Raw genomic sequence first — 59354 nt, forward strand, 5'->3', positions numbered from 1 at the left:
ATTGCAACTGATGTAATCGTCGCCAACAAAGTACTGAAACACATAGAAGGTGTGATCCTGCTGCCGGTCCATACACATATTGAGCCCGGAAGAAAATATACAAAAAAGGAACAAGAAGGAACAGTGGGCGGGCCACCTACACACAGCAGAAGTCTTGGCAGTCTGTCCCAATTTCCAAACGAACCCGTGATTCCACATAGAACCCCCCGGAGTGTAAGAACCCAACACAGCATTCTAGCTGTTTGCCGCAGTGACTGGAAGTAGACGTATTCCAATAACTGCGGTAAATGGCTTGTGGTTCGAATAGAGAACGAACTATTTGGCAGAGCTGTGATGGTGCAACTTCTTTATGCTTAAAAATCATGCAAAGAGGTTCCTTCTGCTTGTGGGCTTAATATCATTCGGCGCATGTGGCATCATTCGGCTCATAAATCGCATCATTCGGCATGCGAGTTTTAGTATGCCGTTGATAAGGTTATCGTGCCTATCGGAACCAATTGCACTGGTGCGTGACTCAGAAACACATCCACTGATTGGTTCTGGTGGACACGATTCGACGCAAGCCACGTTACCAACGTTACCAACGACCTGCTAAACCGCTCTGTTGTCTGCCAAACGTGGACGAATGACTAATCCTTGCCACAAATCTTGTAGTAGATCACCGCACCAATGCCTATCGAAAGTGCATCCTCCGCCAAGTAGACGGTCTTGGAGGGGTCGAAGTGTGTCCAAGGATCGGTAGGCCAGACATATCGTCTATTATCCTAAAGCACTTTAGCGCATGCAAGTGAAAGGCAATCTCATAATTCCAGAGATTCGGAAATGTCTTCACAGTACTCTTCACTATCCGCAGTACCCAACAAAACAAATGGACGCCCAGAGCTCGGTCACGGTTTCCGGGCTGGCATATTAGCAAAAGTCAAGGCGATCTGCGGTGATGGTGAAACCTCTTTGCCTGTGCGACTTGTCTAGATGTTCGACCTCTACTGACGCCTTTGAAGCCGTTGAAGAGCGTTTCAAGTTGCAGAGTTGATGAACTAGAGTCTGCTACTTCCATCAAACCCTCACATTTCAACGGCATCCAATGATTAGGAAGTGACTTTGTTGAGAGTTATTGAGCAGTGGGATCTAGGCTCAGCTTTCCCAGCTTAAGTCATATATCCCTCCATTATATTACACAGTAATAGTGTGTCGACCATTAGTCGAACCTCTGTCGCGGTGGCGTTTATGCCAATACTTGATCCTCATCTCGAAAAGTCGTCACAGTGTTCGCAAGGGATGGACCAATAGAATCTCCGAATCCTCGAATCCCAGTGCCCAAAACGGCGAATAGAGCATTTCGATCCACCAAGCACATTTATTTGTATATTTTTAAAGGTTGCGCCTCTGGTGTCCACAGAAAACCAAATAGATCTGTGTGGTGTGTGGTTGCATTGTTCTGGACTGAAGGAGTTCAGGAAGGAACTCTCCCATTACACGCTTAAAGGCAATATGGTTTCGGTTTTGATCGTTTGTTACTCTTATTGAAACAATGTATACTCGGAGTTTCTCCTGCAGTCGATGAACAACGTCATAGTTTACATTTACGAAGTAGATTCTAGAATCGTAGGCGTGGTGGAGTCGCAGAACCGTCTTTGGATTCGGATTGGTAAAATTGTGGATTCGTCCTACTTCTAGTCCTTACCTGTCGACGGCCACGTAACGCATGAGAAGTTCCCTTCTGCACACGCGTTGGCTATGTACCATTTAGAAACCAACTGTACAGCTTTCCTTTGTGAAACTACAGGAACACTCGACAATGGAACATTTCTTGTGTTCCCGAATATCGGCACTTGGCACTTTACTTACATGTGTTGATGTGGGTGTTGTTCGCGTTGACGAGGCTCTCGTTCTGCCTGGAGAAAGGCTTCGGCGATACGTAAGGCATTATTGATACCAACGACACTTGTTGAGCAAAGCGAGCTTTGAGTCGCTGATCCTGTAAAGTGGTAATGAAAGCCGTGAAAAGCAAGGAACGTGCAAGAGTCTTATTTTTGTATTCGCATAATGTTACGCCGGACCGCTGCATGCAAAGACATTGGCGTTTCGTCTTCAAAGTTTTACACGTTTTTTTAATGCCCGGTTACGTCTGTTGGAAATATTCGATGGGACTTCTCTCATCACTTGCGGACGGATCAACGAGACTCGAACCGTGACACTCTGTGCTCCCTAGAATCGCTACGAATTGTCCAATCGACAACTGGCGTGTTTCCAAAAATGAAGGAGGCACACGTGAAGGCATCTCTTCCGGCTAAAGGCCAAAAGTCCGTTGCACAAAGAGCCTCGAAGTCCCAGCAGATGCTTGCACAGACTGAGTAGCACACGAACGTCTGCAGTAGCAGATGAAGCAAGGAACTTTGACTGATAGTATTCATTAAAATGAAGTTATTCGCAGTGCGGTTCCAAACTCGAAAACCTCAGTCGTACTGACTCGTGTCAGATGTAGATGTTCAGCATTGCCCCGCTTTTAGTCTTTGTCATCTAACTCATCATGTAAATCTGTTATCCTGGATCATCTGATTGCTCATAATTGTAGATAGCTTTTAACTGCCGCACTCACTTGTTATCGTCATCCTCCCCTCTCTCTCTTATCCTCATCTCTCACACACTCACCATAGTTATGGCGCTCTTTTCCCTTTACCGCTTTCGTGCCACTACACCCATACTGTCTCTCTCTTTGACGTGCGCGGGTTGGGAACGCGCACCATTCAGTATCGCCGGCTAGCACCACTCCACCCGTTATGCGCCTTTAGACGCAGAACATACCGATCACTTGGTAAGACGATGGCAAAAAGTGAATGAACTGAAAAATTACTATTTGGCAATAGAAATCGATATCGATTAGCTGTAGTCCGTTCCATCAAATTAACGCATCAATGTAACTCATACCAAATTTTATTTTAACTCATAATTCACTTCCGGTCAAAAAAATCCTAATATCTGCATAAGAACGAATCCTGCACCAATGGCGGGAGAGTACAAATGTTGTGCTGCTGTACAACTGTTTATGCACGTTGGCCCCACACAGTTCCCATTGAATCCATTTCACGAGGCGCACTTAACCTTCAACATGGCAAACAAACAACAACAACAACTTTATTTTCGGCCTTGGAGAGTGGGGAGTTTCATCGCAACAGGCGAATCGTGAGCACTCTGCCCTCTTGACATGCGAAATATGCAACATGGCAAACAAATAGGAGCTACAGTAACACGTAAATATGAGCAGAGTGCCACTGATGCTTTTACATTCAATTACAGCTACGAGGGGTCCCCTGACAGACGAAGAACTAACTAAAATGGCCGAAACACGTCCTATCACAGTCCTCTTCATCGGTGATCGTAGCTACAGCACAATATCGAAGGAACAATTCATGATATATGCACAAAGCCAGCTTAATATGGTAAGTGTGAAATAGATGTACGTACTGTATATGGTGGGAATGTGTAGAGAGAAAGTATGTTTCTCACATTGTGGGAGAGGTTGTCTTCATGACAGAGCTTGCTGTGAAAGCTATAGAACTCTGTACTTGATTGAGTCCACTTCCTGGGGTTCACCGGACCCCAAACTCAACAAAATGAACTTGTCTCGAATTCATCAACTAGGATGCATTCTACTTGCTGAGTGATTGTCCAGCTTGTCCTACCGTTTCAGGAAAACAACTTGATTTGATCATGATGATGATGGTGATTACCCAGCCAAATACGCGCCCTCCACTATGCAAAAAAACACCAGAGTACCTAAAGTCAGGTGTAGCAGGGATGCGTCTGCTCTACCAGGGTGTTTAACGAAAGGACCTCGGCTGAATAATTCGTAAACAGGAGGTACCAAAGCGGACCTTTCTTTTTGGTTAAGACATCTGCCGTGAACTGAGTTGTGAGCGGCTCATTTGCATACTCTCACGAATAAAATACACATCCCATTTTTCAATTTTATTTCACACACCTACGGTATATCTGTTTTATGTATGGGGACCTTCAGCGAGAAACATTCGTAAAAAAAAAACTCGTCGACGCATAGGACTTTTTCGAGCAATTAATCGGTTTCGGTTTACATATTTCTTGCGCGGAGTAGTGCACCAATGTGCTCTTTCAATCAGCTATCCGGCTGTCTATGTCGTGTTCATCCGATTAGTACATAACACGGGGCGACGGAAGATTAGGAACAGCAGCAAGATACGCATTGCTATGCTTGGCATTGTATATGAACGTGACACGTTTGTTTTTTGTTTCTTTGAATATGTTTCGCTGAAGGTGCCGATACGGGAAACAGTTGTCTTGAATGCGTGCAAAGTAAACTTTAAAAATTAGGATGATTGACTACTTAGTGAGCGTGTCCATATGATCCGCTCACGACTCAGTTGATGACCCATGTCCCAAGCATGTTTACGAAAAAGAAATTTCTTCGATGGCCCCACCTCTTTACGAACTATCAAGCCTGGAGACCTTCGTGAAACAACCGGTATATGCCGCACTGCAAGAATGCCGTCTACTCTACACCCTTTCTCCTGTAGGACGATATATGTGCAACTGACTTCCCGCTGTCTTAATGACCGGCTTCCTGACCATAAACGAAGCGAGAAATGCAGAAACTCCGATGTCTACCTTCATCATCTAAGTTTCCGGTCATGTAGACTAACACGAGTACTGTTTGCCATGAGACCATCGACAAACAAACAAAAACTCTTGCATTTAATAAGTTCTTTGCTTCTGTATTTACGCGTGAGGACGCGTCTTCTGTGCCGTCTCTCCCTCCTCTTACTCATGAAATGATGCCACCCGTCGTGATTAATGCTGATGGAATAGTGAATATCATTGACAGATTAAAGCCCTCTGCCGCAGGTATTGACGACATTAACGCAAAAGTACTCAACAGCATTAAAAACCCCTGCAGTAGCTTCCTGTCCCTCATTTTCTCCCAATCATTACTAACTGAAGCCGTGCCCAGCGACTGCAAGGTAGGCAAGCTCGCCCCGATCTTTAAATCTGGCGAACGTAACCAGCTGACGAACTATCGTCCCATTCGCCTTACTAATGTCTGTTCAAAAATAATGAAACACGTCCTATTTTCAAACCTAATATCATTCTTGGAAACTAATAACCTTCTCTCACCATTCCAACACGGATTCCGCAAAAATTTCTCGTGTGAGACACAATTATCTAGCTTTTCTAATAATCTACTTTCCAACATGGATCATAACTGCCTAACTGACGCCATTTTTATAGACTTTTTCAAGGCCTTTGATCGTGTGCCTCATGAACGATTACTTTACACGTTAGCCCGCCTACGTATAAACCCGCCCGTCGTTGCTTGGATTCGCGATTTCCATGACAGACATGAATACACATCTGTCAATAATTGCTCTTCCCCTGGGTCACGCGTTATCTCAGGCGTCCCACGGAACTGTCTTGGGCCCACTCCTCTTTTTGATCTTCATTAACGATCTACCTGATGGTCTGTCTATTTGCCGACGACTGTGTCATTTACAGAAAAATATCTTAACTCCTCCGATCAATCACTGCTTCAGGACGACCTTCGCCGCGTTCAGAACTGGTGTTCCGGATGGCAAATGAAACTAAACAGCTCGAAGTGCAAGGTCGTTCATTTTACGAGAAAACGTTCCTAGCTTTGCTTATTACATTAACGACCTCCCCATTGAGTCCGTAACCTCCTTAACTTATCTTGGAATCACCTTCACCTCTGATATGTCCTGGAAGGAACACATAACCAAGCTCACCGCCAACGCTAACAGAACCCTCGGCGATCTCAGGCGCAATCTTAAACATGCTCCCATCACAGTAAAGAAAGTGGCTTACGAATCACTCATCCGCAGTAAGTTAGAATATGCCTCATCCATCTGGAACCCTCACCAAGACTATCTTTCGCGTGAGCTCGAGAGTGTTCAAAACCATGCCTGTCGCTTCATATGCTCTAATTATTCTCGTCATTCCAGCATAACAGAAATGAAATCTAGTCTTCAGTTATCTCTACTTAACATCCGTCGCAAGGTCGCACGTCTCACACTACTGCACAGAATTTACCATCACCTTCCATTCCTTAAGGACATCCTCATAACACCGCCTGACTACGTGTCATCTCGCATTGATCATCCATACAAAATAAGACGTCCTCAATGCAGAACATTAGCTTACTCTAACTCATTTCTGTCTCTCGCAATAAGCGAATGGAATGGTCTACCCGAATCACTATTAAACATATCAGGACAGTGCTTCATTTGGCTCACAGTTGTCATCATATCTCCTTTGCTAATGTGTTTTTACTACGATGTTCACTTTTGGATTCATATTTTTTTTGCATTAATGGCTTATTATGTACGGTGTACTTTTTGTGGCTCTCATTTATTTTGAATTATTATTTTTCTTTTTTCATGTAAATTCAGGTTTGCATCATGTTTGTAAATGTTCATATTTTGTCAATTTATCCACTCCCTTATGTAAAGCCCGCATGGGCATTTAAGGTGAAATAAATGAAATGAAATGAAAAAAAATTCCGCATAGCATTGGCGATTGTGTCGACGGCAGGTTGTGTCAGGCAGGTTGTGTCAGTCTCTCTGTGGTCCTCGCCCCGGGTGCTTCGCGACTTCGTTTGTCTTTTTATTCTGTCCTAATTGAATGTTCCGCAGATTTCCCTCTCTGCACTAGATTATTCTTTCTACTTCAACATTCGGGGAATAACTGTACCATAAGGGAAGCGAAAAACAAAACCGTAAAACAACCTTGTCTGGTGCGGAGTTTTCTTCCGTGTTTTGTTCATTTCTAACAGTTCAATGAATCACATATCGGCCGACATATTCTCTTCTGAAGAGCTGTCTATGCGACTTCCTCTCCCCGCTCCATATCTCTTGACCATTTTTGCAGACATATTTGCAGGGGTATGATTTCTGAGCCGATTGCGCATTTTTGCGCCCGGGCGATGTCCTCCCACATCCTGTTAAAAAAAGTCAAAATATTTAATTTCCTGCGCCGCTGTGCACCAATTATCCCCCCATATTGAACAGCAACAATACTAAAACAGAAGTGCGTGCTTGCACTTGCGATACCCTAGCTCACGCGTCCACCTAACAACAGTGGCTTTGTCGACTATCGAGTCAGTTCAAGCCATACTACGCTATTTATCTAATCCAATCCGAGTCCACATGGTTCCGGTTGTGCTTCTGGTGATACACGGTCTGCGGGCGCGCTCAAACACGTATTGCGGTACCTACATGGCTTTGGTATTGTCGAAAGTAACAGGTAACACAGCCCTGGAAGCTGATATTACAGTCGTACCCACTGGAGAGAGACTCCTTCATTAACACATGCCGTTGATCTTCACCCGCCATCCTCTCGGTTCTCTGAGAAATATTTCTACTTCTAACGAATCGTGTACGTAATACGTTTCTAACAAACGCTAGAGAGTCGTTGAGAACGCTGAAGGTCATACAACAATCCGGCTCACAGGTGCAGCGGCACAGTGAACTACGCAATGGCCAGACTGGGCCGACCGAACCCCAAGCGCATGCTCTCTTAATCTGTCATTCACCCACCTCGCAGCGGGCCAATATGGCATCATCCACACGACAGTTGTATCTAGTACACTACTACTGTTCTGCACTAAACAAAATCCCCTGCATGCTTCTTCCCGCAACACGGGCGTTAAAAACTCGACACCGTCTATGAAGCCTGCACCACTGACGCGTCCTGCTCCTGACTAATCTTCTTAGGTTTATGGGATAACGCATGCACTACGGTAACCCTACCATCTCCTCTCCCAGGCTCACGCTACGCTCTCCTCCCTTCCCTTAACAGATTGTAGTAACCTCTCGCTCACACAATTCAAAAATTCATGAGTGTCACCCGAACGAGACATGTCCTTCTGTCGAATAAAATAAAAAGGAATAAGGTGCAAAAAGTGCTGCAAAGTTTTACAGGACGGGCAGCAAGGAGTCACACAGAAACAAGCGCCAAGTGGTGTTTTCAGTGTTATTCTCTTCCGAAGCCAAAACAGATCCTATTAATTGCTTAGAACTCGACCAACCGTAAATTCGAGTGCCTGCTCGCCTGCGACACAAAACCAAGGGTGAGCTGTACATGTTTCTTTCGATTACGAAAAGAAAAAAGAAATACTCGAAGCGAGGAATTGATCGAAGTATTAGCTCTGGATCACTATGTCTATGTTTCTTGCAGTGCAACATAACCGCGCGTTGCTGTACTTTCCACGATAAATGCTCCATGTATCCTCAGTCATCCTTTTTGAAGCCAGAGAGTTGTACGTTGGAATACTCTTTATTTAAGAGAAATGTCTATCATGTCTCAGGATCGGCCGGAAAAAGCAAAACAGAACAAATGTGTTAGGGAGTCTGAGCATGTAAATTAAACGAAGTATCATTACTCGCCCCGCTATCCACCTATAGGGGCGGGCACAGGACGAATCTGAATTACTCTTCAAGAACAGTCCACGAGCGTTATCCCTAGGACGTTCTGGGGATACAGCTCGATACATGATGACACTGTGAGGACGTCATGAGGATCGTGCGTGTTCTCGGGCATAGCATCTGCTGTAGCAACCGGAAAATGGTGATTTAGGGCATCTGGGATAAACCACAGGATAAAAATGACCACTTACTTGGTTTCCCGGTTGAAGGTGAACAGTTGCCGTATTATGCAACCTTGAAATGCATTCATTGATTTATTAGTTGCCTAAGAACGACTACATGAATGACAATGGGATGAGGTGATTCGCCGCAACAAGTCTAAGAGCGATGACGGAATACATAGGGAAATGTTTAACCTTAGTAATTTAATAACAGTACAATATTAACAAGAGCAGGAACAAAGATTTACAGAGACCACATGAACAAAGAAATCAACGATGAAAGTTGAAACTCGCTGAAAAGGTTAGCCAGCTGTTCAGCTGGTGTTTCGAAGGCATCTATCCGGCTGTCACGCACCGCTATTTTTTTTTTTTTTTTGCCTGGTAACTGCGCCTCCATTGTACTGAATACGGGTAAATGTCGATCGTGTCGTACGATAGTTATGGATCATGAGAACGATTTCCTGCAGAGTACTTAGATTTCGCGTTAACCATTTCATGGCCTCTTTAATGCCAAACCCGCAGCGCGTTATCCTCTCTAGTAAGCTCCTACATTTGACCCATATTGGCAAAGCATTACACGCAATTTCAAGGTGTCCTCGCATTTTATTTGTTTTGTTTTGTTGAAGTTCAAGGATTGCCATCGCGTTAGTCCTGGGTGCCCCGTATTTTCCATATTATAGAAGTAGATGAGGTACACCTCAGTCACCGGGAAAAATCAGGTCAACTAGTAGAGAACAATTCAAAAATGATAACGGGCATTCCAAAACGTAATTAAAAGCTTTCTCGTGGTCAACACGCGAAAGTTCAAGCTTCAAAAGGAAGCTTCATTGCTGTTTTTCAGTTATGTGCTTTGCAGAAAGTCGCTGAGAGAGCCCACAGCTACCCATATTTGCAGCGGAAAATGTTGCAACGTTGCGAGATCTCTACTCACAAACTGAACACAGAGCCACCACTGTATATGTCCATGTCCGGTACTGCCATGTACAGCTTGAGACAATAGTTGACATGCACGGCACTGGCGCATGTCTTCATCGCAGAGGTCGTCTGCATTATACCAGGAAGAGGTCGAATATGAAACTTTTTTGTTGTTCCGTGTTAGCGCCGCGAAGCAACTGTGGCTATGAGCGGCGTACAGATGTGGACCGGTGAACAGGGAATAGCATAAAGAAGTTGGGGGCAGGGGAGTTACTATGCGTGCTGGGCCGACTTCAGGGGGAACTGGAAAGTCTCAGGAAAACCCCGGGAAAACCTCAGACAGAACAGTCGGCGGTAGGATTCGACCCCAACACCTCCCAGTCAAAAACGGGTGACTGACTATTCTATTCATGTATCAGTATGTGTGTCCGCCCTTGTTTCCTGTTTTGATGTCACTGCAATGTAGACATGCGGCACGGTGCTGTCCCGTGCACTCTTTTCCCCAAGCTGTACAACACTGCTTAAACCCCACCAAATGGTTGGAAAAATGATTTTCGCTCTGCGTGGAACTCGCCATTAGCCACACTATACGATGTTGTTGGAACTTATTCTTGGACGAAGGTAATTCTTTTCTGTAATTTTTACCGCTATGTAATCTACGAAGCTCGAATCTACGAATTTCGACGCGTATGACAAAATTCGACGGGTATGGCAAAAACACTGCATAATATACGAATTAACGGACACTGTCTATCTCTCTTCCTATGTTCCAGATCAATGCAGCCTTTGCAGAAAATAACATCAAGCTGAAGATGAAAGTATACGACACCTATGTGGTACGATTTTATACTCGGCTTCCAGACATGCATTAGCATTAGTGGGCCTATTCATACAGAGGGCAACCACTGAGCCAAGGTCCTGTCATGAAACCAGGTTGAGGGCAAGGCAATTTCATAGCAGCAACAAATTATTGGAACATGTTTGCAAGGGACGTTGATATCGCAGTGTTCTGTGTTTCAAATTCAGTACATCATTAATGGGCAAAAATAAGGCTACTTTCGTTTCCGACCCGTGTTTCGCTCCGACAGAGAACCCACCCAGTTTCAGACAGTCCTTCCCCTTTGGTATTACTTTCGCAGACACTACAGGGCCGCATTTACAAATGTTGCTGATGAGCTACATTTCGTTTCAAGTCTCGCCTTCCGTCGACACGCTATCGGTTTTCTTGTTTTACAGCAGGGCCTTGTAGGTCATTATTGGCTCAAGCAGGACCACTGCCTCATCTGTTATGGCGTATTAGTGTTCATGTTGCTACATTTGACAGCATACACCGAGTGGATATAGCTTGGGTATCCTTACTACGTGAAAGTTAACACGTGTCAAAGTCATCGAAAATGAAACACAATCGGCAATTCTGTCTTTCTCAGTTCAATAAGCTCCCATGGCGCAACGCGTGCTTCATTCAGCACTCTGATTGCTTGCAATCGTCCATTCTCAAACCCATGTAGTGCAATTCTAAACATTTTTAGGTTCAAAATATAGGACGATGGCTTGTCTTTAAGCCGCGGTTAGTAAAGTTATGCTCTGTACTCTTGCAATCAGACTCACTGCTGGAAGCAGTTCAGAAAAACTGAAGCCGAGTTCAACTAGGTAAAGAAGACTACCTTCTGTCGAGAGTAGCTTTGTGGGTTCCTCAGGAAAAAAACGAAAGCAGCGGAAGGACAGTCCCATTAAAAAATCTGAGCCTAAGTCACGGAGCGACCACACTGGCGGCACTGATGATGATAAATATTGAAAGCAACGGAATTTCATGACATAGGGACACATGCATGACTTTGTTAACCGTGTGTATTTCCAGCTGAATGAGGAACAGGAAAGAAACCACCTCGTGGAAATTCCTGGGAGACAGTTTCAGTCAATTGACTCAGAGAGAACCTCTGAGAGACTTAAGGGAAGAATAGTTGAATACCCTGGGGTCAACGAGTCCGACATCGTCTACGTATTTACGAGGTGAGTTCGAGGGAATAACACACGACGCAAGATGCCTCTCCTAGATCGCAGACCCCTTACAAGAAAATTCAATGCAAGTCGTTTCACGCCGAATGCAAGAGAATGTGTTTTAGCATAAACAGTTGCCCATTGTTCAACGTGCTTACTATCTAGGTTTTCACCAAAGCTATAGTTCTGTTTATATATTCTGCTGGTGTGCTGCTATCGTTCCGATCTTCAGTGCGAAAGTCAGCTAATGGTCATCAAAATGGCTCCATCGAAACTTAACGTGTGTCGTTTTCAGAAAGCTCCTCAGCAAGGAAGGTTCTCAACAGACTAGTTGGGGTAAGTATACAAGGCAGAGCAAGTAATAACCACACCTTAGCAGGGACAACATTGGGCCAATTATGTTACATGTAGGGCTTGGCGGCCTATAATACGGCGACATATTGGGCATCCCGACCTCCGACGCATGGTGCTATAGGCAGTGAGAACTAATAATTATTGCAACCAATTAACTATACAACAATTAATTATACAACCCAAGTTTTACACAGAAAATCCGCGGCAAGTTTTGCACTTTTTACTTTAAATGATTTTAAATTAAAATTTTGAATATTTTTAAATTGTGCAAAATCTAACTCAATGCAATACTTGACGTGGATTTTCTATGTAAAAGTCGGGTTGTAGAAAAAAAAACTAGATAGAAAGGAAGCAGACAGTGAGAACTAATTTATTTGAAAATCAACAACGCCATTTTGAAGAAACCACGCCAGTGCGGGCGACTGAGCCATGACGGTTGCAGAGGCAGGTAGCCACCTAGTTGCAAGGCGTCACACCAGATGGTGCCAGCATCGTCGCTCTATGCGAGAAAGACAAAACAACAAAGTACTAGCGGCACGTAAAAATGGCAGCACTGCTCAACAAGTCTAGGCATGCGAGGGAAAAGGCCTAACCACAGCGTCACCGCACAACACTACGCGGCTAACACAAGGCGGGAACCACTAGCCACACGACTGTAAACGAGAGTCAACAGGCTTGGTACTGGACACAGCTAAACAAGTCTAAACATGCGCGTAAGGCGAGAAAAGCCTTAACACGAGCACGTTAAAAGAACTCTCAAACATCGGTAAATCACTGACCTTTTTCCCCTGCGGCGATGATGAGAGAGCCATCCATCCGAGAGCCAGGCAGAAACTGAGCGGGCGCGGCGACTGCGGAGCAACCGAGCGAACGTCTCCTCTCCGCGAGAGCCAGCGAGCAACTGACTGGGACGCCGCGCCGCGGCAGCTACGCATACCCGCGCGACCTTAGCGCCCTCCGCGGTGACCACCTACGAGAGGCTAAGAGCGAAGAGGATTCCTGCGCCCTCTTCTTGCGTTGCTCATTGGTCGTGACGTCATCCTATTGTCTCAGGGCTACACTGTTTTTTTTTTCAGTAATACTACTCTGGACAAGGTCCACCTGAAACAATAGTGTCGCGGTATTACGTCATCACGCAGCTGCGTGGCTCAAGGACGCGTACGTTCTAGACGGGACCTGTTATTTATTGAATCACTAGCCCAAGATTATGTCCTTTATTCTACTATAACGATTGCATAGGGAACTGTTGCAGAAAAACACAATACATAAGAGGTGATTGTAGGAATTCCAAAGTCTAACTAAATTAGACTTGCAAAAGAAGAAAATATCCTAAAACGTAACTCCATCAATGGCTAAGAAGAGGACTAGACACTCAACAAATCAACACAGAGTACGGGTAACAAGGAGCGCATAACTATGCGCCTACTCCATCCGACAGCCAAGCACGGAACTGAATCGTAATGCTTTTTCTCCTCTATAAAGTCATGCATCTGTCCCTCTTGCGGTTGATTTCTGAACTAATTTAATCGCAAAATTATTAAGAATAGCACTATTCCCATTCAGCCTAGCACTATCGACATCGTCAAGACTAGAATGTTCCTTGTCAAAAAGAAAAAAATACAAAGCGTCAACAAAGGAAAGCATGCATGTCGGGGCATGTCAGGACAAATCGCACAACTGCCGGGCAACAGAGGAAAGCAAACACAGAAAAACACTTGAACAGAGTGAACACTCACCACCATCGGACACGTACACTACATTCCCTCATTGTAAATCCGTTCGACACAAAATGCACGATTCAGCAGTGATGAACAACACATCGGCACCCCATCTGAAGCAGACAGAACCCCACCGAAGCTACGCCCTTCCACTAACGGCCAACGAATTGCTAGGAACATAATTAATGCGTCCACACCCGTCAGTGTCGAAGAGTGAATCCCTGCACCCCCTGCAGGCTATGCTCATTGGTCGTGACGTCATCCTATTGTCTCAGGCCTACACTGTTTTTTTTTTTCACTAATGCTCCTCTGAACGGGGTCCACGTGAAGCAATAGTGCTGCGGTATACGTCATCATGCAGCTGCGTGGCTCGAGGACGCGTACGCTCTAGACAGGGGACCTGTTATTTATTGAATCACTATCCCAATTTCCTTTATTCTACTATAATGATTGCATTGGGATCTATCGCAGAAAAACACCATACATGAGAGGTGATTGTAGGAATTAAGCATTTCATTACCAAAGTCTTACTAAATTAGACTTGCAAAAGAACAAAATATCCTAACACCTACAATGGCTACATACAATGAGCTAATCGAGACATGTCCATCCTTTCCGAGAGCCAGGCAGCTAACTGAATAATGTCGCTTTGTTCCTCGACTGGATAAAGCCATGCACCTGTCCCCCGTCTGGTTACTCTCTGAACTAAATGAATCGCAAAATTATTTAGGATAGCACTACTCCCATTCAAGACAGCACTATCGACATGGTCAAGAATGTTCGTTCTGAAAAAAACTACATGTAGAAGGAAAACATGACAGAACAGGTCAGGGCATGTCAGCGCATGTTTGTCAAACAACAAGGGGGGGGGGAAGCAAAGAGAAACACTTGAACAAAGAAGAAAACCAGCATCAAAGTATTTCTAAGCACACGGACTCCTCTTATTCAAAAACAGTGCTGATCATAAATCCGTCCAGGACAACACACACCATTTTTCGATTGCTACACTTTTTTCCAGTAACGGTCAATGCATTGCTACAGACTGCATGACATCATCACATCCTGCCTGAAGAAGACAGTGGCAAAGACAAACACTCCTATTCTTTATTGAATCGCAAGGTTATTTCCTTTGTCCGACTGTTAATAACGTTCATTTTCACAACAAAATTCAACACAAAAAAACACCATGCATATTAGCGATTTTCACCCCCAAAGGCTCATCATGGTCATTAGAATCACAACACCAGTAAACTACCACTGCCCTTTTAAAATAATAAGTGAGACCACTCAATATCATAACCAGGTTTGTGTAATACATGACCCTTTCTATGGTCACACATTCGTTGTCTGAGGCTACACCTGCGAGCAAAAAGGCGCGAAAGCCGGGGGCAAAGTCCTATTCGCGCTCGACGGAGGACTAGACACAACGCCTTTACGGGAACATGATTGCATTCCCACCATATTAATGATCATTTCATTGCAGTTTAGAAAAACTACAACAAAACTATAATTTTAGGAGCCTATTAAAATTCTACTTTCTATGGAAACTATAATTGGCCTATTAGGTGCATCGCTATTAATGAAGCACTCCAATTTTTTCTCTCTTCCCATTTCAGCCTTGTCATGCAGTGAAACAGACTCACATCCAAAATAATTAATTTACACTGAGGGTGCCGTGCTTCAGGAATTCCTATCCTGCGCTCAGATGCAAGCGTTTCTGCACGAATACCTATAACAGCTTACTACTTCAACATACCGAGCTCCTAACAACATCTAACAAACAAGCAGAGAAACGCACTACTCAGCTTTAGCATGCGACTTTCTTCTGCGCAAAAGCAGTGATTTGAGGAAAGAGCAGCAAAAATTGCGCACACTTGTGCTTGGCTTCAAAAACTGAAGCATATGCTAATAAACTAAAAAAAAGACACTCATGTCTGGTATCAGATAATTCTTGCATAATGCTACATACACAGCCTCATTGTCCCTTCGTAAAGAAAGCACAGGACGAGGGCACACAAATTCCTTTAAGCGGGAAGGGAAAAGGCTTAAGACGGAGTGCCCAGGATTAATAGCAGAGTCACCGGACATCGCTAAGCGGCTAACACAATATAACAAGATCATAGCGGCGGGTAAAATTGCAACACTGCTAAAGAAGCCCCAACATGCCATGATGACGTCGTAAACCAGGAAAAAAAGCACGCCCGCACACACAGCAGCTCAGGAATGCACAAGGAGTGGTGCTTTATTGGAACTTCTCCTCCACGCTCACATACCAGCATTTCTGCGCAAATACTTATAACTCCATACAGCTTACTCCATCAACATACCAAGCAAAGTGAGTACTGACACTCAAAAACATATAACAAAAAACAAATTTCCTCTGCCGAGCGGCTTTCTCCTGCTCTACCTAGATGCTTACTTTTTCCCCTCACCTACATTCTGAGTAAAAGCAGTGAAAGAAGAAAAAAAAATGCGAACATTTACACGCATTTGTGTCCCAATAGCTGTAACTGCAAGAAACCGTAGCGCACGCTATTAAACTGAGAGACACCCATTTCTGCCACCAGATAATTCCTGCATAATGCCACATACCCAGTCGCATTACCCTTGTGTAAAGAAAGCACAGGACAGGGATACACAAATTTCCTTAAGTGAGCAGGGAAAAAGCTTAGGTCGAACCGCTCAGGAATATTCGGAGAATCCCCGCTTATTGCTACGCGGCTAGCACAACATGACAGCAAAAAGATATTAGTGAAGGGTAAATATTGCAACACTACTGAACAAGTTCAGACATGCGACATCGCATACAAAATACTGCTCATCGGGAAAAGGGCTTAAGCCTGCGACCGAAAATCATAGAGCATACGGAACTTCATTTTTCTATTTCGCGTAAACTAAACGCGGTCTGCTTGGAAAATGACGCACAAATTTTCTTAGGGAGCAGAGAAACATAGGACTTTTTACTCCGTGCTCAGATACCAGCATTTCTGCTCAAAAAACCATGACTGCAAAATTAAGCACTGCTTACTTCATCAAGATATCGAACACCCAACAAAGTCAAACAAACAACCCCACTTCCACTGATAGAACAATATTCAGCTTTTACCAGGAGGCTTTCTTCTGCGTAAACGTAGAGAAAATAAGAAAAGAGCAGCAAAAAATTACACGCACTTCTGCTCGCATAGCTAGAGAAAAGAGAACAAAATAAAATAACGAGGCACAGGCTAATAAACTGTGACAAAGACATTCATTTCTGCTATCAGATAATTATTGCATAATGCTAAATACTCATTTGCATTGTCCCTGCGTGAAGAAAGCACAGAAAAAGGACACACGATTTATCTTAAGCGAGCAGGGAAAGTCACTTCTACTCCGACAGCTTAATACCATAAAGTCAGTCACAGACAGATACATACTAACAAAACTCCAACAACAGGACCGGCGTCGGGCATTCATAAAATACCCTGCCCAAAACAGACTTCACCAGGTTCGCGAGGCAATTCCATTAAAAACGCTCGTCCTATCCTAGATATCCTAGATATCCTAGATATAGCAATGCAAACGCGACTGCCCTTATTTTTTAAACAACTATTTCACGCGATAGTACATAAATGTATCACTCGTGTCGCACGAAAAGGCAAACAGATAGCACTTACTTATCAAGTGGGGTCCCAGCACACAGACACACAGACACACACTCACATTTTCACACTCATAAACACAGTCTATTTTCACAACCACATAAATCCATATTCCTCAGGTCCTAATAATGATCCTGTCATCAATCCTATCAATAATCATCCTACCATCGTCAAAAGAAGGCACATATATATATATGCGAACGCAAAACAATAGGTCTTCGTTCCAGGTGTAATAGGATATCCTCACTCGGCCGGCGCGAACCAAAACAAAGAAAGGAATGCATGTTCGCTATACATCCGCGAAGAAAACGGTTTTGCTTCTGCGCAGCGATCATTATACAGGAGTGAATTCACTTCGTTTTCCTTTCATTTTCTTGCACTCATATATTTTGCAAGAATACTATAGAGTAGAACGTGTAAATGTGAACATCATTCGCTACACACTGTAGCTCTCATCATTTTTAAACTAAACCACTTAACATGTGTTCATAGGCTTTCACTAAATAGGTGAGCCAATAATGACTCTAAATAAAACCAAATCAAATAATCATTCACCATCGCTGGCTGCAAGTTTGGGTACCCAACAGAGCAGTGCGCTCCCATCAACGCGCCTTGGACTGGCCTTACACACACACACACACACGCGAAGCCTTTTTGAATACATTCTGCTATACAAACCAGCCCATATCGCCGCGGACTCCAGTTCACGCGGCGTCACCGGCGTATAGCGGCCGCAGAACGCCATGAAATGACATTGCGGCCGCTTCTATTGTGTTCAGAGCGTGTTACTGGACGGATGATGAGCGAAAGGTGATCTGTTTAGGTGCCTCTGGTTGATGATAAGGCATGTAGAAGCTTTTATGCGTCTTGCTTTTGGGAACATGATATAGTCGATTGAAGGGACGAGCCTGTAAGGGGGAGAGAACGCCTTTACTGGTCGAAGGCCGAACGTAGGAAAAGGAACTGCAGTCACGTCTCGCGCCTCTGTGGCGCAAACTAAGCGGAGAGGTTCGCGCGAGCGGGGGAATCAAACGTTCGCATAGGACGCAATGTCTTTGGGTATTTCAACGCGGTCAAGCAGTGAACTTTTTTCCCCGCTTTCCATGCTGCTCTAAAGGGGCAGTAAAACAAGGTGTGCATTTCTCTGCATTATATCAGCGCAACTTATGCAGTGAAAGCTCGCTGTACTTATTATCGCTGAAATCCGAAAGGCGCTTGGATGTGGATGACATATTCAATGCACTCTGTCGCTTTTTAGCTCCACCCTGTGATCTCACTTGACGTCATTTTGACTTGGGGCTTTCCTCACCAATTATGAATGAATGAATTTTATTCCCACTTTAAGTCGTGGTTGGAGCCTTGAAAAAAAAAGTCGCAGTAACGACTTGACGGGTTCACAGCTCCCGTACAAAATGACATTGGTTAAGCGAGACGAAAAGCATCCGTGGAAGGTAAACTATAAATGCATGCAATATGAATATCTTTCTTTGACACTGTCAAAATGAATCAATAGGGGCTCGTTCAAGATGCAAGGCAATATATATGAACACTCTGTTCACCATATCTGATTCTACATCGGGGGATATGCCGAAACCTCTTGGCGCGATTATTATAAGAATAACTATGCTCTTTGAGGTGAATTAGTGATAAGATATTATCTAAGGACGTTTTATGAGCAGTACGGTAATAACACAAAAGTTTATATCGATACGGGTTATTAACAATAATCAGCGAGTACCGTTCAAACAAACCAGTTGTGGTGTGGTTATATGGTGGACGATCCAAAGTTCGGGGGAATTTATTTTGCAACACAAGCAACCTATGTAGGTTGGACATTTTGGTTGTTCCCATACCAAGAAGCAGTAGTTAAAATGTGTGTACAATAATGAGTTTTAAAGTAGCATAACTCGTTTGGTTAGATGCTTACGATATCTATACAGAAAACCAAAGAATCGCGATGCCTTGGAATGCACGTCATCAATGACCAAGAAAGTAGTAGTGTAGAAGAAAAAGTTACACCGAGAGTTTTGCATTTCCTACTATGTCGGCAACTGTGTTATCTATTTCAAGATTTACTGAGGGCTGAACTTGTTTTTGCGTTGAAGAAAACCGCCTTAGTTCTACTGGCGTTAGTGTTCAAACAGTTAGGACCAGCCAAATACTTTACCCGTTCCAGTACCTCATTTGCATGTGTGACTATCCCGTCAGGGTCTGAACCGTGAAAAAAGATGCTCGCATCGTCGGCATGTATGATAAACTATATGGTATGATAAACACTAAAGAGCAAAGGACCAAATAAGCTACCTTGCGCTGCAGTGCAGAAGAGTAGCCATTAATGACAACCTTCTGATGCCTATTATCTAAATATGACGAGGACAGCGAAAGTGTCGGGCCCCGGATTCCACAACGCGACAGTTTTAGTAATAGTATCCTGTGTGAAAACGAATCAAATGCTTTGCTGAAATCAATAAAAATTCCCAGAGTAATGAGTTTCTTTTCAGTGTTTTATTAGTACGGTTCCTTTCTGTACTAAACAGCCAGCTCAGTCGATCTGTTCTTTCGGAAACCGAACTGCCATTATAATCAAGGGTTCCACGAATGATTTTACTTCACTTACGGAAATTGACTAGATGAATGTTAATGATATTACATTCAAGGCCTAAACGGTTCAAACATCAAACTGGAAAAGAAATGCATTCAATTTAGCTATCACACTTGCACCACGTTTTCTAGCACGCAGAACACCGCAAGCGCGAATGAATATACGGCGCTACAGTTCCCGAATCTCAGGTAAGCGATGGGTCGTCGTCTTGGTCACCTTCGAATGGTTCGGATGACTGGGCTGACGTACTTTGGATTGAACCACGCGGCATCGCGTCACCATCTCGTGTGGCTCAGTGGTTAGTGTGCTGCCCATGTGACGTTGTATCTGAGAGGTACCGGGTGGGAATCGCGCCAGCCCAACTATTGACGTTCGCCTCGGCATTGGGCGCTTAGTATTGTTTAGTCGAGCCGGAGATGTCAGAGATGTCATGACGCTGAATTTCAGAACGACGGAGGGCGAAATGTACTTCTACAGAAGCAAACGGACCAATCCGCCTCACAGCTGATAATGAAGTCTGTTTATTGGCTGGAAATTTTAAACGTCACGTCCCTCCATAGCGTAGAACTCATCCCGGACTGCAAAAGACCACGTAGTCTGGAGTAGTAGTCTGGAGTAGAGGCAAAAGTCCACGTAGTGGTGGAGAGAAGCGTGCGGGTTACTCATGTTTCAAAGCATTTATATATGTCACTGAGCAGGCAGGAGCTGCTTGGGTATACTGCTTGTACGCGGTGGCCTTGGGAGAGAGAAATGTTTGGGATCACCTCTCAACCTTCCTGTTTCGGATTAATTCCATCCTAATAGAAATAGAATAAAATGAAAGTGTGAAATACAGATAGCAACTATTTCACTGACCTCTCACACTACTCCGTTACTTGAAGGTGTGGCGGCATATCCAGCGCCATCACATCAAGGCGCGAATAATAAATAGCCTTGTCTCGCTCAGCCCGAGCTCTCGCTCTGACCTGGCCTGGTCTCCATAGTGTTCAGTAGCACTACAAAGGTGCTAGTGGCCATCTTCAAGTTCGTTCAGTTCCTAATTTCAATTTGAAATGCAAAAATGTTGCCTACACTCTAAACCCAGTGACGGATAGCTGCCGTGTGATCAACTGGCACATTTTTATTAAAAAAAGGTGCCAGATGTCTTCAAGGGGCACGCGGTGCCTGCGAGAGCTGCGGGTGCCATATGCTCCCTGAAGCAACCGGTACGACATCCCTGCTGACGCCAGGAGCCACAGTGTACCGGACGTATCGAAGGGTTACTTGTACCCCCTAATACGCGAAACACATTGCGCCTCTCGAGTTCCCTAACAGAAAAATGACCTCCACGCTTCGCAAAAAAAGAAAAAGCAGAAAATGCTCCAAGCACATCGAACATGAAACACCAAATTTTATTGGCTTGCACATACCTTTAAATTGCATCCAGTACATAATCCTTTGCCGAATGGAAAGCATACACGGTTCACTAATCCCAACACACACATATGGAGCACACGTTGCACGGGCACACAACCCATCCGATGATCCGATGCACCAGGCAGTCCTCCAAATGCCGAACACACAATCCTCGAAACTTCGAACACGGAACACGACAGTTCCTCAAACGAAATGACCGAGGAACAATTGTCCAACAAGTGGAAACAGACACCAATTCCATGTGAGAAGCAGTTGCAATCTTGAACGCGTATGTGTGACCGTTGAGACAGGAAACAACCTGTAAAGACACCGAAGTGAATATTACGCTGGTATTGTTCCAACGTTAATGCTGGAATAGTATTCCATTTTGTAACTCACCTCCTCGTAATCGATACAGTCCCACGGTCACCTATAACGAAAGGAAAGAAGGTTAGCTTTGCTCAATTGGTAGAGCCCTGGACCGGAAATCCAGAAGATGTGGGTTCGATCCCTACAGCTGGCTAACCTTTTCAGTGACTTTCATCTTTCGTCGTTGATTTCTTAGGCAATTTGAGGCTTTGTTTGTATATGTCCTTTCTGTGTTGTTCCAGCCTCAGAACATCACTTTATCTGTTGTTCAACAGGTGCCCCTTGCGTCGATTTCCGTCGTATGAATGTGTGAGCAAAAATGTAAGAGTGAAAGGAGGATGAGTGCGAGAAAGTGGCTGGTTTGTCGTCTCTTCAGATGACGCACCCCGAAAGTCGCTGGAGAGGCGTGTTAGCTTAGCTCAATTGGTAGAGCCCTGGACCGGTAATCCCGAAGATGTGGGTTCGATCCCTACAGCGGCTAACTTTTTCAGTGACTTTCATCTTTCGCCGTTGATTTCTTAGGCAATTTGAGGCTTTGTTTGTATCTGTCCCTTCTATGTTGTTCCAGCCTCAGAACATCAGTTTATCTCTTGTTCAACAGGTGCCGCTGGCGTCGATTTCCGTCGTATGAATATGTGTATCAGTGAGCAAAAATGTAAGAGTGAAAGGAGGATGAGTGAGAGAGAGTGGCTGGTTTGTCGTCCCTTCAGATGACGCACCCCGAAAGTCGCTGGAGAGGCGTGTTAGCTTAGCTGAATAGGGTGAAACGCCTCGGCCAGGTGGCGTGCAAGTTCACTGCGTACAGCGCCACTCGCGGTGGCGGAGTAATTACCGTCTCGCGCCAGCCAGGCCATAGGCGCAGCTGTTTCCAGCGAAAGCAAGTGAACGGCTACTTCTGCGTTGTGCCGCCGTGCTTTCCTAGCTATGGCAATGTTGCGTCTATTTTGTGGATTCGGCAAGGTGGGGAACGTAGAAGCATACTTCACAGGAGCGTTATTTTTGAAGATGGTGCGCGATGTTTGGTAGAATATCTAGAGCTGTGTACTGGACAGGTATCACTAAGGAATCAACATTGCTACTACACTCAAATCCAAGTCCAGTTATATGTTCTCAACCTGTCCAGGGGTGTTTTGTTTGTGTACAGTCCGAAGGAGACACAGACTGTGGTAGTCACTCGGGATGACTCGTTTCTTTCAGAATTAATCCCAAAGCTAGACTATTTTTACTTTACATATCTCCTCAATGAGCTCAGTGAGACCGAATAAACTTGTGGCTTATATTATTTGAATATCAACATTTGCTTTATTCTGTAGCAATGTTCTAACAATTGGATAAATGATGCTCAAATGGAAGCCAAAGGTGCGTTACTGACTTCAGTGGTTAAAAGGACAGTCTCGTGCCAACACTGTTGTTTCAAAGCCCCACTGAAATTACGTTCCATAGGGTTTAGAGACATATTCACTGCACTGGGACACATTTTTTGGACTGGAGTGCACGAGTTGATGATAGGACGCTCAGGACTTGTCCTCGCTACAAAAGCTATGCCGCTCCGGGGTTTTCACTGTCAGAACGAAAGACAGGAAGTCGCCCGTGTGGATGAAGTTTGGTGACAGCTTTTTTTGTTGGCCTTTTTCTTTTCTTTTTGTGGTCGTAATACCCTCTACTACAAAAAAACATTTTCTCCTGTATACGAAAAAACACCCTCGAGATGTTTTAGTATGTTGTAGAGCAAGGCTCGTTCTATAAAACTGCGTTGATTTCAGCCGTATCTTCCAACCTCTTCATTGCGTGTTTTACGCTCGATTGTAGCGAATTTCAGAAAAATCGCATACTTCCTCTTTTTTTCCTGCAATGGCTGTGAAAGTTACGTGTCTGGCGATTTTTCCTGTTGAAGTATTCCTTGGGGCCTTGGCAGGAAAAAAATATTCATTAAAGTTTAATAGTTTGATTGTCCACAAAAAAATCGCGAAGTAGGAGGAAAATTGCGAAACTTCCGGCCTTTGTATCCCTGCACCGATTACAGCACGACAACCGGGATTTGGATGCTGTGTAGAGCATAGTTTCCTCTATCCGCAAAAGAAAACCACACAGTTCTAGGTGCTTTCTATGAGCCGCACCTGCCGTTCACGCCAGGCACGGTTTTCGCCAGCGCTGCGAACTTTACTCGTGTCTAGCACCCGCCACATTGAGATTTGGGAAGAAATGTTTCGTGGTGTGTCGTTTTGCACTATTAGCGACTGCTAAAAAAAATTTTCGTAAAAATTCGGATCGTTTTGTGGGGGCCGACCAGGTCAGCTGGATCAATTGCGTGGAATCGTCCAGCAGCACACTCCGGCATACACGGGACGGTAGTTTCGCCTTCCGTCGACAGGGGAGAAATTGGCGCTGGCGTCGTTCCGCTAAACTCCAGGCGCGCGCCCCTATTGGTAGAGCCCTGGACCGGTAATCCAGAAGATGTGGGTTCGATCCCTACAGCTGGTTAACCTTTTCAGTGACTTTCATCTTTCGTCGTTGATTTCTTAGGCAATTTGAGGCTTTGTATCTGTCCATTCTATGTTGTTCCAGTCTCAGAACATCAGTTTATCTCTTGTTCAACAGGTGCCGCTTGCGTCGATTTCCGTCGTATGAATGTGTATCAGTGAGCAAAAATGTAATAGTGAAAGGAGGATGAGTGAGAGAGAGTGGCTGGTTTGTCGTCCCTTCAGATGACGCACCCCGAAAGTCGCTGGAGAGGCGTGTTAGCTTAGCTCAATTGGTAGAGCCCTGGACCGGTAATCCAGAAGATGTGGGTTCGATCCCTACAGCTGGCTAACCTTTTCAGTGACTTTCATCTTTCGACTATTAACCTCGCTTGTAATGTACATCGTCGCTTCACCGATGCAGTCGATCCTCTCCTGCCGCCATTTGCAATGCGTCCACCGTCTGCAACAGAATGTACTTCGATTGTCAAACACGAGTGAAACGCAGGTGTCGTACGATGCATCACAGCTAGGTTGACTTACCCTGAAAAAACATTAGACCTGTACTTAAAAAGCAAGGTGTCATCCTTCTCAAAAGCGAGGTTGCAACGCAGACAGCGGGCGGGAAGGAACGTACTGCGGGAGAATACGTTGTGCCATGTCACTCCTCACCGGAGGAGCGTGGGGCAACGTAGTACGCTCCATCGAAGTCACGCATATTCAGCCGGCACACGCATTATTCAACAAGCACACCAGTACGAGGTTCAGGTGGCACACAGATTATTCAAAGGGCACAAAGCCGTTTCATACCGACGTGACGGCTTTGTACCTGCTGAAATTTGGCGATGAGGTTCGCTGGGCTTGCTATTTGATTACCGTTACGGCTGTTTCCAGACGGTTACGGCTGTGTACCCGCTGCACTTTCTGAGGGAGCTTTTTTAACTGGCACATGTCCGTCACAGGATTTAGAGTGTAGAGCTTGCAGAGTCTGTCTGGGTCAGGCAAGGTGTGCCTAGCGAAGTGAATTGCTGGCGGAACTGCAACGGCTGTCTCTGCCGGGCCGTTCTAGTACAGAAATATGTGATTCTTCGATTGTGGTCGATAGAGTATCATGATATCTTCATTGTGTCCTTCATTGTTTAAGTGTGCTGACTTGTTTCAGACGGGTACGAAGATAAAACAGGACCCTGTGGAGGACGTTTGCTGCCCAACATCTACTACGACCCTCCCTTTTCCTACCTAGCTGTTACAAATTGTATGTGGTCCAACACCCTGGTCAGGTACGTCTTTTATGCGGGAATACGCAAATTCAGTGGAGTATACACTAAGTACACACTATACACATAAGAGAACATGCGTAGAAAAGCTTGCCCATGGGGTCCATGACGACGAAGCATGACCTTATAGGTAGTGATGAGTGCGGGCACGAAAGTTCGTACCCGCACACGTACCGCAACCGCACAACCCGCATCCGTACCTGAACATCCCGACGCCTATCCGCATACCAGCCGATATACCCGCAGCCCAATGCGTACTCATATATGAATTATATGCCACATGATCGTGACGGCACGAAATGAGTTATTGATACTGAGGACAATGTCCTTCCTTTAGCGAGCCATTTTTCCAACGCGTACGCTGTGGCCACTGCGGACATGGTTGCCAGCTTACTGATGCGAAGTGTACCAGTCTTGGTGTCGAAAGATAGCCGAAGTTAGCCCTATGTGGGAAACAATAACAACAACTTTATTTTGAGATGACGAATTGGATGTGGAACGTCTTGTAAAGTATTTTGGGCCAAATGTTCGAATGAATCGGGTCATACACCCCAATCCAACGGGTTGGTTCTGCGCCTGCTGGTACTGCGGGTATACCTCCGTAATCCGCTGAGGCAGTGCGAGTCTACCGGCACCTTGCCCGCAACCCGCGATGACACGGAATTGTGTACTCGAAAATAACAAACTTGCGCGGGTACCCGCGGCTATCCGCGGGTTTACCCGCACTGCAGTCATCTTTCCTTATAAGCACAACGACAAGGACGCGACGTAACAACACAACGCCAGCCTGTGTTGTGTAGTTAAGTAGTCTAGAAATGTAGCCCACCTAGCAGTGCCTATCTAGCAAAACAATTGCTAGATACGCTAGCTAGCGTATTTAGCATCAACAAACAAGACCGCCCCCGTCCCCGCCCCATCCCGCTCTTGCGAATGTTAATTAGGGCTAAACCTCGTGAGCGCCAGCCCACAGATACCGACCTCACTGTATCATCTGAGGAATTAACCACGTGGGCACCAGCCCACTTTCACGACTCTATCTGGTAAGCCATCCCTGCCACATGCCTTTCTTAATATTATAATTAGGTGCACGCCCTACTGTGTTGGAGTAAACCACGTCAGAGTGATACCGACCTCACTGTGTCATCTGAGGAATTAACCACGTGGGCACCAGCCCCCATATCGTAAGCCAGCCTCCAGCAAGTCCCTCGCACGCGCAACACGCGCTTCTTATTATAATTAGTTTGCATGCACACCTACTATGTAAATAACTAAGACTGGGCACGCGCCTCAGTCTTATAAAAACGGTGCATGCAAACGGAGATTAGTCAGAACAATAATTAGGTGCACGCCCTACTGTGTTGGAGTAAACCACGTCAGAGTGATACCGACCTCACTGTGTCATCTGAGGAATTAACCACGTGGGCACCAGCCCCCATATCGTAAGCCAGCCTCCAGCAAGTCCCTCGCACGCGCAACACGCGCTTCTTATTATAATTAGTTTGCATGCACACCTACTATGTAAATAACTAAGACTGGGCATGCGCCTCAGTCTTATAAAAACGGTGCATGCAAACGGAGATTAGTCAGAACAATAAAAAATGGCAGACCAGTTCTACATCAATTTACTCTCAAACGCGGTTGAACCAGCCCACGAAGCTGTCGTTATACTTCTTAATAAGTTTACCTCCACCCTCTCGCAGATTTTAAACCTGACCAGTTGTGGCTGACCACGTGGGGGCACCAACCCCTTTGCTTGCCTGTAGGATGCACTCACTGAATGTCATCTTAATTGTGTAGTTCCATCAGAATGATATACCTCTTGTTTTAAACAAACTACGTTAACAATGAATAATTAGCTTAGTTATGAAATCAGAAATGTGCCATAACCGTTCATCCATCTAAGGATCTTAGTAAAACATAATAATAATAAGATTACGAAGATTAATTTTTTATGGATAGTTGCACAATTCTTACTCGATCCTGCAAAAGCGTATACGAAGAGGGGAGTCAAGTCCTGTAGATCTCATAAACAAAATACAGAGGAAGCGTGGACCTCCACGTGAAAGCTTGTACAAATTAAACTTAAACAAAAATCTTCAGTGTCGGCTTCTGTGTTTTGTTTATTGGATCCCTGCAAGGATAAAACGATAGCTCGATTCATACATGGCACAACATTGTTCAAATATTTTTTTTTCTTATTACGTTTAAAGTCGACAAGTAGGACACCTCGCTATCGTCTGCCTAATGGAAATGGTTGATCAGCCAATCGACTCCTTCCGAAGTGCGAAGAGACAGTATATACTTAAACTTCAGAGCGCTAAGAGCGTAACCGAAAAAAAAAAAGAAGGCCTACAGCTCTGATCTTCGACAACCGATCGAAAAAAGAAAAAAAATGCACCGGCCGCCGCCACAACATCGTTGCGAATTGCAAGGATATGGCGTAGCTAGTATTGAGATGTGATTATGGACAGGGTGCTAAGGGCGTGTAACCGACAAAAGGCTTACCGCTTCGAAATTCGACATCCGACGCATCATGGGGGAACATCATGATATTCATTGTAGAGATTTCATTAAACATGCTTGGACTTGTAGTCGACCAGGCTACCTCTCCCTATTAATCCGTTTTGTGTACGACACGGATTAACTCTCGAGAAATGATAAGATCACTTTTTTCCGTATTCCATCGTTAGCGACGCTTTGCATATTAGACGACGGGATGGCTGAAGGTCACGCTGTTTCCACTCAGACTGTGATATCTCTTCTGCTGATTTGCATGAGCACGCGAGCAAGTCGAATAAACGCTCGAAGATACACGATGTTATTGCAATAGCAAGCATTTGCATATAAGACAACTCGTTGGATAAAGGTCGTACCTTTTTACTCTAGCCGGTGTCGCCTTTGCAACTCGAAGACAGGAAAAATAATTACTATGCGATACATGTTGCGCCGCAGGTAAAAGAAGAAGAAAAAAAGACGCAGTATACTAATGACAGCCACCTCCATGCTGACTGCTTTGATTTCTGAACAGAGCGAGCCAGCCCGGGTAAAGCCGTAATTACCTCTCAAGGATAAACGATAATATCACTTTCCTCATCACGTCTTTGGGGCGAGACGGTCGACGCTGCACTCTCATAGGCAAACGAAGCGACTTCTATATAAGACGGTTCGTCCGCAACGCTTTCCGGACTGAGCTGGAATGTCAAGTGAATGCCACTTGATTGTTTTCAGGTGGATTCACTTGACATTCCAGCTCAGGTTTTTCCGTGCGGGTGTTTGACTGGAAAAGCAGACTAAGGTGAGTACATGCTTTTTTCTCTTCTCTTGTTATAAGTTCTTCCCCTGTGAGCGTGCAAGGTCACAGCCATTTATGGAATGCATGTAGGTGAAAGAAAAAAAGAAATGAGGTTCATTCCTTCCCGCTGCCGACATGCAATCTTTGTGATTTTAAAGTGCACCTTCTTAGATCATCGCAGTAGATGAAATGAAAAATAAACGATTGCAAACAGTACAACATTATTTTTTTATTTAGGACATTGCATTGCGTTGTATGTTTTGGAGGACATTGCTAATTTACAAGTCGGCTTCACCTAACTTCTACGTGCGTTGCGGGAAGTCAACGTTAGGAAATGCTCAGTCTTGCTGGATTGCTTGTTTCTTTGCATTTCAATTCAGCGGAACGGTGTTTTTTCTAATTGTTTGACTTTGGTTCTTCATAAAACATATTTTCCAGTTCATCGTCTTTGTTGTAACTACTCCGACGAGGTTGAAGGGTCATCTCACATTTTGGGCTTGTAAGATCGACTTCTTCTAAGCATTTTTTTAGCTTCTCTTTTTCATTTCATGTTCGGGTAACAACAGAACACTTCACCTGCACGTCAATGGCAAACAGGTCAGAAAGAAAGGAATGTGTCTACCTTCATTTGTGAGATGTAGCTAGTCTTCACCCAACTCCTACGTGCATTGGGGGAAAGCCTACTTTAGGAAATGTTCAGTCTTGTTACTGCATGTTTCTTTGCATTTAAACTTAGCGAAACGGTGTTTTTTTTTTATCGTTTGATTTTGCTTTGACATAAAACATATTTTCCAGTTCATCTTCCTTCTTTTGCCGTAACTACTCCGAAGAGGTTGAAGGGAACAGTTTGAGATCTTCCTTGACAACAAGGCAAAAATGTGTGCTATACAATGGAGAAGAGGTGGAAAACTTTTTTTTTTCAAGTTAATCCACTCGGGATTCCAGATGAAGATTTTTTTTCTCCGTGAGAGTGTTTGACTGGAAAGACAGACTGTGGTAAGTACATGGATTTGCCCTCCTCTTTTGCAATACATATACTATATATAATGCTTTTCTATGAACATGCAAGTCATTTATGGAAATGCAAATATGAGGAACGACAAGGTTTCATGCCTCTCGCTTTCAGTGGCGACATGCAGGTCTTTGTGATTTAAGGAATGCTTTCCTAGCCCATCACAGGAAGTGAAAACGTTTGCAAACAGTTATTTTTTTTTTATTTAGATACAAGGACAGTGAGATCACAGCCCTTTTAGATAGTGAGATTCCATAGCCAGAGTGATGTCGACCAATTGTTCTGCCAAGAGAGTAAATGTTGCCTGGGCAGCGGCGAAGTTTTAACTCACGTTCTAAGCACAAACAGCATACATCTGAGCATTCGTTATCGTAATAGGTCCTTGTAAGATTGGCTGTCTCTAAGCATTTTTGCAGCTGGCGTGTTTCGTTTCGTGTTAGGGTAACACCAGAACGCTTCGGTTTACCGTTTTCACTCCAAATGCGTACCACAAGCAAGTCAGAAGGGCACGAATGTACATAAACATATTTTTCCAGTTCAGCTTCTTTGCTGCAATTGCCCTGATGAAGCTGAAGGGAAGAGGATGGAAGCTTCGTTAGCTCGATGATCACCACAACAAGCAAAAACGTGTGCCACACAACGGAGAAGAGAACACACAAACATCTATCCATGTCTGTTCACTCACAATGAAATGAGAGGGCTTAGTACAAATGTACATTTTTATTTCCCTGATACATGAGCGGTGATTATTTTTTTTATGCTCCATTGTGCACCAGTCGATGTTTGAAGAGGTCAAGTGTTAGCTTGCTGATGTAGCCTGTTAAGTAGTGCCAACCTTCAGACTCGGCTTGTTCCATGAAACATAGACTCTCGGCAGCAAGATGCATAGCGTCAACCTCGTCAGCATATGTCAAAATTTCGTCCACGTGACGTGACCATTCAGCAAGTAAGGCAAAAGGTGATTCCGAGGCAAACGTACAGGCGGTGTGAACTCTGGCATACATTGTTTTTGCAGTTTTCCAAGTAACCCTGTCAGGAGGTTGATCTGGCAGCGCTTGAAACAACACCATATCCGTCACAATTTTAAAAGCTTCCACGAGCGAAGTTTTGCCTACTTGTGTTAACCCACATTCCAATATCTCTTTGTAGGAGACGTGTTTGAGACGACACACAGGCTGCATCCGAAATTCGTGTGTGTAACCTCTTCTCCATCTGCCACACACATCTCTACCTAGCACAGGCTGCTCTTCATCTGCGTCTGATGATGACAACCATGCGCCATCAAGCCGAGGATCAACCTCAGGCCATGTTGTGTCATCGGCGGCTGACTTGTCTTGACTGGTCATTACAAACCAAGGTAATTTTCTGCGATCCACTTCTTGTCCAGACTGCCAGTGAACTGAACCAAGTACTGAAGCTTCCCATTTCTAACTCGTCGTTTTATGATCTTCTCTACTTTTGGAACCTCTCTCACTCGTACAATTTCACTCTCATAAAACCCACCAATGATGTCTTCATTTTTAAGATCACGTAATAGGTACGTGTTAGGATACCCTAACTTGATCGCTCTCACCACGAAGAGTTCTGACGTAAATGACCCTAAATAACGTTTTATTAGCTGATGTCTGTATTTTGCTATTCTCACTACGTCTCCAACGCTGTAGCGTGGCTTTTTTGGTGGTCCAACCGGGCTGGGGTACAGTCTCTCTCGGAAAATGTGCTCGTTTTCTTTCTTTACGTCCACTGGTCTGGCAGAAAGCGATCTGTGTACGCGATTGTTGTAAGCTTTCACTACTTGAGGTAAAATGTTCACATATCGCTTGTGACCCTGGAATGTGAAGATACGGTACAGTGTGGTCACAATTGTTCGCTGACATCGCTCGGCGATACTGGCCTTCATAGGAGAATTTGTATGGATGAGCCGGATCCCCCTTGCTTTCAGAAACTGTTGTACCACCTTGTTTGTAAATTCTGTTCCACGATCTGTGTGCAAAAGCTTGGGTGTCCCAATTCTTTTAAAGGCAAGTTTAAAAGCTCGAATAACCTCGGGAGATCGTTTATTACGAATAGGTACAATGGCAAGAAGCCGAGAGAAAGCATCTATACAAAAGAGCAAATAGCGAAAACCATCGTTCTGGTTCTTTAGACTTTGCAAATCCTTTAGGTCAGCCTGGAATAGTTCACGAAGTCCAAGTGCAATGGTTTTTCGAAACTTCGTGGGTCGCTTGTATTCCTTATGCAAACTGTACACATCACTTGTCTCCAGAAATTTAGTGACTTTGTCCTTCTTTTCGCCTATGGCTCGAGCAAGTCTCTGCACTCCACCAAAGCTGCCGACATGTTGCGGGTCATAGTAGGCTGCCATTAGTACTTCTTCCTACTGCAAACTCTAAGAGCATCGAGTGATAGATAAGCGTTGATTGTAGCTGAAACGTCTCCTCTCATCCAGGGAGGTTGCCTGTTGTGAAGTTCGTACTTCAAAAGCTCAACAATAGATGAGTGTGGCACCACCTTTCCGTGACAGATAACTCTTCCGTACTCGTCGTAAGCCAGAACCGTTGTCATCAGCTGAAGCATAGCTAATACCTTTTTATGATGTCTTGGAGGGAAGTGTGACAGTATTTTTTCTTCTTCGAAGTAGCCTCTCTCCTCGGAGTTCAGTACGGTGTCCATGTGAGCTGTCGTGCGCGCTTCGCGGCTCGTGTGAGCGGTGGTGACGCACGTCGAGGTGTGGAAGCTTCACTTACGGAATGAGGTGAAGGAGTGGCCAGAGTTTTCTCTGCTGTATGTTTTTGAAGACGAGATGGGTGCACAATAAGTGCTGGTAAGTTTAGCTTGACCAATAGCGGCAAAATCCGATCAAAATAGGGTGGTCTTTGAACATTTCTTGCTTTCGTCACGAGATAGTATACGAGGTCAATTATATTAGTATTGTCTACTCGCTCACCGTCGACAATTATCTGAAATGTTTTCCTATCCCATGAGATCGTTGGTTCCAGAAGACGTAATAGGTTTTCTGATCTGATTTTATAGCCACTGCTCATGAAATCAACGACAGTATTACTTTTTTCCTCGGTCTGTGTTTCCTCTTCTCTCGCTGTTGTTGAACCCAGTGTAGGTGTGCTCTCACTCACAGTGGGATGTAGCAAGGAGTGAAGATATTGGATTATCTCTTTTGCTTTGATATCGTCTGGTTCATCTTTCTTCAATATCTGTGGGATGGGGGTTTCCCGGTAAGGCACAAGCTCGTATTTCTGCATCGACTACACTCCGATTGCTTTTGCTATCGCCCTTCCACCTAAAGTCGAGAGGAGACCCAGCAAAGGTGGCAAAAGGAACTGTAGAAAACCACCAGATTGTTGCAATACCTTTCGAACTTTCTTCACTCCTGTAGTGTCTCGTTTTGCCAAAAAGCGGATAGGTGTTGCATAAGGTTGCAACTGATTTCTCACTCTTGGAGCTACCTTAATGTTTCCTTTACAAAGATTCATACAAATCTCTCGAATAGCAGTTAGTTGCTCTCTCGTAGCATGTTCCAGGAGAAAATAACGTTGCTCCGGCAACTTTGCATCAGCAAGCAACTGAAGGAAATGAATATTCTTCTTGACACGTTTCATGTTTTATATACTATTTGTCGCTGGTCGTCTGGAAATATATTAGTCCACACCCTAAATTGGTCTGAACAGTTTTGGGATAGGTCAATTACAAGGTATGAATATGGTTTCTTGCAAGCATCTTTATATATACTTGGCAGTAGTTCACTTTTCTTTCGACCAAACAGTTGTCGTGAAAGTATTTGCATTTGGTCCGCAGTGCGGGCGGAACGACATAAAATTAAGGCACTGCTGTTAAACTGAATGCATCTATACAGAGGATCATTAATAAATAAATATTGTGTTATGAAAATAGCTGAACAGTTGAGGTGGTGACAGCCAGCTACATAAAAATTGCAGATTTCTTTGAGCCTTTGTTTGTCGGCTAAGCAATCATCAAATATAATTAAAGAATTTCTTACAGTATCAAGATTAGTAGGAATATCCTGACTGAAGGTTACCTCTGGAAAATTATCAAAGATTGGTTGTTTGTACAAGTATATGTACAATATATGATCAAATGGTTTGTCGAAGACAGCAGCTCTATGTTTAATTAGACGTGTAACAAGTGTCGTCTTTCCACTCTGGCTTTGACCTGATATGGTCATTGAGACCGGAGTGGTAAACTATAAGGTCCAACCTCAGCCATCTTTTGCAAACGAATGAAGCATGCTATGAAATCACAACATTACATAAAGGAAGGTTACAGCAAAGACGAGCCTGTACATCACTCTCAGATTGGCTAAACTGAAATACAGACCTTCAAGGTTGTAGACATTCAAGGTTGCGCACAGCCGTGTTAGTTATCAGACCAGGAGCATTCCATAATGGAAGGTTACAACAAAAAGCAAAGACAAGTCTGTGCTCTAAGCTTGCCCAAAGTCGAAGTACACACGTTCAAGGTTGTAGACATTCAAGGTTGTGCATGCAGGTATGTTAGTTACCAGACCAATGAAGTTAGATAGGACACGCTGAAACATGTCTTCACGTATAACGTTGCAAGGATGTAGACGTTCAAGGCTGTGCACACATGTTAGAGAGCTGCATGCAATCGCTATATAAGAGCGGACATAGAGAGTGGTTCTTCATTCAGAACGTCAGACTGAGGAGGTGTGTTACATATTCCTGTGGAAGATGTAAGAGTTTACAAATCTATTCTTCTCTTTCAGTTCATTCTATACAGCAAGAGGAGAAAGCAAATTGTCAACATAACAGCGAAGCCTCCATAACACAAGTAAGCTATGTCATCCGTCATGGAAAAGTTGGATAAACTGAAAAAATGTGGTGACGGTGAAATTCAGAAAATGAGCAACATACCCAAAAACGAAAAGTTCGAAGTGCTGGACATTCAGAAAATTGACACTATGTATGGCGAGGCCGTATACGTGGAGCTCCGCATGGAAAACGACAAGCCAGTGAAAGTGTATCTACCTGGACGCTTCAAAAAATTGTCGGAGGAAGAGCTAGAGGAAATGCGACTGCTTCCAAATCTCAAAATGGAGAAGAAAGAACGGTTTACCAAAGATGGTAAAAAAGTCATTTCGCCAGATATTATCTTCACCAATTCGAAGAGAAAGTGATGAGATATGGTGACGTGTCACTTATGCTCCCAGCACGAACGGCAGTATTATGCAACAGCATTAGGTCTTCAGATTCACTTGGCAAATGTTCACAATCTTCAAGCCCCCTGCATTCCTTTTTGTGAGACTTTGTGCACACTGCGAAACTATACTAATCGGTTCGAGCTACATTTACACGACAGGGACGTTAGCGGACATGATGTTACAACCTTTTTTCACGAGTACAGACAGTACATTGCTGATGTCTTACGACACTTTGGTTTCCCACTGCGCTATTTTGTATTGCTTAAAGTGGAACTTGGTCGTCACACGCCAGACGATGAGTTACAGCTCGAAATTAGTTTCGTGCCTTCCAAAGTAGTGACAGTATGGTCAGAGGCAGATGTAGAACCTTCTATCACTCAAGTGACTGCTGAAATAGCACAAAATTTGGAAAACCTCGAAGTAGAAGGTTCAGGTTTTTTTCTCTTTCGCATTCATGCCTGTATCATGAACATTGGACGTTTGATGCCTCAACTGATTGGATGTGCCCAGTTTGAGTTACCGCAAGAATTGAAGCATAAGTTTCGTTCTCTGTTGTGTGTGGACTTTGGTTTGCATGAAGATGAGCAGAACATGTGTTTTGCCTTCTCTGTAATAGCTGCACTGCATCCTGCTACTGGTTATCGCAGGCGTAGGGCATCTTCGTACAGACCATATATTTCTGAGTATGTTTTTCCGAAAACATTCCCGGTAGCTTTCCCAAAAGAGGTTGAAGCATTCGAAAAAAATAATGGTATCAGTATCAATGTGTACGCCTACGAAAGGGAAGACAAATCTCTGTACCCCATCAAGGTTGTCGATGACGAGCGTGAGAAACATGTGGATCTGTTGCTAATCGACTCTCATTTTCTGCTTATCACAAATTTTAATGGATTATTTCAACCTAGCGGACGGTTTCATTGCAAGAGGTGTATGATGGGCTTCTCATCAGACAGAATCCTCAGTGATCATTTAAAGATGTGTTTGCATCAGAAGGTTGCTAAGACAATTTACCCTAAGAAGGGAGAGACGGTAGCATTTGCCGGGGAACATCTCATGTCGGAAGTCCCTTTCTACTGTGTATATGATTTTGAAAGTGTTTTGTCACCTTGTTTGGAGGAAACAAACGTGTATGAGGATCACTGTCCTTCCTCATTTTGCCTTTTGGTTATACGTGCATCCGACTCACACGTGTTGCAAAAGCATCTTTTCCGTGGTCCTAATTGTGTCACAGTATTTATGGAGCTGCTGCGGAAATTGCATGACGAAATTTTAGGATGGATACATGCTTTTGCACCTCTAGAAATGACTGAAGAGAATGAGCGTCAACATACAGCAGCCACTCATTGTAATATCTGCAAAGAATCCTTTGCTAAAAGACAAAAAGTTCGAGACCATGACCATGTAAGCGGAGAATTTCGACAAACACTATGTCAGACGTGTAACCTGAAACTGAGAGTGCCACCCAAGATTCCAATCATTGCACATAATGCTAACTATGACATGAGTTTTCTCCTGTCTCATTTACATCTGCTTAAGAAGTCAGACATCAACGTGATTGCCACCAGCTGTCAAAAATTTAAAGCAATTGACATCGGCTCTTATCGATTCTTGGACAGTTTGAGTTTTCTGAACGCAAGCCTTGAAACACTGGTGAAAAATCTACGTGATAAAGGTGAATCCAACTTTCAATGCCTTCGCCAGTTTTTTCCAAATGAGGAACACTTTCAGCTGGTTGTTCGTAAGGGGGTCTTCTGTTATAACTTTGTCACCAGTTTTGAAGCCTATGATGAGCCTTCGCTACCACCTCGAGATAAGTTCTTTAACATTTTGAATGGAACCGAAGTAAGTGAACAAGACTACAACCACGCGCAGAATGTGTATGAAAAATTTCGGCTCAAGAGTCTTGGAGAGTATTCGGACTTATACCTTCTGACAGACACACTGCTTTTAGCAGATGTGTTTCAGAACTTTCGAAAGTGGACACTCGATGTGCACAAGATTGAACCGTTTCATTTTGTATCCCTTCCAGGATTAAGCATGTCTTGTGCACTAAAAATGAGTCAGGTAGAACTAGAACTAATTAACGACCCCAACGCGTACCTGCTCATCGAGAATGGCTTACGAGGAGGTGTCACACAGTGCTCCCTGAGAAAAGCAACTGCGAATGTGCCAGGAACAGAACAGTTTGATCCCGAAAAAGAAAAAAAAATAATTAACTACATTGATGTAAATGGCCTGTATGGAGCAGTCATGAGAGAACCATTGCCTTACGGAGGATTTGAGTGGCTCACTGAGGAGGAAATTGTTAACTTGGATATAGCTCAGATACGAGATGATAGCCCTGTGGGTTACTTTCTTGAGGTAGACCTAGTGTATGACCGAGCAACTCATGAACACCACAGAGATCTTCCCGTTGCCCCTGAAAAAATGTCCGTTCGTTATGAGCTATTGTCAGACTATCAGAAGGCGCTCATGAAGAAGTTCAATCTTCCACAGAAAGCTACCGAAGCAAAACTGTTGCTAACATTATTTGATAAAGAGAGGTACTTTCTCCACTATCGCAATTTGCAACTGTATCTGCAATTGGGGTTGCGTCTCACTAAAGTTCACAGGGTTCTCAAGTTCAATCAAAAGCCCTTTCTGCGATCCTATGTCGACTTCAATCACGAACTTCGGAAGCGAGCTACAAACGCATTTGAGAAACAGCAATCAAAGCTAATGATTAATAGTGTATATGGCAGGACATGTATGCAAGTCAGGAAATTCGTAAATTGTCGCCTCACAGTAACAGATGAGCAAGTGTTGAAGCTTCTACGTAAACCAAACTTGAAACAGTTCCGCCCTCTGAGCTCTCACGTCATCTTGTTCCAATTTAGTCAGTCTGTTCTTCGCATGAAGCAACCGCTGTACCTGGGCTTCACAATATTGGAATTGTCTAAGCTGAAGATGTTTGATTTTTATCATAACCATCTTCTCCGTGTAGCCCCTGATACACGACTGCTATACATGGACACTGATTCTTACATTGTGATGCTGAGTGACGATAAAGTACTCCACGAACTAGCTGACGAGCATCTAGACAACTCTGGATATGACCCTGATCACCCACTCTATTCGACAAAAAACAGGATGGTACTAGGAAAGTTTAAAAATGAGCTTCCTCGTGATCACATTCTTGGCTTCTGTTGTCTGAAGCCAAAGCTGTACGCCCTCGATCTGTGCAGCAAAAAGCAGTACAATCGCGCTAAGGGTGTTAAACAATGTGAAGCACAAAAACTCCACTTCTCTATGTATACGAATGCTCTCGAGCAGGGCACAATGCATAAAGTTAAACAGAACCTCATTGTGCACAAGGACAATGTCAACAAAAGTGTGTCAGTGACAAAAATAGCCCTCAATCCACTGGATACGAAACGCTTCATTTGTGATGATGGAATTGACACGCTACCTTTTGGCTATGGTTGAATTTTTTTAATGTGTACGGATTGGTCTCTCTAATGAAGCGATGGTGTTGGGGTGTGCACCGTCACGAGGTTTCATTACAGAGTTGGCATACGGGAGTAGGAGGGAACTCATCTGTTATCACCCCCGCAACAGATGTTGCCCTTCTATTCCTGGTCCCACAGAAAAAAATTGTAATAAAGATGTTACATCCATATAGCTATGGTTTGTCATATATTAGAACAATGTCATGTTAGAACCATGAACTAAAGCTATTGCATTATTCCACATCTATGGTTGTCAGTGTGGGATTACTTACAACTGTGAGTTAGGAGCTAGAGGATATTTGTTAGCCACGAGTGATGACTAAGCTGAGACCTGGTTTGATGAATTTCATGTCTTCCTGAAGTAATGTGTAGCTCTTGATGTGAGTGAAAGAGAGACAGTTTGCTTTCCCATATTGCTGCATGCATTTGCGATGGAAATAACAACTGACTTTGTCTGCAAGTCACTGTTTGTAAATGGACCGTCTCAGACGAATTTGATTATATGTGTGTGAAATAACCTGTTTTCTAAGAATTTGATTATAAGAGTATGTGATAACCAGTTTCTAATAGCATGTATGTAATCTATAACAACGTCTTTGTTTGCAAGTCAGTGTTTGCAAATAGCCTGTCTCAGATGAGAGTCACTGTTTGTAAATGATCCGTGTCAGAAAATTTTTGATTATACAGTCAAACTTCTTTACAACGAAACTCAGGGGACAGCAAGAAAAATTCGCAGTAAAGGTATTTTCGTTAAAAAGGATGTCCATTATTGGACCTATAGGGCTCCAGCAGGACCGCAAAAAAATTGCTGTAGTGGTATTTTCGTTAAAAAGGTGTTCGCTATAAAGGAGTTTGACTGCATGTGTATGAAATAACCAGTTTCTAATAGCATGTATGTAATCATCAACAATGTCTTTGTTTGCAAGTCACTGTTTGTAAATAGCCTATCTCAGATGAGATTTTTTTTTATTACCAATGATTCATTATATAGTGTGCAAATTAAGTTGACAAATAAAGCTCTTTTCAGGCAAACTGAAATTTTATTGAATGCTCATAGTACACTACAGCATGACATATCCTCTGTTTTTCTTGGGAAATTTTTTCGAACAAGTGTTTCTATCAATCTGTCATTGTGTCTGAAGTTGGTTGGTGAAAACTTCTGAGTGCACTCTTGAAGAGAGAAACCACAGGCTAGAAGACTACCTACATACAAGCAGTACAGTCCACATGTAGCAGATCCATATCCCTGAAGTCGTTTTGCATTGTAGTGAAAGGAAGATGTTGGGTGAATAAACTGGTAAATTTCTTTGCAAACTGGTCGTATGCCGTAGCTGTCGAAATAAGAAATGCTGTTGTTCTTAGAGATGTAACATAAGGTCCAGTGTTCTCCAGGAGAGGATCTAGGAGCTGTGTTTACAACATACAGCCCTGGTTCAGCTTTTTGACTTGCAATTTCATTGCATGCAAATGTTCCACGAAACAGTGGCCTTGTGCAGTGATTTCGAGCAAAGGCTGCATAAAATTCCCATTCCTCCATTTTTTTTCTATACGAATTTGACTCGTCTGTCTTTGTTGATTTCTAGCACACGAGGTGTTTCTGAAACAAAGAGAACTGTAACAGCCTCTGTAAGATTTCCACCAAATGTTAGGGTGAGACGAACATTGGCTTGTACCACTGGACTCAGCGACTGCACTTCCACATCTGGAGTGAGATGGTAGTAGAGCATAAACGTTTCTTTCTCATATGCAGCCGGAGCTAGAGGTATGTCTTTCCGCTTCAGCTTGTGAAGCAAATTCATATATCCTTTAGAGTAGATCGATCGTTGAAAGTCAAAGTCATCTGTGTACTGTTGTCCACCAACATCAAGCACAGCTCTCTTAAGCTTGAAATTTTCAAGTTTAAATGGATTCCTTTGTCTGTTACCCTGGTAGGCTTCACTTCTAACCATCAATACTGTCAGCTTTGAGGGAACTCGTTCACTGTAAAGGTCATCGAAAATCACTTGAGATTGATTTGGAGCAATTGTCCTGTACTTAATCTCTAATCCTCGAAGGAGGTATGATGCTGGAGTTGTCTGAAGTCTTCGTTCGATGCCTGACGAGTACACTTGGAGAAACCTGCACACGTCGCAGGTACAACACAATTCGTGAAAACTCTATAGTGTGTTTTTCAGTCTCGCTGGCAGGTGCAAGAAGTCGACAATCATCTGTGTTCTGACGAAGGACAACTCTTATGTCGACTCCATTGAGAAGAAACTTTTCCTGTTGACATATATCACTGAAGATAGGGGAATAAAGATCGCAGAGTGTCGAACCTTTGGTCCGTTTGTAGCGTGCAAAAATTCCTTTTGCCTCAACAGGAGCGGCAAAATTTTCAGATTCTCCCACTGGATCTGGTTCGTAGAGCATTGCAGAGAGGGTGTGAGTTTGAGTAACATTATTAGCATTTGTTATTATGTCCAAGTATGAACGATATGCATAATTTTCGAAGTTAGAAACCAGTGTCGAATTAAGGTAGACGTGGACATGATGAAAGAGCGAGGATGCAAATGCTTGCACAGGTATCACACTATCTGGTGTCACTGTACTGCCAACTGTACTTGATGCTGTATCTCCATTTTTCCGTACAATTTTGCATTGAATGTGTAGAAAACTAGACTGCAAGTCAAAGAATCCACCTCCGAGACCTGGAACATTATATTCGATTACACCACTTGCTGTAGGGGCAGAAACTGGAAAAAACTCCACATATTCTGACTTCTCCAAGGAAAAGTTTGTTGGAGGAAGAGAAAACAGTTCCAATTGGTTTGTGGTGCAGAGGCAGGAATTCTTATGTACTATTGCGATGCTAGACATTTTCTGTAGTAAAAAAATCGACCTTTCTTCGCTTCTTCAGGGATTTTACTGACCGACCCACCCTCTTACGTTTGCTTTTATTGTTGACAGATTGTTTTCTTTTCCTTCCTTTTCCTCTGAGCCTCTGAAGCAACTCGTCACGTGTTGAATGGATTGTACGACCAACTCCTTTCCTTAGAGCTTCTCTAAACGTTGATCCCTGCTTAACTTCTTCTGCTATGTGTCGTCCAGTGTCGAGGAGCTTTCGACCCACGTAGGGAGCTACCTTCTTCGTTAGTATAGGTATAAACTGCTGCACTAAATCAGAGAAATAACCAGATCCGACTTGATAAAGAGGAGCTGAATAATGTGGCAGTGGTTGATCACGTTTGCCCGTACCATAATGTGCTATGCAACAGGGTGCCTGTGTTATATACATTTTCGAAAATGCAGTGTCACTCCAACACGTCCTGAGCCGGCAATGAATGGAATGAAATCACCTATCTCGTTTGCCAGTTCGATTTGAATGGTGGTCAGTTCTTTTGCTATCACATATTTATAGTAAAGATTAGTGAAAGAATATGAAATCACTTCATTCCGACTCTGCACCCTGAAAGGGAGTAAACGGAGAAGAGGTGCCGTGATATCACCGACAGCTTCATTCTCGATGATGTCACTGTAAATAAATATATAATTTTGTGCTGGAAAAAGACAGACATCCCGCTGGGCTACAGCAAAACTTGAGAAGGTTGTCCTTTTTCCGAATCCAAGCATCAGAGCCAAATATGGATGAAATGTGACATAACCCTCGCTACGACCTTCCAGCTGACAAACTCCATTGTATGGATTATAAAACAAAACACGTGCACTTTCTGGTAGCCCTAGCTTTGTTCGGTATGCATGATTTATTGCATCAACTAGGTCCTTTCCCGACTCGTAATACCCTTCTGGAATTTCATATTTTGTTGTACATGAGCGGTACGTGATTAAAGTAATTTTTTCTTCTGTATCCTCTTGATACTTCAATACTTTTACTGGTTGACCTTCATCCACTTCCGAACATCCAATAATCTTTTCAGGAAAACCAAGCTTGGCAGAGAGGGCTAGGCTCAACTCAAGTCCGGTATTGAGTGGCAGTTGTAGCTCATAATGTCCAGTGACACGTAGAATCCTTGCTTGGCTTTTTAAATGTTTCGTTAGGAATTGTCGAATTGGTAAGATAATGTTTTCTCCTGCGCGAAACTTAATTTGCTCTGTTGTGAGTGTAGGAGCAAAGAGACTAGTTTCAGATATAGCGTTAACAGTGTCCGTGACGTTCTTAATTGCAAACGGGACATTCACCTCTGTCAGGGCAACTTCCCACTTCCCATCTAAGTGCACGGGATGAGCAAGTTTAACTCTGAACTTACTCATCGTGTTATTAGGAAATACATCGGTGGAAGCGTTTGAGAGTAAATTGATGTAGAACTGGTCTGCCATTTTTTATTGTTCTGACTAATCTCCGTTTGCATGCACCGTTTTTATAAGACTGAGGCGCATGCCCAGTCTTAGTTATTTACATAGTAGGTGTGCATGCAAACTAATTATAATAAGAAGCGCGTGTTGCGCGTGCGAGGGACTTGCTGGAGGCTGGCTTACGATATGGGGGCTGGTGCCCACGTGGTTAATTCCTCAGATGACACAGTGAGGTCGGTATCACTCTGACGTGGTTTACTTCAACACAGTAGGGCGTGCACCTAATTATTGTTCTGATTAATCTCCGTTTGCATGCACCGTCTTTATAAGACTGAGGCGCGTGCCCAGTCTTAGTTATTTACATAGTAGGTGTGCATGCAAACTAATTATAATAAGAAGCGCGTGTTGCGCGTGCGAGGGACTTGCTGGAGGCTGGCTTATGATATGGGGGCTGGTGCCCACGTGGTTAATTCCTCAGATGACACAGTGAGGTCGGTATCACTCTGACGTGGTTTACTCCAACACAGTAGGGCGTGCACCTAATTATAATATTAAGAAAGGCATGTGGCAGGGATGGCTTACCAGATAGAGTCGTGAAAGTGGGCTGGTGCCCACGTGGTTAATTCCTCAGATGATACAGTGAGGTCGGTATCTGTGGGCTGGCGCTCACGAGGTTTAGCCCTAATTAACATTCGCAAGAGCGGGATGGGGCGGGGACGGGGGCGGTCTTGTTTGTTGATGCTAAATACGCTAGCTAGCGTATCTAGCAATTGTTTTGCTAGATAGGCATTGCTAGGTGGGCTACATTTCTAGACTACTTAGTTACATACATCATTGTACTTGTTACAAAGTTGTTGTTGTGTTTCGTTGTAAAAAACTGTTTTCTCAACGCAATGCGGGCGACAAGAATACGTATCCGTAACGCATGCATTGCCTTCAGCAAAGATATTTCAACTTTGAACTCCAATTGGCCATGCAATGGGAGCACGAACTGCTTCTTGAATAGGTTCATTGATTTTCAGTCCAATGTGTGGCAAAAGCACAACTGATCGAAAATTTGATCCAATTGAAAATTTTCTAATTGGACCCTTTACTTTTTTTCGACTGGGACGATTATCCGAACTGTACTACCAGCATGCTCTGGTATGATGCACCTCCTTAATTTCATCACAAGGAATATAGCGTTTTTGAAACACAGCTGTTACACCCTTGTCTTGTGGCTTACACAGTGCGACTTCCGGTATACACTTCCTTAAAACTTTTCTTTTTTGGCAAGGTAAGACGTCCTGTAATAATGCGGTTCCCAATGTTTCGCTCTACTTGGAGTTCGTCAGCCTGGCGCTGCGCCAGGCTAACGAGCTCCAAGTAGAGCGAAACAGCTGTCCCTGGCTGGGAGTGCACGATCAAATTGTAAACATATGCTCAACGTGCAGCTACAGAGCTTCGGCTATTTTTTTGCTCTCTCTCTCTCTCTCTCTCTCTATATATATATATATAGTGAAAAAAAATAGCATAGGCTCTTTGGCTGCACGTTGAACATATGTTTATAAGTCCCAAACGTCGCCACACCAGCATTGGACAGCTGTTTCGGCCTTATTGGGCCTTCATCAGCAATGCGTAGGTGGGCGGCGTTTGAGCGAGTGGCGTCGGAAGGTCACGTGGAACGTGATGTCCTCCCGTCAGGGTGAGAAACTCACCTCTGAAAGCCCAGTGCGAAGCCAGTAAAGTATTAAGTGAAAAAAAAATAGCATAGGCTCTTTGGCTGCACGTTGAACATATGTTTATAAGTCCCAAACGTCGCCACACCAGCATTGGACAGCTGTTGGACAGACGAGGATTGGACAGGAGGATTGGACAGACGACGCCACAACAGCTGTCCAATGCTGGTGTGGCGACGTTTGGGACTTATAAACATATGTTCAACGTGCAGCCAAAGAGCCTATGCTATTTTTTTTTCACTTAATACTTTACTGGCTTCGCACTGGGCTTTCAGAGGTGAGTTTCTCACCCTGACGGGAGGACATCACGTTCCACGTGACCTTCCGACGCCACTCGCTCAAACGCCGCCCACCTACGCATTGCTGATGAAGGCCCAATAAGGCCGAAACAGCTGTCCAATGCTGGTGTGGCGACGTTTGGGACTTATAAACATATATATATGTTTATAAGTGAAATAATAAGACTTGGACTACAGATTACAGGAACGTTAACAAAAACTAATTTATTTAATGGGCAATTTAACACATAGATTAAAAAAAGAATGGTCGACGTTTCGACAGACAAAAAGTCCTCTCTCTCTCTTCTGTCCTGACTCTTTTTGTCTCTTTTGTCTCTTTTAGTCTCTTTTTGTCCTGATGAAGACAGTGCCACTGTCGAAACGTCGACCATTCTTTTTTTTAATCTATGTGTCACATTGCCCATTAAATAAATTAGTTTTTGTTAACGTTCCTGTAATCTGTAGTCTAAGTCTTATTATTTCACTTTTATTCAACTTCATAGCCGTCTGATATATTAACCTATTTGTTCTATATATATATATATGCAATACGCCACAAAATTTAGGTTCGAACGACCAGGATGTTGAATATAGATAGGGGAGAAAAGACACCAGAGACTGAAGTAGGGAGTAGGGGAAAGTTATTTATTAAGCTGGCATTTAAACTAATGGTCTGGGGAACTCTACGTCTCGGCGGAAGCTCCGCCTTCTTCGGGACTGAGAGGAAAATCTCTGCACAAGGTCTTTTAAAAGGTTACAAAAGTGTCGTCACAGTTGGTACAATTCCACTGCGAGGCAGTCGTTAGTGAGTCATGTTCTGGAAGATTCCGGAAGGTTCCTGGGTCATCGGCCGGGGAGATTACGTGTCAGAGCCTTGGGTCGCGCTCGTTGAAAACCTGTTGTCCGGGGTGTTCTTAGAGTCATTGTGTCCAGCTGTAAAGAAAAGAAGAAAAGAGGCAGCGGGCACTCCGAGGACATACAGAAAAAAAGTTATCCGGATATGCTTCTTACAGTTGATAGCACTCCTTTATCCTCATTTATTAGAGATTGGAATTTGTAGATCAAGTACGATTCGCGTTGCTCTCTGCAGCGATCGGATGTGAAATTTGACTCTAAAATAAAAAGTGCGACGTTATTAATGGAATGACCGGGTCGACTAAAATGGCGAGAAACCGGGAGGCTACCTTTTTTCGAAACATCTGATCGGTGGTTATTGAATCGAATCCTAAATGAATTTTTACTTTGACCTACATATTGCGCGGAGCATGTTGTACATTGAATGATATAAATAATGTTACTGGAGTTACAGTCAAAGTCGCCATTGATTTTAAGGGAGAAGTTGGAGTTTGTACTCTTGACCGCTGCCGTGCTTTGCATTGATTTGCATATTTGGCATCTTTTACCATTGCATGGATGGCATCCCGCCGTAGGTGTTAATGGTTTGGGAACTTTGGAGTTGACTAGTCTATCTTGGAGGTTGCGGGCACGTCTGTCGGTAACCCGTGGCTTCTCGGCAAATATTTGTCGTGTCCGTTCAGATTGCAGAAGGATGCTATGTTGGCGGTGGAGGATACTGTTTATATTACCCGCGCCTGCACCAAAGGTAAGAACAAGGTTTACGCGATCGCCCTTGGGTTCGTCGTTGCGTTTACCGAATAAGTTCCTCCGGTCTGCTTGTCGTGCTTTGGACAGGGCGTCTCTTACTAGACTGGGTGGAAAATTACGATTAACGAAGGTCTGCTCTAATTCCGCGGGGTTTTTGTTTAGAACATCGTCGTCCGAGCAGATCCTCTTGTATCGGAGTGCCTGGCTATAAGGAATGGCGAGTTTAGTATGGCGCGGGTGGCAACTGTTAAAGGAAAGATACTGCTGAGCATCAGTTTGCTTTCGGTACAGGTCAGTGGGAAAACCCTTCTCGGTTAAGGTTACTTTTACATCTAGGAAATTAACAGTCGTTGCCGAGAAGGAGTGGGTGAACTTCATTGCGGGGTGTACCAGGTTGAAATCGCGAATGAATCCTTTGAGATCTTCTTCGGAGTGTGGCCAAAGCATGAATATGTCGTCCAAGAAACGTTTGTATAGACTAGGTTTTTTGTCGCGCACGGCTAGAAAATTTTCCTCTAGTGCACCCATGAAAATATTTGCGTACGTTGGTGCCATCTTGGTTCCCATAGCTGTGCCATTTATTTGTAGATAGTGGCGGCCGTCAAATTCGAAGTTATTATTTTTGAGGATCAAGTTGAGTAGAGTTGGTAATACAGATGGGTCAACCGCGCGATCGGAGTACTTCAGATACGCCGCCTCCGCTGCTAGCACGCCATCCTCATGTGGGATGTTAGTGTAAAGGGAGGTAACGTCTAGCGTTACAAGCAAGCTTGCATTGGGTGGTTCACATTTGCTAAGTATTTCGAGGAAATGGTTGGTGTCCTTAATATATGAGGGTAATCGGGGAGGTATATCTTTATGGAGGTGGTCAACGAAGCTAGAAATTTTCTCCGTGGCGGTGCCGATTGAGGAAACTATAGGTCGCCCTGGGTTTCCTGGTTTATGGATTTTCGGTAACATGTAGAACCTGCCTGGTTTAGGGTTTTGGGGGGCTAGAAATTCATATAGGCAGGAGTCGATTATTTCACGCGCTTTTAGGGATTTTAGGGTTTTGGTGATTTCGGCAGCTATCTTATCTGTTTTATCACTGTCAAGCGGCTCATAGAACGTGTTACAGCCCAGTTGTCGGAAGCCCTCGTTAAGGTAGTCCTGTTTGTCCATCACTACGATTGCCCCTCCCTTGACTGCCCTTTTGATAATGATATCGCCACAGTTCTGTAAGTCGGAGAGGATGCGCTGCTCAGCTGCTGTTAAATTTGGTTTAGTTTTGCGGTTAGATGAATTGTTGTATGCGTCAAGTACATCCCTTTGAACAGCCTTGATGTACATATCCAGGGCTTTGTCGCGGTTGGCATCGGGTGTGAAATCAGAAGTTGGTTTAAAGGGATTCGGATTGGAGTAAGGTTTGTCGAAAAGATATTCTTTTAGGCGCATACGTCTTGCGAAATTCTCAAAGTCAAGATGGAGTTGGTATTCATTTAGTTTAGCGTTGTTGGGGCAGAATGACAGACCCCGATTCAGAAGTGAGAATTCTGAGTCGGTGAGGGTGCGGGATGACAAGTTCACAACGTTTTGTGATACAGTTACACGTTGTTGGACGGAAGAGGCCGCACCGTCCAATTCACCATCATGATCACGTTGAAGTGGGCAGTAATAATTGTGTAGAGGTGACCGGGTGTTTATTTACCGAGATACTTTCTGGAGGCGTTTCATTATTATCAGCTAAAATAGGTGAGCAGACTCCGTCCCTGGCAAGTTTTTTGTGTTTAGTTCTCGATACGAGCTGTTCACGGGACCTGCAAAATTTTGACAATTCTTCTTGATGGGCGTCGGATAATGTCACGACATTATCCGACGCCCATCGGGGTCTGTCATTCTGCCCCAAAAACGCTAAACTAAATGAATACCAACTCCATCTTGACTTGGACAATTTCGCAAGACGTATGCGCCTAAAGGAATATTTTTTCGACAAACCTAACTCCAATCCGAATCCCTTTAAACCAACTTCTGATTTCACACACGATGCCAACCGCGACAAAGCCCTGGATATGTACATCAAGGCTGTTCAAAGGGATGTACTTGACGCATACAACAATTCATCTAACCGCAAAACTAAACCAAATTTAACAGCAGCTGAGCAGCGCAGCCTCTCCGACTTACAGAACTGTGGCGATATCATTATCAAAAGGGCAGTCAAGGGAGGGGCAATCGTAGTGATGGACAAACAGGACTACCTTAACGAGGGCTTCCGACAACTGGGCTGTAACACGTTCTATGAGCCGCTTGACAGTGATCCAACAGATAAGATAGCTGCCGAAATCACCAAAACCCTAAAATCCCTAAAAGCGCGTGAAATAATCGACTCCTGCCTATATGAATTTCTAGCCCCCCAAAACCCTAAACCAGGCAGGTTCTACATGTTACCGAAAATCCATAAACCAGGAAACCCAGGGCGACCTATAGTTTCCTCAATCGGCACCGCCAAGGAGAAAATTTCTAGCTTCGTTGACCACCTCCATAAAGATATACCTCCCCGATTACCCTCATATATTAAGGACACCAACCATTTCCTCGAAATACTTAGCAAATGTGAACCACCCAATGCAAGCTTGCTTGTAACGCTAGACGTTACCTCCCTTTACACTAACATCCCACATGAGGATGGCGTGCTAGCAGCGGAGGCGGCGTATCTGAAGTACTCCGATCGCGCGGTTGACCCATCTGTATTACCAACTCTACTCAACTTGATCCTCAAAAATAATAACTTCGAATTTGACGGCCGCCACTATCTCCAAATAAATGGCACAGCTATGGGAACCAAGATGGCACCAACGTACGCAAATATTTTCATGGGTGCACTAGAGGAAAAATTTCTAGCCGTGCGCGACAAAAAACCTAGTCTATACAAACGCTTCTTGGACGACATATTCATGCTTTGGCCACACTCCGAAGAAGATCTCAAAGGATTCATTCGCGATTTCAACCTGGTACACCCCGCCATGAAGTTCACCCACTCCTTCTCGGCAACGACTGTTAATTTCCTAGATGTAAAAGTAACCTTAACCGAGAAGGGTTTTTCCACTGACCTGTACCGAAAGCCAACTGATGCCCAGCAGTACCTTTCCTTTAACAGTTGCCACCCGCGCCATACTAAACTCGCCATTCCTTATAGCCAGGCACTCCGATACAGGAGGATCTGCTCGGACGACGATGTTCTAAACAAAAACCTCGCGGAATTAGAGCAGACCTTCGTTAATTGTAATTTTCCACCCAGTCTAGTAAGAGACGCCCTGTCCAAAGCACGACAAGCAGACCGGAGGAACTTATTCGGTAAACGCAACGACGAACCCAAGGGCGATCGCGTAAACCTTGTTCTTACCTTTGGTGCAGGCGCGGGTAATATTAACAGTATCCTCCACCGCCACCATAGCATCCTTCTGCAATCTGAACGGACACGACAAATATTTGCCGAGAAGCCACGAGTTACCGACAGACGTGCCCGCAACCTCCAAGATAGACTAGTCAACTCCAAAGTTCCCAAACCATTAACACCTACGGCGGGATGCCATCCATGCAATGGTAAAAGATGCCAAATATGCAAATCAATGCAAAGCACGGCAGCGGTCAAGAGTACAAACTCCAACTTCTCCCTTAAAATCAATGGCGACTTTGACTGTAACTCCAGTAACATTATTTATATCATTCAATGTACAACATGCTCCGCGCAATATGTAGGTCAAAGTAAAATTTCATTTAGGATTCGATTCAATAACCACCGATCAGATGTTTCGAAAAAAGGTAGCCTCCCGGTTTCTCGCCATTTTAGTCGACCCGGTCATCCCATTAATAACGTCGCACTTTTTATTTTAGAGTCAAATTTCACATCCGATCGCTGCAGAGAGCAACGCGAATCGTACTTGATCTACAAATTCCAATCTCTAATAAATGAGGATAAAGGAGTGCTATCAACTGTAAGAAGCATATCCGGATAACTTTTTTTCTGTATGTCCTCGGAGTGCCCGCTGCCTCTTTTCTTCTTTTCTTTACAGCTGAACACAATGACTCTAAGAACACCCCGGACAACAGGTTTTCAACGAGCGCGACCCAAGGCTCTGACACGTAATCTCCCCGGCCGATGACCCAGGAACCTTCCGGAATCTTCCAGAACATGACTCACTAGCGACTGCCTCGCAGTGGAATTGTACCAACTGTGACGACACTTTTGTAACCTTTTAAAAGACCTTGTACAGAGATTTTCCTCTCAGTCCCGAAGAAGGCGGAGCTTCCGCCGAAACGTAGACTTCCCCAGACCCTTAGTTTAAATGCCAGCTTAATAAATAACTTTCCCCTACTCCCTACTTCAATCTCTGGTGTCTTTTCTCCCCTATCTCTATATATATGCAATATATATATATGTATATGCGATAGGCATGCTACTTTCACTATTCTCTCTGGGCCGGCGGCGTTCTTGGCCATATGTTGCTCAACCGTCAAGCGACTAATTACCTAAGAATCGTTGAAAAAGCTGCGAAGCTGTCCCAAAAGAGAACATCTGTTCCTTACGGTGACATGATATCGTTACCATTTTGATAAAGAATCCGTTCGGTACATAGTCCGCGAAAAATTTGTGGAGGAACTCCTTTTTTTCTTGATGTGCTTTCTTTTCTGTTCATTGCGCATCTTCGGAGACGCGTCTTTTCTTCACCCCCAGTGTGGAGGGTGGAGGAGCACAGTACCGCCTCATGCATCGAAGATGAGCTTTAACTTGCAGAAATAAAACAAAAGCGTGTGTATGGGGTGACTCTATCTGAACTGCCCTTACCTTGGGTTGCATTTTCTGTTTTTTGATAATATTTTTTCCAGGACTCAAGAGGCGACAGTGTGGTCTTTCTTCCTCTCACATTGGGGAAAGAAAGAAAGACGGGTCTCCGAAGATCCGAAATGAACAAAATAAAGAAAAGTCAACGTACAGGTGGACGCATCATCACAGTATCATGCGCGCAGGGAAGAATTTGAAAATATTTGAGAAGGAAGAAAACAAATGCACAAAAATATTCCGCTACGCTAAACATTTCGGGATTGCCGTTGTTTTCAAGTCATTTTCTTCAGCAAGACGCTCTAAATGTACGTGAAAGTATTGTACGCTTGCAGCAGTTGGAGATTGCCACATGTGCGCCACGAAGTCTCAGAGGCAGTCAATAAGCTCACATGACCATATGACTCTCGTTTTGCAGGATAGTGAACACGAGTGAATGCGATGACATGCATCTTGATCAATGCTACCAACATCTCATCCCTGCATATAAGTAAGGGTCACCTTTCATAATGGCTTCTCTCAGCGGATGAGTCGGTAGCGTATCCAAAGCGCCGATCCAAAGATAGCGGATTCTAAGCAGGCCGATGGCGCTGGTTACTTTTTTTGGAAGGGTACAAATCGCTGAGGAACTCCGGTGTGGATGGTTTTTATATGTTGATAGTACGTCCATGGAATATCCAGTGGATTAAAATGGATATCTATTACACGTGCACAATATCCAGGACTACACGTCTTATGGATGTTCATAAGACGTTTCTGGTTATCTGGGAAGATTCAAAGCAGGCCGATGACGATGGTAAGTTCTTTGGAAGGGCACAAGTTGCTGAAGAACGCAGTCTTCCACGACTGACATTAAATCTGGTGTCTCATGTGCCGAGATTTCGGCACATGAAAAAAGCAAAAAAAAAGTAACGTGTGGACAACGTTAATCCACAGACGCGACCGTCTTCGCGTCGCTCGTGATCGCACTTGTCTGGCGACAAAAAATTTCGAACTATGATTATGATCACGATTACTTACCTTCGCAATGGGACAGTTGGCCTCCATGAAGGGGGAAGGTGCTTACATTAACGTATAAACTACGTGTTTTCTACACTGCGCGTAAGCAATACCATTCGAAGGTAGACATGGAATGATGGGAATGATGGCATGTAGTCTTGAGTCGGAGTGCCAACATGAAAGGAAGGCTGCTGAATAGCCGCATTGTTTTCATAAAAACTCAGGGCAACAGATGTTGCCTGTCCCAGTCGCAGAGCCCACTGGTGCCCTTGCCTGATGCCCCTCAACGGAGAGCAGAGCATAGACGCTTAGCACGAAGACGCAAATACGGCTCGCATTTACAACTACTAAGAAGTCAGAACAATGTCTCTCAATGGTGATTAGCTCCGAGAGTGTTGAAGATGGCCATCTTAGTTCCTGTTTTGGGACAGCTCTTTTCCAATAGCGTACCTACTCTGCCTGTACGAAAATTTCTGGAAGCTAATTTGTTTATTTACAGGGACGACTTGAATAGAAGTCTATGCTACACAACGACAGACACGCAAAATGCGCCTACATTTTCAGGAGTAGTAGGATTCAACGTAGATAATTTCTGTAAGGCGAGCGCTACTATGGATGGACTAACAGCGGTAAGCATCACTACGGGAAAAAATAATATATTTCGTATTTTCGTGTTGTTTAAATTGTTGAAATGTAAACGAGGTCGTAGCGCTGGGAAGTAATATACCACTGTTTTTTTTTTTCGATTGTGCGAACTTTTTTCTGCAAAAATACTTTGTTTTGAATTTTCCGGTAACTGCATTTCCAAGGAAATTGTTTCGCGCGTGATGAAAAGAAGATACGAGGATTGACGGCATTAACGTTTAATAGCGATGGATCGTATTAATGATTGATTAGTATTGTGCGAGCTCCAAGCGTCTCAGCAGCAGACTATTAGTGATGAGGTACTCTGGTACTACAGACGGACCGCTTCTTGATAGAACCAAAGAATAGATCCGATACTCAGGTTTAAGGAAACCCAGTGTTGCAAACCTAGTGGAGTGCCGTGGTGTCCTTCTTCACATATGATTAGTGATACCTCCCAAGCAGCACGCCAATATTGATCCAATATTGGCCCAATGTGGGCTGCCAATATGGGGGTGCACATATTGGCAAGCCCGTTTTGCGCCAATATTGCCAATATTTCTGTAATATCACCAACGTCATATCACCAACCAATATCACGTTCGTGTAATAATAAAGAATTATCCTGTATAATATTCACCACCAATAATACTTTTCTCTGATCTTTGCTTTTTTTATTTCTGCGGATCTAATTGATCCACGTTGCACATGATTGCAAAAAAAGCAGACAAAACACGGCATCGCCCAAAAAGAACGAACAACTACGCCCGCCTTGCTGAAGGCCACAAGCAATCCCACGCAGCTGCCAATGCCAAAGATCCCTCAGAAGCCTTCATTGGGATCGCAATATTCTGTGAACTAAAAATTTCCCACCCGCTCCGAGACTACAAAGGAGCGAAACACTTTCGTGACGGTGACGGACATACGCCAGAGCAATTCACACTGCTTGCAGCAACTTGAAAGCACCTAATTTTACAGAAGAGCCATCCCTTCCTATCAGACATTGTGTTTTTTACTTAAAGGATAGCGAAGGAAGATGGCAGCTATTTCCAGAACGGGGAATGTTGAGTTGTCGAATTCTAGCGAACGTGACATTGGGATTGCCAAGTACGTTGACAGTTTCGAACAATCTGTATCATCTGTATCATCAGTTGTTGGATGTAACGATGTCCTGAATTGGGTATTTCACACGGTTCAACGTTCAATCTTGACGTGCTGCTTGGGCATTTGTGCAACACGGGTACGTACAATTTTCTATATTTTGAGTCAATATGGGGTGTACGCGGGCAATATGGGGCCCATATCGCCAGGATTTTTCCAATATCGGCTCAAAGTGGGCATTATGGGGCCTGTATTGCCCATTTTCATCCAATATGGGAAAACTCTTGGCGAAACAGGCCCCATACTGGACCCGTATCGCCAATGACCAGCCAATATGGGCCCAATATTGTGTGCTGCTTGGGTCCACTGACACAATGAATACGTCACTCACAAAGCAAGTCGTCTACCTCAGGCGGATCCTTCGCCTCGCAACCAGAGAAACAAAACTCCTGGAATGTATACATTTTTTTTCTCAACACAACTGTATCTGTGCTATTTCGGATCTCAACACTAAACAGTACATTATTTACTACACCTGAAGGCACTTCAGGAAAAGCACGCTTCATTTATATGGGAGTACTACCGGTTTCAGCTATAACAACACTCTGAAAGATGTGTCCTTCATGTGCGTTTGATAGGAGCCCCGAAAGTGGAGAATACGAGGCCTCTGCTTAGACACCACGTTAGGAAACACGCGTGAAGCAACATTAAGCATGGTGTCAAAGCATAGACATCATTTTGAGGTCATGTCGTTTTAGCGCTTGTCGACATATTCCGATTGGCTTCATGCCAGAAGACGAACGTATTTTGGCAACGTCAACTATACGATGCTTCTTCCGAGACATAGTAGCAGATTTCCCCTCAGCTTAAGCCAATCGCATCGACTCAGTGTGTAATAGTAGGTCGCCATCGCATCCTTGAAAGTGGTCAACAGTAGGAGATCTCATGTAGAAAACTGAGTGTTTAGTGCGAGATTATCGGATGAATATAACTACCGAGGTCGAAAGACGCCCGGAACAGTGCACAAAAAGAGTAAACGACTATTTACAAACGGGCGGGATTTTCGAGCGGATCACGGGTGCGGCCATATTTATGGTCACGTGTAGGTTGACATTTGCTGTGACGTGCGACCAGGACCTGTCCTAAATGCATTGCCTTCTCCCAGCACATTTTCGTCTATGGAGCAACATTGGACGCTGCAACTGTGCCGTCGAGACAGGGGAATTTCCTTGCGTGTCAGGCCGACTTCGGCGAGAACCGTCCTTATATCCATGCCGAAAGTAGAATACTAAAAAACTCCACACAACTGTGCCACATAAGGTGCCGAGTAATAAAGACTCATAGCCGTAGGGATAATCACATGCATTTGATTTCAGGCTTGATCCGAAGCACGCAATTGGCGTCAGGCGCTGCGTGAAGTCCTGGCGCTAGCGTGAAGTAAACTAAAAATAAAACGTTATAGTTCAGTCCAAACCCGGGTCCCGTTAAAATTCATCTAATGCTGTTGATTCTGAAACTTTACTGAAAATGCTCATGGGTGTCATTTTCATGTGTGATGTGTGACAATGATATGGTGAGTGATGAATACACGTCTCGTCTGTCACCGTTCTAGGGCAAAGGCTCTACAGTGAGCAAATCGTGTACCACGTCGTGTGGGGTTTCGGGACACTCGTATGGCACCAACTTCCTTGGTCCATGCAAGGCTCCGCAGACTGTAAGTGCATAGGGCAGAGTCAACACTATCTAGATGGATAAAGCCTTGTCACCCGTGGATGTGGCGTAGCCAATCAGAACAGTGTTTTTCACGGCGGTAGCAAATCCCGGTCGAACCTTCAGCTTCACCGGTCCCGGGGAGCGTCTCCACTCTTTTTTCCAAATTGGATTATGGATGTGCTGTGTACGTTTCAGCACGGCCATCAACACTTAAAATCCTGGGTCCAGTAGGTCTCCAAGGACTACGTTTAGTCAAATCAGTGGTCTTTAGAGCAACGCAGGTTTTAAATGGCTCCTTCATATGCATTAAGAATCAACATATCAATGTGTGAAAGGCACACCGTTCAGACAGCATTTCTTGAACAGGCATTCAGCTGTGTCTTCTTTTAGCGTTCGAATGTCACAACCAGTTCATCACTATGGCTTTCCAGAGTACAACTCTATCATCCTTGAGTCAAGTAAAAAACTCATCCATGGCAGCGCCTCCAAACATGTACCTCTCCAGATACAACAAACGTGAAACTGTGAAACACAATACTGCAACAGGAATTTGAGGTGCGAAAGGATAGCTTTGGCAGCCACATAGAGTACACTGATGGTTCAAAGGGTGTTTCCGAGGTATCATGCGCTATGGTCACTGGCACTGTTACAAGGTCACATCGTGTGAAGGTCACCATGTCTGTCTTCACAGCAGAAGTGTATGCCATAATTTTAGCCCTTAATTATATCTTACAAAATCGTATTAAATCATCAGTCATATACGCAGATTCTTTGACTTCATTACAGACTATATGTAGCATTCATTGCACAAAAGACCCCATTGTCTATCGTGCAAGGAACCTAGCAAGCACACAGTTTATCGGTTACTTTTCTGCTGGGTACCCTGCCATGTTGGGATACCAGAAAATGAAAAGGCCGATCGAGCAGCTGCTGCTGCCCTAACATACGACATAACGCCCTTTGACATTCCATCAAAAGATGTCGGGCTATATGTTTAAAAAGCAGCAGACACTGGCAGAGCTTTTGGGACCAACAGACAAGCAACAAATTACGCACTATAAAACCTATTCCTCCATCTGCATCCAATCAACTGTATGAGGTGCTATCCTGTCGGCTCCGCCTGGGACACACCTATTTAACACATGAATATCTCTTACGGGAAGTAGACTGTCCCGAATGCAGTGACTGTGGGGAACAACTCTCAATCTTTCACATCCTCATTGTATGCCCAGCCTACCAGCATCTCCGTGAACGTCATTTTGTTTCGTGCAATAGAAACTTCTTGCCACTGCGCACCCGGCTCTTCAGCTCGGCAATGAAAGTTTTGTACCCTTTGAAAAGGTATACATGTTTTTTTAGAGATACCGAGTTTTTAAAGGATCTGTGATTTTAATTACTAACCCAGCACTTAGCACTGGTTTAGTAAGCACAAAAATTGTACCTAGGTCAAACTTAATAACGCCACTAATGCGCCACAAAAAAAAAAAAATCAAATCAAATCAAAGTTTTTAGCTGTCGTAGCCACATAGATGAACCACTGCCGTCCAGGCGTAGTAAACAGGAAAACTTCAAAATAAAGCTCAAAACTGTCCCATATTTCTATCGTCAGTAACTTTGTGGAAAGTGTTCTTTTTATCTACAGATTCGTGTCTATAGGTTTTCGGAGTTATTGGATTCGTAACAGGGCGCACCGCAATCAGACGAAGTCAGGCTTTGTGTCCACGTAGAGGAGGAGGGAGAGGAGGTAATAAGCAGACCTTCTGTATCTAGGTGGCGTTGGCAGAGGCCGCAATGTGAAAATGTTGGAAGAGCGCAATACAGCATAACCGGCGCGGATTGTTTCCCGGTGCCATTGTTATATGGCGTCTAGTTCCTCTACACCGTTGTTGTCATTAGCGATGCGACGCCTTAGCACCATGTGCGGAACACATGGATTACATATGATCAGTGTTCTCTTGCTGGGTGATAACAATCGTGCCGTTCGTACGAATACGCTGCTGTCTTTTTTGGGTGTTGTCCTGTCCAAATTCCAGAACGCTTTTAGAAAAACAGAACAAAGTTATTTTATGTGCCGCTAAACATACGAGAGAATGACGTTGGGACGGATTGCACACTTGCAATACAGGGCGATATTAGCGACACTTCCCCGTTAACGGCTCAAACTTCGCAATATGGGGTCCCTATTGCCAAGTCTAATCCAATACGGGGAAACTCCTGGCAAAACCTTATGTGCTGCTGCCGACACTCCCGACATCGGCCTAACATACGCTTGCAACACCGCTCAGAGTTGGGCCGATGTCGGGTCAGGATATTGGCCCGATATCATTTGGACATGCTGCCGATGTCATTTCGACATGCTACCGATTTGTGACCGATGTTGCGTCAACATAATTTTGTATTTTTATTCGTGTGCTGGCCATCGTAGGGATGAAAACAACGTTAGACTGGTTGTTTGCGAGGAAACTACGTTTTATTTCTACCATTGTTTATTACTCGTTTTATTTTCTGATGGTTTTCTTTATCTCTCGTATTTCCCACGGCGTGCAATGAGCGCGGTATTACCAAAAGCAAGACGAAAAAAAAGTTCGAAAGCTCCTTAAAAAACGAAGCGCAAGAAGCTTTCAAAAGGTACCGGCATTTCTTTCGAAACAAAAACATACTATATATTTCATGTCTTACGAGCTTCCGCAAATTCGAGAGCCCTGCTCGTCTCAGAATCAAAATGGTGGAGGTGACGTGTCTGATTTTAGTTCGCTCACGCATACAAACAAGGCTCGAATGAGGTATTGCTTCAAATATTAACTCTACATCAACGTAACGAATGTGTTTCCTACTTGCTTTTGGCGCGGGACACGAAGTAGGTCGATGGAAAGCCAGTGTCTGCGTTATGTCGTTTGTTTCCGTCAACATCTAGCCGACGATGCCAACTTCAGTGGGATGTTGGTCGCAAGTTGGCAGTGTCGGCGTCTTGTCTCTCGTTTCTGTGATCATCAAGCCGACATTGTCAATCTCTGTGAGATATCAATCGCACGTTGACATTGTCAGCGTCATCTCGCTGGTGTCGGTCAACATCAAGCCGACATTGCCAACTTCAAACTTATATCGGTCGCAAGTTGGCACTGTCGGCTACATGTAGCTTGTTTCGGTCAACACCGAGCCGACATTGCCAACTTCAGCGTGATATCGGTCGCAAGTTGGCAGTGTGGGCTAGATGTCGCGTTTTTTCCATCAACATCGAGCCGACATTGCCAACTTCTGTCGTATATCGGTCACAGGTTGGCAGTGTCAGGGATATGTTGGGCCGACATGCCCAACTTGCTGCCGATATCGGCCCGATGTCGTGTGCTGTCTTGGTTGGTGGTGTGCTGAAAACTGTTCTGGACCATGTCGAACAGTGGGAACACATGTCAGAACGCTTTTTCAGTACAGTCCGGTACACACAATACATCGACGCTGTGCCAGAATATTTTCGCAATACCCCAATACCCCACTATACACCCCCACACATACCCCAATTTAAGCAGGGTACATTTGCTCCGATGTGAACCCAATACGAAGTTTTACATTAAACGGGGTAGCAGGGTGTAAATATGTAGCACGAATACGGAAGCTTACTATGCGAGATATCACGGCCATGGCCACGGCAGACGTCTACGGATGACGTATCGTCATGCAGCGTAGGGTTACGTAGCGTAGCGTCGTAACGAAAACAAATGCGATGATCGATACCCTATCTGTTCTCATATCAGGGGTTGGTGCCGAACTTTGTATGATTATAGGAAGGCAGTTGCCTCAGGACAGAAGCCGCCGATATTTCGAACAGAGACTGTTCTTCTTCTGGGCACCGTCCTCATCATTGGC

At 44.1% G+C, this 59354-nt stretch overlaps 2 protein-coding genes across 6 annotated transcripts; both read left to right on the forward strand.

The window, feature by feature from the left end:
• The first annotated feature begins 22970 nt into the window (after positions 1-22970).
• On the forward strand, positions 22971-56435 carry LOC135373654 (uncharacterized). The gene is made up of 6 exons (XM_064606752.1): positions 22971-22983; positions 25246-25363; positions 51475-51546; positions 52555-52684; positions 55393-55494; positions 56280-56435. Exons 1-6 carry the CDS (start codon positions 22971-22973, stop codon positions 56433-56435), a joined length of 591 nt encoding a protein of 196 aa, XP_064462822.1.
• LOC135373628 (uncharacterized) lies at positions 28321-40436 on the forward strand. 5 transcript variants are annotated; one of them, XM_064606717.1, is made up of 4 exons: positions 28321-28655; positions 29219-29249; positions 29448-31021; positions 34427-40436. In XM_064606717.1, the coding sequence occupies exon 4, from the start codon at positions 34844-34846 to the stop codon at positions 38324-38326; it is 3483 nt and encodes a 1160-aa protein (XP_064462787.1). In that variant the 5' UTR covers positions 28321-28655; positions 29219-29249; positions 29448-31021; positions 34427-34843; the 3' UTR covers positions 38327-40436. The 5 variants fall into 5 exon arrangements, with proteins under 5 accessions (XP_064462787.1, XP_064462792.1, XP_064462789.1 ...); XM_064606722.1 differs by having other exon boundaries at positions 28321-31021; positions 34427-34851; positions 35220-40436; XM_064606719.1 differs by having other exon boundaries at positions 28321-30622; positions 30680-31021.
• Positions 56436-59354: the final 2919 nt, after the last annotated feature.

This window comes from Ornithodoros turicata, unplaced genomic scaffold, assembly GCF_037126465.1.
Source record: "Ornithodoros turicata isolate Travis unplaced genomic scaffold, ASM3712646v1 Chromosome28, whole genome shotgun sequence".
In the NCBI taxonomy this organism is placed as follows: Eukaryota; Metazoa; Arthropoda; class Arachnida; order Ixodida; family Argasidae; genus Ornithodoros; species Ornithodoros turicata.

What these genes read in the sequence shown, in the direction of transcription:
- LOC135373628 (XM_064606719.1), top strand. Translation starts at nt 34,844, where the DNA reads ATGGTGACGTGTCACTTATGCTCCCAGCACGAACGGCAGTATTATGCA.
- LOC135373654 (XM_064606752.1), top strand. An exon ending in CATCTCATCCCTGCATATAA is followed by an intron (nt 51,547 to 52,554) that starts GTAAGGGTCACC and finishes GTTTATTTACAG; the next exon opens with GGACGACTTGAATAGAAGTC. An exon ending in CTATGGATGGACTAACAGCG is followed by an intron (nt 52,685 to 55,392) that starts GTAAGCATCACT and finishes TCACCGTTCTAG; the next exon opens with GGCAAAGGCTCTACAGTGAG.